Below are 72,089 nucleotides of genomic sequence, written 5' to 3'. Positions count from 1 at the left end.
ATTAACGGTTGCCTTAAAACAATAATCCTAGGCTGAACTGCACCGCGCCGAGCGACCACGCTCCCGGAACCCAGCCGTTTTGCGAGTGAAGTGGTTCCAGAGATTACCTCGTACATACAAACACACAAAAAATCGCCCTCTCTCTTTATAATATTAGTATAGATAAACAGGATGCAACTAGTGCAAATATTTTAAGATGCCTGGGAAGATCGCTAGACTATTACTAAGCTTGAAATTAAAGCTGTTTTCAATTCTTCTTATACATTTTATATAGTGTGTTTGAAAAATACTGCTTCAAAGAAAATTAGAATAATATTAAACGTGCATTAAAAAAGTTGTTATCGTGGGAATTGAACTGTACTGGCAAGATCACGAAAGTTATGCAAACAAATATATAATTCCTGCATAATGAGAAAGCTTAAGATGGAGAATAAAATTTACAAAATAATAGAAATTAAATAAGTGAGTTGTAAACAAATAAATGAAAATTACTAAAATGCAAAATATAACGCTTCACTCCACATATCCATCAATATTGGCCATCGAGTCATCCGTAGCACTTACCTTACTTTGATGAACATAACACAAACACGATCAACATCGGAGAGTATTTTCTTTTTCTCTTTACAAATAGGAGGGTTATAAAATTACAAAATTATTTAAGTTCCGGTATTCCTAAATTATTTTAAACACTTATTTATTTTGTGCTTTGTTAATTTTTGTAGCTACTATGGAGATTACGTCGCACAGTGGTGCCAGAGTGGAAAAAATTCGATTTTCGAAAGCGCTTATTTCGATTATATGGTGTATGATTCTTACAGTATATAAGATACAGGATATAGGAACGGCATGATTTTTTCCGCTCTATCGAGGGTATTCCCATTAATTTAGGCTCAAAGTCAGAATTATATAAGTTTGACCAAATTCCACCCTACTCAAGATAGGTGATAAAAAAGTGTAAAAGAGTTAGAAAAAAATAATCAATTTTTTCCCCTGTTCTACGATGGCCAATTAAACCTCTCAGCAGTCAAACAGTGCAAAAAAATATTACAGCGCTTTACAACGTTATAAGTTACGAATTTTAAATTAGCATTGAGAACAGCTAAGATAACAAAAAAAGCTCCGGCTTCCTCCGCGATGGGGAAGGTTATTTATCAAACTAGGGGTGCTTAAGTAAACATTAGAACACAAATCACCTGCCTTTATCTGCCTATCCGATCATAATACAGAAAAGAAAGGAAAGAGTTAGAGTACGTATTTGTTTGTTGCACTATTTTGTTAATAGAATTGGCTCAGACAAAACATTTCCCCACGTCAAAACCTTTTTTATTTGAGTTCAGTCTAGTTGCTAACATTGTCTATAGTCATGAGCTCTATCAAAATTCAATACCGTGATTTGTGTGAGCGCTTGTGGAGTGGTACAAATTTCGACGTATTCCTTCGACAAAATCACCCTGAACTTGACGAAGGAACCATTTCTTTAATGCTGACAGCTCTTAGCAAGAGTTTCTTGCCTCATTTTAATTAAAAAAAAAAAGATAAAGTAAATCGAGACCGGGAGAGGTTTAAAAAATTGTTCAGCGAGTGGATGGAAAATGAATACGTTTTCAACATACCGGAGTAGGAATCTACGGGATGTGTTGGGAGACCAAGTAAAGACTTTGATGATTTTGTGAACGAAGCAAAAAGAATAAAATACGTAAACTTCAAGCATCGTACCAACAAAGCTTGATTAACGCAGCTGCGACACATGAAAAGCACGATAAACCCAAAGCATTGTCAGCCGATCAAGCATTAGCAATATTTCTCCCGGCCAATCTGACAAAATATCATTACGAGGTGATTCGACAAACACTAAAAGACCTTGGATGCCATGTTTTTCCAAGTTATAAAAAAATAATCTCAAAGAAGCAATGCTACCCTGATAATATGTTAATTAGTGAAACATCTGCAGCTGTCCCTTTGCAGAATTTGCTTGACCATACAGCTAAACGAATTCTGGAAACAAACCCCTAGAAGAACTAGAAAAATTAAATGAACATGAATTAATATTGACAACGAAATGGTGATTCGACGGTGGCTCAGGTCAAAGTGAATTTGCCCAAAAATTTTCCATCAGCAATAACGAAATAAGTGACTAGAATTTATTCATGACGTCCATAGTTCCTCTGAAGCTCACAATTCCAATTGATGTTGATCAAAATGGATCGATTTGGGAAAACGGCCGATCTTCTTCAACAAGACATTGCAGGCCCTTGAGATACAGCTTCCAGAAAGAGACACTTGATTTGGCACGAGATGAAAAAAAAAAAAAAGAGTTGAAGAAGAAATAGAGAAGTTGGAAATTACCTAAGTTGTGATCGGCATTAATGTCATCCGTATTCGACACACGTTGGTGATGACAATGTTGGACGGCAAGGTAGCTCAAGCCATCACAAATACAAACTCTGCAAGTGCCTGTTACATATGCAATGCTTTCCCTTCGGAAATAAACGACTTAGCAAAAATCCAACAGAAACCTCTTAATGTGAATGCTTTCGAATTCGGTATATCTCCATTACACGCCAGAATCAAGTGTATGGAATACATCCTTCACATTGCATACAACAAAAAATTCGAAAAATGGAGGATTACAAAAGACACAAGAGACATGCACGAAAACGAAAAGAAACGTATTCAACAAGAGTTTCTTGAGAAAGTCGGCATCAAAGTGGACTTTGTTAAGCAGGGTTGCGAATCTTCAAATAATGGCAACACAGCCAGACGTTTTTTCAATGATTGCAAGGTCACAAGTGCAACAACGGGAGTCGACGAAATTCTAATCCACCGGATCGCCACCATTCTGGAAGTCATAAACAGCAATGCAATGATTGACCCAGAGAAATTCCGACTATTCTCAAAAGAAACAGCAGAGCTGGCCATTGAGAAGTATTCATGGTACTACATGCCATCCACAGTACATAAGATTTTGTTACACGGTGTGGAAATAGTACACACTGTTAAAAAAATTTCCTGAAAATAACGGATAAAGTACCGGCAGCAAAGTTGCCGTAAATATTACGTTTCCGTTACATTATTTTCCGTGACTTAACAGAAGTTCCATTTCTCATTTCTCCGTTTAGTTCTGTTCTTCTATTTATAAATTTTCCGTGATTTAACGAAAATTCCATTTCTCTTCTTTCCGTTGATCTATTTTTCCGTTTTTAAATTTTCCGTTCATCTATTTTTCCGTTTTTATATTTTCTGTGTCTTTACAGAACTTTCGGTTCTTGATTTTTCGTTGCGCTATTTTTTCGTTTCTCATTTTCACATATTTTACTGAAATTTCATTCTCGTTTTTCTATCCTATGTTTAAAATGATATATATAGAAAAATAGTTAACTATTCAAAAACTATTATTGTTTTAATTTGTATTTATTACTTATATATTTTAAGTGAAATTTTTACTTGATAACTTACCTTTCAAGGCATCTATCTCGAAATTTGCACCTTCAGATGAATAAAAATAATCGAAAAGTACCAGCAAGGAAACTAGTGGATTTAAATATAACACCAATTTTTGATGCTGATACTGTTCGATATTTTCTTCCACATCTCCTCGTACATATTCTGGCGTGGCATGGAAAAGCATACATGAAAAATAGAATATTTTTATTTGCAGATTGAGTCAAATAAAATACCATCAAAAACCGGTTGACTTTATCATGGAATAATATACCTGATGGAGAGTACCGCATACCTATTTACTGTGTTTAAAAACAGAATCATTGACATATACGTGAAGAATTTTTTGCTCAGATGATGTATATCCCCCCCCCCTCGGTGATTTCCGCATTTTTCACTCATTGGAATAGCAGCATAGATTTTTAGTGCATAAGCATTATACTTAAGCTAAACATATCAATCAGTTCGTTTTACCCGAAATGTTTTTACAAGAAACTTGCAATAATCTCAAATAAGTTGTTGGATGAGATCCTAAGGAAATAAATTAAATAATTTATATTTTTTATTATAAATGAAATCCCGAAAGGAGTAATGAATGTTTCCAGATTTCTAAGTAGTCAAGAAAACTTATTCTTGTCAAAATTGTAATTGTATTTTCAAAGATTAACAATCTACTATGCCTTTTCGCAAGAAATATAACAGCAAGAAATACTTTTATTTAGAGATTCAAAATGTTTACCTTCAATCTGTCAAAAAAAAAAAAAAAACTGAGTGATTTTTTCTGTCTTGCTCGCACACCACGATAATCTCCGGTTGATACGAAATGTTGGCCATTTAACTTTTTAATGACTTTCAAGAATACAACGCGTTAGAGCAAAAACAGTAACTTTATAATACGTAGTTCTATAAATTCTAAATCAGCTACCATCGGAATTCTATCAAATGCACATTAACAAGAAAAATACATTTTTATATTAACATGTACAAAGATATTCAACAATACTTACATGTGACCAGCGGTGCTAAATTTAAGTGTCTCCATTGCATCTGGACACAAGTAATCCAATAGCCTTTATTTTAAATGGATAACATGAGATCCTAAAACTATTCTCACGATAGAACACACAATATGACTAACGAATAGAATTGTCGTCGACGACGACGAATAAACGTCGTCTAACGAATAGAATTTCGAAGTATTGAGCAAAATAATACACCGCAATAATATTCTAATACTGACTCAGTAAAACCCACATCAAATCACCAAGGCGATCAAAACACATCTGCCTGTCTGAAAATGGCGCAAACATTTTTCCAAACTTACAAAGCCCAAAGGCGTAAAAACAGTTTCGACATAGTACTAGTTTCCAGACATGAAATAGCAAGCTATCTGTTTTGACTACGGCATCTGAGTTGTTATTCTAAATAAGCTTTTAATTAACAACATGTAACAGTGCGAACAGTGCACTATAAAAAAGCGATGTTTATCATAACTTGAAGGCTAATCAGAATACTAACAAAGTACAGCACAGCGGCAACCCTAGAAATGGAAAAATTCTGTTTTCATCCCTTCCTTTCGTGATATTTCTGTTGTTGGAAGGAAAAAATGCGTTTTGAAGCATTACGGAAATATTCTGTTAAAATCAGTCAGAAAACTACCTGAACTTTCAGGTTTTTTTTAACAGTGCAGAAGTCAATTCTCCCATTCGGAATATTGTCGGAAGAGGCACAAGAAAGTAGGAATAAAGATTACAAGGCATAGGGGATTTCAGGATCACCAACTCGCGGAAAATGTCTCGTATATCCACCAACGAAGACGTATTCCACAAGCTACTGGAGACTTCGGATCCTTTTATTACGAACATGAGACCCGAACCAAAGAAAAAGCTTCTGGAAATCAGTGAGGCAGCTAAGGAACTGTTAATCTAATTTCCTTGAATTTGAATTGGTATGTATTCCTTCAATTTAAACAACTATTGACTAAGAATCTCAAACTTTAATATTTTTAAAACTCTCCGGGTCTTTATGCTTCCTTGAAGGAAACATTTTAAGCAATATTTAATTTAAATATATGCTCAAAATACTTGTTGCAACTTGTTTTTATAAGTACAACCAGTTTCGGAAATTAAAAAAAAAAATTATATTTCCAATACTCTTTCATTTACTGATTAGTTATTTAATTAACTTCAAAATGTCAATAAAAACAGTTGAACTTTATGTATTTTTTTGTTCTTTTTTGAGTGAGACCGGCCCCAGCTTTCTATGTTAACCCGTTCTCGAGATATTGAATTTTTTGCACTTTTTGGCCATTCGGCCCCACAGTGCGTCGCAGTTGAAGTGTAAATAATTGTGTATATCTGATTTTTATGCAATATCTGCTGTGTAATTTAAAAATAAGAAATAACATATAATTGGACAAACTGCATTCGCGTGATAAAGGGTTACAATGAACCATTTTTTCAATGCAAAATAAATGAGCTCAATGGATGAAATGTCTTTTCACCCATAAGCTCACTTATTTTGTCTTGAAAAAGGAGTTCCTTGTAACCCTAAACACGTGTATGCCGTAATGTGCAATTTTTGTCCAATTATACGTTTTATTTCTTATTTTTACTTTTCAAGCCCAAAGGTATTTTTTCCAATTTATTCAACTTTCTTTACTGTATAACATTTATTTCAAACACCATTTTATCATATCCTATATCACGATTAGTGATTAGTTTTCGTGTGATACACAATCATATTCTTAAAGATCGTTTTTGATGTTTAAATTAGAATATGAAATATTGCTTTTCATATTCAAAAACATCAGAAAATATAGTTACAAACAATAACTAACGTCTGGAATTTTGTCGGCTGGATGCGAGTGGTTTTGCAATTGCGAAGGGCTACATAGCACCATTAAAGAGAGCGAGAGAAAAAAGAACATTTGGAGTTTTGAAAGTAAATTTACTCCATTGAACATGATTTTGATCGTTTTAGTTTTTTAACTGTTTTCTTATGTAATTTTGGAAAATCATGTAGATATTTTTGATTCTGTTTTAAATTCAACGTTATTTCTGGATTTATTTATATGGATTATTTCTAGTTGTTGTTTTGATCTTTAGTTCAATTATATGGTATTTTCAGCAGTTTGTTTGTTCCATCTTGTTTAGTTTTGATAATTCAAATAGTTTTTCGTTTTTATCTTATAGTTAAAAACTAATTAAAAGTTGAAATTTTTAAATTCAATTTAATCAAATATATCTTTGTTCAATTTAGTTTTCGACTGTTACCGTATGTAACTCTGGTGAAGTATGTAAATTGTTTAGATTCTTTTTTAAAATACCATGTCATCTCTGAATTGATCCTTATGGTCTACTTTTTGATTTTGTTTGACTCTTTAATTTATTTCATTGTATTTCGATCAGCTTGTTTTTTCCTTTTGTTTAGATTTGACACTGCCAATATTTTTCATTTTTATTGTTGTCCTGACTTTGAACATGTCATAGACCTCTTCGATTGTTAATTTTTCAAATTTTTTCACTTTTCACTCCAGGGTCCCAAGTACCTACCACTGTTTGTGATTTGTTGAATGGGACCCTGAAGACAGCTCTGATTTTTTGAAACAGACAGAAGCCGAGCTATCCCTGGTCCAGCACTCCCATAGGCATCGTTTCACTTGAAGGATTTTGTGACCACCTTTGAACTATAAGATGAACATGGGTGACCACGAGCATATTCAACATCCCCAAGTCATTATTAATGAAGACGGTGGATCTTCGACCGGCTAGACTGGTCGTAGCTGAACGTCAAAAGCTCAAAAAAAGTTTTTTGCATTCAAAAAGGTGTTAATTGTAAATCGAAAACTCGTGCGTGAGAAATGCTTGAATTGATAACTTTGATTTATTCAGTTCTAAACTAAGCATTAAAAATGCGCAAATGACTATTGGTATCATAGACGCATATTTCAGGGTTACGCGGAATCCCTTAAAGTAAGAATGACATCCAACCGAAAGCTATGTTATTTTATTTTTGTTGCATATCGTTCCAAGTATCGTTTTTTCTTCATTCAAGAAGAGGTTTATTATAAATCCGAAACACGGTAGCTGCAATTTGAGTTCATATTTTTTATTGCAAATTCAACTTTATTATGTCTGTAAAGTAATATATTGGAATATTTTTAAAATCAGAATAAAAATGTCAATAAACCTTTAGAATGTTTTTAAGATTGCCTCTTGGATTTGATTTAACTGCGACTAGTATGTTAGTCAACCAAGATTGATTCAGGCCAAACGATAGGTGACGGATTTTTTTATTTTATTTTTAATGTTTCATTTTTTTTGTTTTAGTGGTTTCCACAAAAATGAAAGCAATCCGCAAATATTGGTTTTCTTAAAACTAATCAATTTTAAAACAGTTAGTAATTCAAGTCAAAAGGACGGATCATGAAGAGTACTTATTGTATTAATAGTAATAACTTTTAAAAAGTATGACAATAAACTTTAATAACTTGAGTTCGTAGCCCTCTGAAATCACGGTTGTTTAATGTTTCTTGTTTCATGGAGGAATATTTAACCATACACTTTTGGGGGGGGGGGAAGAGAGAGAACGTAATAAAATAAACAAAAAAAGAAAAGAAAAAACGAGAATGACAACTAGAACAATATTTTATATATTTTATACACATAGATTTGCATTTTGATAACAAATTCAATTCAAAATGAAAATCAAAACGACACTTCGCACTCGTCGCTTTCAATACATAGATGAGAAATATAAAGACATCACACACACGCACACACTTTTATTTACATATTATGGCAAAAAAGTGGACATTGTTTGTCTCGTTAGCTGCCTTTGAAACGGCAGAGTAGATGAGTGGCATGTCGAGCAGTCAGTTATAGGGCTCTTCCAAATCTCGCTTTCGCCTCGATGGGACAAGGCAATGCAATCCATATACAAGCAAATGGAAATGGGCGATGCACGGAGTTTTTATCGCTATATAACACATGTAGGTGCGTACAATCCAAGAATATATATATTTATTGAGTGCTATACATGTTAAGCCCGTTAGAATGATAGGTAAGCTTTAAGTTCAGTGGAGAGGCAAGCAGATATGTATAGTTGAAGTTGGCTTTTGCTACTCAGAGGTGGATACCAACAACTGGGATTCTTGGCCGTTTTCCCTATTAACAGCAGATTTTTTTTACGTCAAAAACTAAGAGCTAATTTATTTCGTCCTTGCTGGTATTACCAGAATAAAACAATCATCGCCAAAAATTTGGCGATGACGCCAAAACCCCAATTATTGAAATATCCCCGTGCTGATGTACGCTTAACAATGCGTCACAAATGGCAAGAAAGGCTGCGGTAGCGGAAAAGTATTTTCATTCACTTATTCGTAGAACTCCAGAAGTATTTTACCGCTTTTCGATAACAATTTCTAAGGTTTCAGATTTAAATGTACATAGAAAATGCACATAAATTTTGTAATTAAAATTTCTCTAGTGCCTGTTTACGGAACGAAGAAACTGGTGTTCTGGTCGCAGTAAGAGCTATTTCCAGTTTTTTAGTGATTCTTTTTATGTGTTAGTACACAAAGGAAAGCACAATTTTAAATTTGTCAAGTAAGATGAAAGAACTACTCACACTAAACGCATGTAGGTGTTCCGGTTAAAATGTCTTTTAATTATTGATATTTTTAACTTAAATGGGTTGTATTCATTTGTTGATTTCCATGAAAACTCTTGTTTTAAGAAAACTGTGTCATCTGGTTTTAACAATCATTTTGATTAAGTTTTATCAAATGGATATTGTTATCAAATGCATTCAAATTATTGCACAGTATAACTTGATCATTTTACCACTGCACTGCCTTTAAAACTACGTCATCTCTTAAAAATTTAAAAATATCAACTTTCGTTTAATATCTTACTTAATAACTTTATTTTATTTATTTTCAGCAACTTCAAACTCCTTTCGTTTATCAAAACAGTTGATGTGTTTAAAATTTTCCTTAAATTTTTATCAGTTACTTTATTGCATTTAGTTTTTCATTTAGACTTGATGTGCATACTATCGAGAAGAAATTTATTCATTTTGTATGACATACAATGCGTGATTTTGTTTCTTTCTTTGAAAACATCAAACCAATGATACCTAATTACGAAACAAACCGAAAAATGCCGCAAATATTAAGAAAACGTATGAATACGTTTTCCGAACGGTAGGAACTATTTAGCAATGCGAATTTTTTTTAAGTTAAGCAGCTGATATGTCCAAAATTTTGGTTTAAATTCTTATCACTGTAATGTAGTTACAATATTTTTTTCATATTCACTTGATCTACATTCTATCGTGTATGTAGTATCAGTAGTAGTCAGACTTATGTATTCTGTATGGCATACTGTACATGATTTTGTTTCGGCTTTTTAAAAAAATCAATCCAATAATACCTAATTACGGAACATACGAAAAATTCCGTAAATATTAAGAAAATGAACAAGGGTGAAAAATTCAGTAGCCATTCATTATTTAACTAACATCTAAAGTTTCGATCTTTTAAATGTCATATAAATTTTGATATAAGTATGAATTATTCTATCCTACTATTTCATTCAATACAGAATTGAAAGTGTTGCTCATAAGATTCTTGAATGTTTTTCTTTAAGAAGTTAACATCTAACAGGAATAAAGTTAGTTTATATATCAGGTCAAAATACCATAATGAAAATTTTTCTAATTTATGAGTTTCTATCAACATTTGATAGCTGACTTGTTCAAAAAACCTGTAAAATCCGTAGTATGTATAAAATGGCTAATAGGGTGAAGTTAATTTTAAAACTCGGTAGTTGGGGGGAAAAAATAGAATTATAGACGTGATTTAAGCTCTTTTTTTTCACTTAAAACGACATCTCAGAATAACAGCAGAATCTTACTGATTTTCTTTTTCAATAAAGTTTTATTATGCTAATTAAATTTTAAGGAATAATTTTTGTTCATCTATTTTTCTAAACATTAACAGTCAGATATTTTAGCTATGTACTGTGACTGATGTCAAGAATAACTGTTTCAATAATCTTTAAAATTTTTACGGTGTGTAAAGCTACTAAAATAAATAAAACATTGTTCAAAATGTTAGGATCAGTGAAAAATTTAAGCATTGTTAAATATTTCAAAAAAATATTATTAGTCTTTAGAAAAAATTCTGTATATTATATGAAGATCATCACGTCAGTATCATTAAAATATGCGAAAATGAAATCTGTTTCGTTGCAAAAGAGTTCTTTTCAGTTCCAAATACGGAATATGCATTCGAAAAGATTGGATAATAACAATCGTGTTGAAACTTTAAAATGTATGCCAAACATAAGATAAATTTTCATACTTAACCATTTCAATTGAAAAGCTTTTCCGTTAATTTAAAATGAAAGAGACAGAAATAAGCCTTCTCAGTTGAATAACCTCATTTTGCAATAAATCAATTAGTAAATTCCAAACTGTTTTCTAGCTATGATTGCTGTCTTTTGATGAACAATGAATTGTCAACTAAATTAATCACTGAACCATTAAACATTTAGTCTTATTATTGAGTTCATTTGTTAAGTTAACCTTCGAATATAATTAATTAAAAGTTAGTTGCTGCATTTCTTGTTCATAACAATTTAAGAAGATAATTATGAATTACTTTTAGAAACAGTTTTTTTTTAATTATTGAATAAACAACCAGTTATAGAACAGTTTTAAATAGTACAAGTTTATTTATAGTTTAATACTGTCTTCAGTAATCAGGAAATTATTTATCAAGAAAGAGCTGGTATGTATGCCACACTAAGTATTTAAACAATTTTCAAATACGTGCGAAATATTTTTACATTTTGAGTGTTATATTTGCGCACGTATTTTTGCATTTTGTGTCACGATTACGTACAAAGTGGAAAAAAAATTAACATAAATTAAAAAAAATTAACACTCATGACATTTACTGAAGGCAAACGTTCCAGTAAACGTTTTTTAAGCATACATGGTTATGTTTTCTTAGGTTCAAGTATTTTTCTTTTTTTTTAAATCTAGAAGTCTTATCTATACGTTTAGTACTATATTTGTTTTAGTACACTTACAATTGATGTGCAGTGATTATAAATCCTTTTTTGGTGGATGTGCTTAAAGTTTTATTTGGAGCTTTTATTCTGAGATGTCAAAAGAAGTTAGCTCGCAGGTGCTTGATCGGTTTGAAACTCGTAAGTGAAATCTGTGATTGATATGTTTGTTAATATCACATACAGCTCCTACTAGAGCTGTGATCAATTGGTTCGCAAGAATTCATTCTCAATTAGTTCAAAAATGTTTCAAACTATATCTTGACGTTTAATATGTCCTAACCTCGAACCCAAGGTACAACTCTTAAATCGTCTGCAACACGAAAAAGGTTCTTCTCTTGAAAATTTAACAACGTGGGGAATTTTCAATGAATAATATTATATTCGACAAAAGAAGAAAGAAAGCATGTTCTATGTTTCGACGGAATCGTAGTGGAATATAGAGTTTCAAAAATATGCACATAGGCAGGTATGTATTTAGCTACTTCACCGCATCATTAGTTCGAGATTTATGCGCGGGTTATATACGCTCCTTATAAATAAGTATGCCTCTTCTTTCGTTTATTTTACGTCTTAAAACCAGCGGCAACGCTAAAACCCGCCATCATTTCTTTTTAGCCTACTTTCCAGTAAAAGAATTTAAAAATAAGAATGAATGCATGAAGAAGGCGTTATATATGGTAAAAAACAGACACTAAAAACACAAAAGTTAAAAAAAATGAAAGAATTGATATGGGAAAATGTGTCCTCGTTCTCCCCCCTCACCCCCCCCCCCCCCATAACTTTGGAGGGAGATTGTCAAATTTTAACAAATGATTTTGTCTCCCAAGATTTCTCCCGGAGAGGACACCTCATTTCCATATTTCATTTTTTGATTAAAAAAAACATTGGATTTGCTTTGTACAAATTTGTTGAAAGACGATCTTCATGAAGAACGTGTAGATACTTATTGTTTTTTTTTTCTATTTGGCTGTTTTAAGTGTTTTTTTTCCTTCAGAAAAGTTGAACATTTTTTGAAAATTAAGGAATTTTACACTATGCTTTATTTCAAACCTTTCAATTTATAAATCAACAACACTGAAACTTATTTACTCATTCAAATTAATCAAAATTAAACTCAAAATTAATTTTATTAATTTTCTACACTGAAAAATCTAGAAAATTAATGAAATTATGTTCTTAATTTTTGTTTGAGGGATTAACGTGAATTTTATTTCTGACTTTAATGATTAGTGTTAGGTATTTTATTTTCACAACAGCTTTCAGAATTAATATTATTTAGTTTGTTTTTGAACACAACTAAAAAGTAAAAGCAAAAATTCTTTTAGAGTTTTTTTTTTTTTTTTTTTTTTGCAACGATGTTAAAGCTAAATAAATCTTCAGAAAAAATTGCCTAATAGTTTCAGAGAATCAATTTGATATCATTTTAAGTTAACTTACTTGTTGTGTTCTCACTGTGATATTTCTTTTTTATTGAAAAATCTCCTAAGCAAGTCCAATTGATTTAATTTAAAGCAAGAGACATGTAAAGTCAGACCAAGCAACGTAAGTAGAAGCACAAATTTGTAAATCAGAGCAGACACGTGTTTCGGCGTTACAGGGAACGCCTTTTTCAATGCAAAAATAATGAGCTTATGAGGCGTTCCCTGTAACGCCGAAACACGTGTCTGCTCTAATTTACAAATTTGTGCTTCTACTTACGTTGCTTGGTCTGACTTTACTATTCAGCACAAAGGTATTTATTTATCTCAAGAGACATATATTTAATATATGTTATTCAAAAGTCGACGTTGGCATACGGAAAAGTAGGCTCGTTTAGTTTTTGAAGAACTTCGTTTTCTTCATTTGTATTTCTCGCTTAGAACTAAAATGATATTAAAAATTCCCACTTTAATCAATAACTTAAGAATTTTAGCGTTTTCACGAGGGTATGCTTTTTTTTAAATTAATGATCGGTCAAAATGTAAAAGCGAAATTTCAAAAGCTTATTAAACGAAGAAAATATGTATAAAGAAAACATTTAAGAAAAATAAAATGATTTTGGCAGGGTTAGTATATTTTGGACAAACAAGTTGTGGGGTTTTCAAAAATCCTACAATACCATTAAAAAGGTACGGATTCCACATGAAAGATAAAACATCATCAAATTATTCGTTAGCAAATATTTTAAGCCTTTAAGCGCAATTTTCCCTTCAATTTTCGAATAATAAATATATGTAACGTGTGAGGAACAATTATATACGTATATCCATTCCTGAAATAGATAAAAGTGCCAAAACAGTTTGAGTTTGAAAACAAAAAGAACCATTTGGTATAAATAGTTTTTAGTGCTTAATAAGTCTTCCTTTTTACAGATATACATTTACTTAAGATATTTCTCGTATACTTTACAGATATATTTATATAAATCCCATTTGATTCTAAAAATTTCCAAATCTCTATAAATGGTTTGATCATCAGAACAAGTGCAGTATTAATACTTGATATACTTTGCAAAGAGCAAGGGTATAAAAGGTAAAGGTCAAAAGCGCAAAAGCTGTTAAAAAATAAATATATATCTTGATGTTCTAGCTACACCGAAAAAAGGTAATGTTTTGTTTTGCCTCGTAACTGAATGCTCGCGATGCCACAGCTTTAACCACGTGTCTGTATAATTGAAAGCACCATTCTCATAACAAAATGTCCTTATAAAAGAAAATTCTTACACTTCATGATCGCATGTCTCACAGTTAAAGATTCGGCTCATTCCAGACTCGAATTTGAAGAGCACAATTGATTCAGTTCGTCTTGCTTGGCCCTTAACAGCCAATTTTCAAATACCATCTCATTGAAATAAGGACATCGACTCTGCTGGATTCTGCTTAATATGAACGTGAATTATCTTTTGTTATGTGATCCATTAAGAAATAGATTACATTAATCTACAGAAAGCTTCTACATTTTTTTTAAATGTAAGTTGTTACTGTTGAATTATTTCCGCTATCGTCAAGCAATATATTTTGTAACAAATTTCGTTTTTTCAAACACTGTTAAAAATGTTAATTCTGTAAAACATTTTGTGAAGCATGGCATAGTCTAAAATAAACAAAATTCTGCAAGTATTAGTTTGAACACAATAGAACAATATAACGAAAAAAAAGTAACACCACAAATTTTCGACTAATTCATATATGTTCAATATTTTGAACAAACAAAATCAGGAAAACTTGTCTTTTTTGTGTTCCTATTGTTACTATACAGAGTTTCCGAAAAAAGTCTTTAACCTTCTAAACATTAATAAACGAATATTAACAGGTGAAATGATATCCAGTTTGCGGTAAAAGGAAGAAGAAAGCTAAGAGTTTTATAATTAAAAAGTCAGTTTTTAAATTATGCTTAATTAGTGAGCATTATTTTATAAATACCCACAAACGGATTTCGATGATTTTTAATAATTTGGTTCACTTGATATACTCTAAAACGACTACCTCACTAACCGACCACCCTTCATTGACCTTCATATTTTGTTCATGCTTCCTTTTTAGAAGCTCTCTATTTCAACTAAATATAAAAACCAAAATTACTCTATCTCGTTTTCCATTCGTGTCAAAAATACATATCAAATTTAAGGGAAAGAAGCTATACCAATGCCAAAATTTCAAAATGCCTCCTTGATATTTTCTAAATTTAAACCATCATTGTTTCTTGCAACAATTGGATTTAAATTTTATAAGTCGATATATCTAATTCACACACATTAGGCAGAACAAACAATAGCATTCTCGTAGCTTTCACAAAAAGTTACAACTCTTTTTGTGGTCTATTAAACATGATGAACTTTATAAACATGCCATGCAAGAAGGAAAAGTTTTTCCTAGTTTTCAAGTTTATCCATGCTTATAATTGTGCATGGATTAGGTTCTTGGTATTAGATAAACACAATATAAGAGAATTAATGAACTGAGATTATTCATCATTTTATCATTAAACAGAATGTATTAAAGGGCTGACGAAACAAAAATCTGAACCTGAAATATAGTTTATTCAATGCATGTAACATGCTGTATAATATATGTGATGCAGCAATTCTCCACTCCTTATTGCGATTTTCATCTTTCCATTTAGTTATTTGGCTCAAAATAATACCAGCTTCAAGTGCGTTTTTATTTTCTAATGCAAGTTCCAAAATACATTTTTTCTAATGAACTTTTTAAGCCCGATAACACCAAACCGGATTAAAAATAAGTATTCCTGGATGCAATACATTGTCAATCGTCTTCAATTAAAAAGACTGAAATTATGACAATGTACTTGTATTAATGATATGAAAAAATATGTATATAAAGCAAGAATAGGAGTTACATCAATTCAAAAAACTTATTTTTTTAATTTTTGCCAACGAGAGTTTGACTTTGGTTGTGTTCGATGAGCGACCGGTAGATCACCGGTTAAAATAATGACGTCAAATAATGACGTCAGCTCCAATGCTTTAGCATTAGTTGACGTCTCTAGCTCTCACGTGATCAATCGACCGGTCGCTACCGGTTGAGCTCGTCAAACGTAAGCTTTGTGACGTGCAAATTTTAAAAGATTTGATTGCTATTTTCAATTTTGTTCCTGGAATTTTTTTATTTATTTCTGACGCACTTCTAGCTGATGAAAACTTCCAAAATTTGAAAAATGCTAATACGAATAATATGCAAGGATATTACATCAAAAATGCAGCTCCATTCTCCTTCAGATTGATGTCACAATTAAAAGTGGATACAGGGGCAGGTGAATCCCCATTTGGATAAACCAAATATTACCTACAATTGCGATTTGGACTGAGGGAATGTTTCAAATCCCCTGTTTGTGCCGAAAACATATGACTCCTTATCCTGATTTGTAGGCTGATATTTTAATAATAATTCCCTCCAAAATCAGAAATTGGATTTACTTTTGGTTATCACGCCTCCCCCAAGTTAACTTCGCTGAGATTTTCAAGTTTGAGAAGGTTGAAAGTTGTCCATTAGACGCCGAATGCTGCGGAACTTGCATAAGGATTTCTGAAATTAAACTTGCATGTTTTCATATTATTTAAAAAATAATAATAAATTCAATTACGATTGAATTGAAAAAAAATATAGTTCCTTAAATTTATATTTTAAATTGGTACATAGTCCGTGCAGAAAAATGCGATAGATAAAAACTGAAACTCAACTATCTTGTCGTACCTCAATAAAGTACATTCTTTAAATCATAGTTTCCATGTTCTTAAAATTGACATTTAAAAATGTTCCAAATAGTATTGTCATTTAAAAACATTCTTGTCTTTCAGAAGATAACAGAATAAATAGCAATGATAAAGTTAATATCAATATATTTCAACCACTCTCTCCTTCACAGCCGAAATCGTGAAAAGTTTAAAACATTCAATAGACTATCAAAACATTCAAAAACATTTCATAGACCACTTCGCCTTCAAGACAAGGAAATGCCGAGTTCAAGTCAACCACAAAAATAAGTTTATCTTAACAGTGAACAGATATTTTAAGTAACCATTTGTTACAATGCAACATGAATATGAACATACATCGAAAAGAGCTCTCTACACTGGCCAGAGATGGAGTTGAGATATGTCCTATTAATGCTTTTAATTTTCATGCAGTAATGAAATTATTTTATAAATTTTTTAAAAGAAGATTGGCAAACATTCGTATCACCCTCATGAAATGACATGGTAGCTAATCTTATTGTTTTGAAATTATTGCATATAATTACTAGGGTAACGAATAGAATACGCACAGAAGACCGTGAAACAATTAATAAATAAGTTCTTTTCAGAAAATTCTATTTTCATTTATGATATGGTTAAACTGGCCACCATTATTATGTAAATTTATATTTTTAATAAATAAAGTATTTTTTTAGTATCTTTGTAAACATTGTATAAAATTTCATGTTCGAGTGTATAAGTTAAAGCTAAAGCAATGCTTTTAACTTATACACTCGCAAATCAAACTTTCGTTTGAATAACAACTAAAAGCGAGCTACATTATTTCACATATTATTGTTTATATTATTCAAAAATGATAATAAATATATATGCTTTTTTAAATGGACTTAATTACTAATGTAGCTTTTTAAGTGAAATTATTGGTATATAAAATTATTTAAAAATGCTAAAATTTTCTGATGATTTTTAACTATATTAATTAAATTAACGATCATTGTTATAAAATTATTTGAAATTGAAAGAGAAAAAACTTTTAAAAAGTAAACCTTAATGAAGAAAAGCCTAGAAAACTTGCAAAGTTTGAACGGACCCTAATCCATAAGTATATGCTTGTTTAGATTTGAAATTAGTTGGTTAACAAAATAACACTTTACTTAAAACGTATACGAGTATTTATCATTTTTGTTACATGACAGAGTTGAGAAAACTTTTTCTCACTCAAACTTGATTGGCAAGAGCAAGTTCTATAAAAGCTTTACAAAACAAACTGCAGTACACACTCGTTTAACCGGACTAACTCGGGACAAATTCAAGCCCGAGAAAAGATAATTCGCGTAAAATAGGAAATATGGCAAACCTTAAATAAACAGACTGACCATTTATGACAAAGAAAAAACAAACCGTGTTTTGTAATAAAATTACATGGCACTGCTTTTAAGACAGTAAAAAATGTAAAATACGTTCTATCATCATTTTATAACAAACAATTGGTTGAGTGCCTTCTATTTCAAACAGGAATAGCTTTTAAATCTAGAAAAGTCACACACTTGCTTGTCATTAATTGATCAAAATGGAAAGCGAATGTTGACGTACTCATAGTTGAGTCGATTTTTTCAGAAAGGGCGTAAGTCCTACGGAAATCCATTGGACATACGCTCTTTCTGAAATGATCGGTTCAGTTACGTTCTTGCTGTAATTTAGAAATAGTTTCAGTGTGAGTACAAAATTTTAAAAAATAAATAAATAAGAAGCCTGCAAATTTGATCCGGATTATCTGGAGATCCACATTAACGAGAGTCGTATAAACGAGGTTCTCCTGTACCCTCCAAGCATTTAGACTTTTTTAAGTTCATAATTTCTGGTGACGAATTTAATTTCTTTTATGCAACAACAGTCTAGGACATAGATGTAGTATTAGCTAGATACACAACGAGAAAAGGTTCCGTGGGCAACTGAATAGACGAGCACGTGTCTGAAAAGAGCATGCGCACAAACCGCTTTTGCCGAGGATGAGATAAGAGTTGCGTCCACTGGAGATCAGTGACTGCTGTTGTATTTTGGTTCAAGATTCGCGCGTTCAATGGCGGCCAGTGGCTGCTGCTTCAGAGTTGTGTGTCTAGTTATAAAGGGTGTCCCAAAATTAACGCAAGATTTGAATTTGCCGCCATTTTTGCAATAAATGGTTGGCAACCCTGAAAAAAGAACAATTTGACAGCTGAGAGTTTAGGGTAATCAAAAATGGAGCGTTATACGATACAATAACGCGCTTTCATTATTGAACAATTGTTTCAAAAATAATGAAAGTTGAGGCTGGTCAAGCAGTTACTGTTATTGGCGCTCGGTATCGCAACACGGTAATGCACGGGTGATTGTGGGCTTGTTGACATAGACCTTTGAATTCAAATAACCCCATAAGAAGAAATTTTAAAATGTTAAATCACACGATCTAGGGTGCCAATTCTGATGACCGAAATGAGAGAGTACGCGACTAGGAAATGCCTGATGCAGTAATTGAAATGTTTCACTCTCTCTAGCTGTATGGTACAATAACACCCCATTTTTATTAACCCTAAACTCTCAACTGTCAAATTGTTCTTTTTTCATAGCTGCCAGCGATTTATGGAAAAAATGGTGGCAAATTCAAATCTTGCGTTAATTTTGGGACACCCTTTATTAGATCTATGGTCTATGATTCACCTTTCTTCCCAACTAAACATCTCACTTAATTTCATAGTCAATGTGCATGATCAGGTTAGGAAGAGGATGTGCGGTAAGGACACCTCTTAACGAGTAATGCTATGAAGTGAAATCCATCTCTGGCTTTGATGACATCCAAAAATAACCCCAAGAATTAACCTTTTCGCAGACTTTGTTTTATGATTATTTGACTCAAATGTCCCTTGCACCGTTTACCTGTCATTTGTCACCATCAGGAATGATCAAAATTTGTTTAACTTCTTTTTAAATTTCTTTGAGTGTTAATATTTTGTTTTATTTGTTCATAGTAACCTTAAAATAATTGGAGGAAATGTCTTATATCGAGGGACTTAACATTTTTGTTTTAGTAGTTATATATGTTGAACTTCACTTTTTTTTGGTTAAAAAAAGTATTCTATTGCACATGTGCTAAAGCTCAAAGATTAGTTGATTTAGTTAAATACTAATGTATGTCGTGCTTTCTATTTCAAAACCTAGTCTGAGGAAAATATATTGAATGCATAGCAATAATTAGGACTGATTTAGAGTTAGGTCTTTCATACTTTTTTTTTCTGGAACCATTGAAATTTACAAATCAAGTTTTGACTGTCTTTAAATAGTGTATGTAATATATTAAAGTTACAACTGTATACATAACTACGTAGTTATCAATTGAAGAAGTTAGTAGAGGAACATATTAAGCCGCATCTTTTAAGAAATAAATATTTTTGTGTGAAGAAACGCTTTATTGTCTCATAAAAATAAAATGTTTCTTCTTTTCTATAGCCCTAAGAGAATATTATTTTTATTGTAGAATAGGGATTCGACAAAATCGAGTCAAAAAAAATTTTTAGCATCGGATCAAAAGAAAGATAGGTACATTTCCAAATTTACAGAAGCAATTTTCCTAAATTATGATATTGAATAAAAATAATCCGGTTGAGCGAATCAAAGTAAAAAAAAAAGCTGTTTGTCTATTTTCTAAAATTAGTCAATTTATTACATAACATTTTCATTCACTAATCTCTTCAACTACAACTCATATAACTATGAAGTTTGAATGTGATGGTTTTGAGTATTTTATTTGTATTTGTTATTAAATTTCTAGTAAGTTATTTGTTTTTCTGCGAAAAGGTTCAGTTAGGAAAACGTCATAATATCTTCGTTTGATATCTTTTGCTTGCGCTTCGAAAAAGAATTCAAAATATTATCCGCTTCGCCCATCACTCATTAACTCTTTTGAACCCAACCTGCCAATACCTGCCGTATAAGTTCGAACCCAGGCCTGCTCACTCCCGAGCTCGTCGGTGTCGAACTTGTACGGTCGTGTTTCAGCGGCTTGATGTCGAAGGAGTTAAAGTTTATTTCCTAACTGGGAAATTAATTCCGAAAGAGTTAGAGTTCTCTGGCATCGATGCCACCATGCATGTAAGTATCTTGGGCTGCTGGTTGAGCTAACTCTTCTCTCGTCTCGATGGTGGCACCATAGCTGGGCTGTTTCACTCCGTTCAGCGAGTTAGAACTTGTTGTTCTAAAAGCGTGTTCCAGAGGGTTCCAAGAGGGTCCTTCGTCTGGGTTGTCTTCATCCGGTGGCTCTGCCCACTTTTGTTTTTCTCCTGATGCAAATAAACCATAAAATATAACTCCAGCGAAGTGAATCAAGCTGGCTGTAATGAAGACTCGCTGCCATTCATCCGGCGTCTGAAAAATATTAAGAACTTGTTTAAATGCGTTATTTAATGAGAAAAAAAATGTGCAAATAATGATTATAGACTTAAAAATGGGATAATTCAGAATTGGAAGGTAGGTGGTAATGAAAAATTTATTTAAACTCTTTTATTTTTTGAACTGTCCAATGTTAAGTGCCCTGCACGTATTTTTTCCCCTAAATACAATACATCTACATTCAGAGTAATGCAAAGTATTGGTATTTATTTCATTTTTTCACTGTACCGAGATGGTCGATGATTTCAGATGTAGGAAAATGACTAAAATCTATTGTGAAAATAAATCACGAATAAAACATCAAATTCCAACATTTCCCATTGTTGAAATGGAATCCAAAGCGCGCTTCTTCAAATATCTCAAAAACACATTTCTGCAAATACTGCGCATCCCCTTCCCATGAAAGTATACTCTCTAGTTTGTTGTAAACTGATGCAGTTCGCCATTTTAAAGAGATTCATAAACGACATTTTTCGTCAACTTAGTGAGTCATTGCCTAGTGGTCGTCAATGTATGGTACTTTATAATATGGCAGTCAACTCTTAATAACTCAGTCTCAAGGGACCGGTTAAAACCTTAGAGTAATCGGTAGTTCGAGCTATAGGAAGTTTCTTTCCCAGCATTCTCAAGAATAATTTTTATTTTCTTTTTCAGGAATAGTGCATAATGGATAGATGAAAACATTTATAGGTTGGATAAAATTATTAGTCCTCCGGTAAATTTATCTTCATAGGCAATAGATTTTAACAAGTTATTCATAAAAAAAGGAAGTTATTTTTTGACTATTTACATTTTTTATCGCATCTTAAAACGTCATTTAGTTTGTATTGTTTTGATCCAAAAAATAAAAGCTACTTTTCTCAATTTTGCCAAAATTTTAAGTCTCTCAAAGATTAGCCAGAAACAAAATTTTAGATCGTCAGCTACATCAAAAAGTAGCTTAATCGGCTATTTCTCAAGTGATCTTGAAACTTTGTGCATTAAGGAGCATTATTTGTTAATAAATTATTTCCCTTTCATAATCTGGTAAGCAAAGCAATGTGTTAAAGGAAAAAAAAAACTTTTTTTCTTATTTTGGCTGAATTTTTTGGCATAACATGAAACGAAACTGTAGTAAAAATATTCGAGATATAGAGACAAATTCGTATTGCAAACACTAAATTATTTTGGAATTGAATGAAAACTTCGAGATAGAGAATTATTAGAGTTATAAGGCTTGGAGTTATCAAGATCATCAAGAGTCGACTGTAATTGTATCATGAATATATATTATCATCAGGGCACTCACTCCTTCAGCTGTGATGCTTTCTTCAACAAGGGGACAGATCATGCCGGCTAGAGTTCCAAAGCCATTGGACATCCCCATCAAAATACTCGCATACCTCGGCGCTATGTCCAGGTGGTTGACGTTGAATCCTGTCGTGATAAGTTACAAATTAATAAGAGAACCGCTGCATTTCCAAAAATCAAACTATGCTACGTTCTCTAATACAAAACAAACAAATAAGTGACTGATTTAGGCACTTTTGATGAAAGGAAGAGTGCAGCTTGATTGACATGTCAGTGAGAAACAAGATGGAAATTTAAGATACATGTATAATAATTAAAATATATTTCTGATGGAATGCATATAGAATACAGTCGAACCACTTAACATGAAATTTCATTTTACTTAAATAACTTATTTGGTCCCGTGGGGTAACGATCACTTAGTAATTTATTGGAAATGTGAAATCCAGTTCACATGAAATGATTATCACGGTCCCGCGTATTTCGCGCTAACGAGACTCGACTGTATTGAAATATGATAAAATTACATTTAGGTAAGACACGTAAAAAGACGATTGCTTTTTCGCTTTGAGAAATTTCATTATTACCCAGTAAAAATATAGGTTAAATATAATTGAAGGGTTTGCTGCAAAAAAAGAGTAGTTTTAAATTTCAGTTTTCAAAAGATCAGCAAAGTTGATGTAAACTTGCTCCGGAAACGGGACAAGTTTAGGTGGCAATGCATGTATTTGCACTTTATAGTTGTTAATTCATATACTTGGATTATTCTCCCTCTCCCCCCCCCCCCTCCTCGCGCTTTCCCTAAAGGATACCGCGGTATTTTGAAACTTATGAAATTCAGGGCTAAATCAATAAAGAGTTGTGCTATTTGGTTGTAAGTAAAAACGCGTTCTCTTTTGAGAGCATTTTAATGTTGTAATTTTTTTTTTCTGTAATACATTTTAATGTTGATTACGGAATTTTAACTATCTGTCTTCAGTTTCCTTAATAAAGCAACCAACTAATATAATTTAGATATTTGCTAAGATGAAGGATTTAACAAAATAAACGTTAAAATATTATATATCTAAGATTCAAATGCCTAACATTTTGTAATAGTTGAAATTATAAGTTTGGTCAAAAAGTTATAATCGAGATGTCAACATTTTTATTGTATTGCTCACTCCTAAATACAGAAATGCGTTGATTTATTAGACGCGATAGCTGTGAATTACAAATTCAATAATATGTAATAATACGATTTAACGAAACTACCAAAGTACTGTTTGCTAAGATCACAGCTTTTGTCAACAAGCAACAAATTCTTCCGAAATCTTGAAAATTTTGCTCATGATTCTTTCTAATTATTATTGATCGTTACAGTAAAAAATCTATTCTAAATATATTCAAAATATGTCACTAAACAATAAATGAATTTAGAAGGACTTTGTTAAGTCTAAGACTACACGTTGCTTGCTGTTAAAACAAAAAAGGGCATACGAAAATTTTATCGTGTATTTTTTCATCGTAAATATCGCAAATTTTCCGTCGTATTTGTTAAAATAATTTCGTGAAAAATGCTTCAAGTGTCCAAAAAAAAACCTATCGTAAAAAGTGAAGGAATTTTTGTAAAATTTGAGCATGAGTTTCTGATCCAACGATAATTAATCATTGTACGTAAATGATGAAATTCGCTTTTGGTAAACCGTAAAATGTGAGCGATGAATTTCTAAGAGTTCAAATTATTACATTAAATGATGAGAAAAATATATGCATGCAATTCAATCAAAACAAATGTCTTACTTATATGCCTAAGCATACGTACCAGATATAGCAAAACCACTGAATCCAACAGCTAGTGTCAGAGCAATAATTACTATCACATTACTTCTCGTGTAAGCCACGATAAGGAGAAACGTTGCTTCTAAACCAAAACCTGAAAAGAAAAAGTAGGTATTAGTAGTGGAATGTGAAGCAAAGTGAAATAGTTAAGAAAACTTACTTTTTTTAAAAATGAACAAATTGAAAATTTGTTCTGAAAATTACGCTACATATTATATTTAATTATAACACTTGCAATGAAGCATTAGTTTTTATTTCTTGAAGTAAATTTGGATCTCCAAAGAAGGGTGCAAATTTTTCACTTCTTTTTTTCATAGGGCAAAGTGAAAAATAAGATTTTTTCTAATGAAATACTTTTTATTCAACTATTAATGATATACTTGATCAAATAAATGAGTAAATGAAAGAATGACTGAATAAATGAAAAGGAAATGAAACAATAAAAGAATAAAGGAACAAATAAATAAGTGATAAAATATGAAAAAATAAATGAGTGAATAAAATAGTGAATGAATAAAAAAATAAGTGAATGAATGACTAACTACGAGAAATATAAAACGAAGGAATGTGAATGAAATAGTTACTAAATAAGCAAGTGATTTGATAAAGTACTGAATAAGTAAATGAAATGAACTACATGTCACTTTGACCCATTCGCTTTGCCCCGCATGCACATGACTAACTGTACAAAGAATTTAAAATACAAATAAGATTAGTATTAAACAAATAAATACTGCACTGAACATCACTAAGTCTCAGTTTTTATATAGAATGGTAATAAATAATTAGAGTTTAATCGAAGTGTTTCAATATGAGTTTCAATTTCTGAAAAATTGCTTGTACTATCAAATTCTTTGATTTTCAGAGGTAATTTTTTTCTGACTGGTTCACCTACATGTGTTGCTACATAATTAAAATATTATTAGATAGGTGGTAGGAAAAGCAGGGTAAATATTTCACCATTTTACTTTGCCCCACATTCCCCTACTTGGTAATACGTTTTATTAAAAACTCATTCTATATGCGTTTTGGAGAGAGATCTGTTTGACCTCAATTCGGTACAGAACGTGTTTCTTTCGAAAGACAGGGTGGTGCTGAGATTGAAGTAGTTCAAGTGTGAGATATTGCTTTACATTCATTTACATCAACAAGTTTGGAAAGTAGATTCGAAAATTCGTATACGAAGTTTGGTTGCGTTAAGCTCATACAATTTGATTTTTGAATCTTGTCTAAAGTATTTATTTCACCCGAAAATTTCCCATCGGTACTCTTTTTTTTGAAAATAATAAACACATTAAAAAATCAATTTGTAAAAAAAAAAAATTACTCGGGCTGTCAGGCTAATGCATTTTTATTTCATTTTTCAGCTTGTACTGTACTTTGGTTGATTTTGAATGCGTTTCTTTCATTATGTTAGTTTGTTGGCCATATATAAATTAAAATACATAATATAAATGAATAAAAATGACAACAACGTGTATAAAGTACAAATAAAGTGGTATAAAAGAGTTAAAAACTCAGCAAACAGCTGTTCCGTGGCTGTCACATGCAAGCCCCTTCATCAGTGCAAAAAAGAAGAATTAAAAGAAGAATTATTCCCCCACATAAATTATCTGTTCATCCCCCTCAACAAAAATTAGCGGCATTCAGAACTTTTGTTTTCCGGGCTTTAACGATTTGTTCTAGTTCCAATTTACTTGCTGCAGAACTGAATTATTTAAAAAGTGTTGCATTAGATCGGGGGTTTACTATTGACATCATTGACACCATACCCAGGAAACTTATCAATTCAACTAATAAAAATCAAGCACTGTCTAAGATGAATTATTCTAATTTGGTTGTTTTACCCTGTTTTCCAAGAATCAGTCTTCAAATTACAAGAATTTTAAAAAGGTTTAATTTTTCAGTTGCATTTTCTCCTATCAACAAACTTACATTTTCGCAACTGAAACACCCGGTTCCGGAACTTGACCGATGGGGCATTTATAGTATTTCTTGTCAGTGTCAAATGACATACATAGGACAGACCCGACGTTCTTTTAAATTCCGTATTGAAGAACATGAAAATGATGTCAAGAAGCAAGATTTAAAAACGTTCCTCGATTGCACAACATTGTTGGTCTTTCAATCATATTTTCGATTTTTCTTCTGCCAAGGTTATTCATGGGTGTTCCTCGATTTATGATTTAGATTTTTGGGAATCCTATTACATTTTGAAAAATTCTGCTTCAATAGTTAATGATTTGTCGAGTACTCTCCCTTTCCCCAGTGTTTGGAAATCTTATCTTCAAAAAACTTTTTTCTGTTTGTGACGTTTTTCCGCACTATAGGTGTCCTTGGTGTTCTGTGACGCATATGCCTATTTTCCAAGGTTTCCATGCCTATTTACTTTGCGCCTTTCATTTTTTGTTCATTTAATGTTCGGTTCACATTGTGTGGACTTTTAATTCTTCTTTTTTGCACTGATGAAGGGGCTTGCATGTGACAGCCCCGAAACAGCTGTTTGCTGAGTTTTTAACTCTTTTATACTACTTTATTTGTACTTTATACACGTTGTTGTCATTTTTATTCATTCCATAGTACAAAGTTTTCGACAGCTTTTTTACATAATATAAAGTTTGAAGATCATCGTTTTAATTTCTCCGTATTTACTATAACTTCTGAATTTCTATAAAACTGCTTGTGGAATCATTGTTGGAATTAAATGGTAATCTGAAGTAGGTTGGATTCTGCTAAAGGATATTAACGATTACTTTAAGCAGTGAGCAGTGGGGAGGAGGGGATTTTATCCCGCGAAATACTCTGTTTTTATTATAAAAATAATGTAAATGCAGTTTTAATTGGTTTCAAACCACGTTTTCTTTTGATGAGACCCCCCTCCCCCCAAACACCAATTTGAGTTCCCCCAAATACATTTTCTCTCCAACTACAGCACTGCTTGTACGTAAAAGATTAATCCCTCACATAAAATATTCAACCAACTTTCGTTAAACTGTTTTGACACGTTTGTGATTAATAATATTAAAAACTACTAAGTCAGTTGTTATTGAACTTTGTGAAACTTCGAAACTTACCTCCGCAGTTGAACATTTTGCGTACTCCGGTAGTGGTGAGGATTTCTCTCCTTCTGAGATAATCTGCGAGATAGCCTCCAAAGGGGACTACTATAGTCATTAGCAAATGAGGAAGAGCACCGACGATGCCCGACTGCAGGGACAAAAACCAATAAAGAGCTGTATTAGTGTCTCGTATACATTCCATAAAATTTCATTTCCCCCCCATATATTGCTTGAAGTATAAATAATTCACAATCCCTGATGGCACAAAATAAAGTTCAGTTCCTTCCCTGCTGTCACGAATGAAAAGTACAGCGTGATTATAAATAAAATTAAACTGTTTATTCCTACGTAGGGCTTTTTATATCTAACGTATATCATTGAAACTTTGTAAATTTTTATATGGACCAAGGAGAAAAGAAATATGGCAGTAAGAAATACATTTTTTATTTTTTTTTAAACCGTTAGAGGAGATCTTACTTCCATTTCAATTGCAATTTTCATCGCCAAGTAACTGCTACCGAGGGAAACCTTACGCGCTATTATTCAGTCTTTCAATAAATTGAGTCATATTGTTTTATTTCAAATGAAGAATCCTGTTGTTATCGGGGGAGGAGGAAGAAAAAAAATACAGTCATCTGGGACAACTTCGTACACTCTGGCTTAAACTTGACCGCTTATTATTGTTATTATAGAAAATGTGACCCTCCCCCCAAAAAAAAGAAGCGCATTGCTGATTTTATTTGCAAACGCATATCAGTTTTCTAGTTCTTTGCAAAATAAGTTGGCATCACTGTACAACAGTCTGACCACCGATTAGATGGAAAGGCAAACATCCAGTTTACTGGCGGAAATGGAAGCATCTATTAGTTTTCTGGAATGTCAGATTTTGCAGATGTATGTTAGCCTCTAAATTAAGCAGAGTCACATTGAGGTGAGCGGAAGACGCGCATCAAAAATTTTTACTTTTCCCCCTCATTCAGATAGACTCGTCTTAACTGCACGTTTGCCACCTCTATATAATCCGTGGGCAAATGAAAATGTGTAAGAAAATGAATGCGTTCTCTTCACAGCATCGTTAAGTAATATGACCGTTAAATTAATGTTTAAAATCTATACGCAGTAACCTTTTAACTTCTTTCATTCAGTTTTTTAGTGTGAATTTTGAATATCTCATCGGGGCGCATTTTTCGGTCCGTTCAATTTTCTATTTACTCTCTATTAATATTCCGCTCTGTACTCAGAGCGGTTCTTTTTTAAATCTATCCAGCCTAACACTCTGCTCCCTAGTGATGAGTATTTAAAGCAATGACCGGCAATATATTTTCTCTCTCAAATGAGTAATTTTTAAATTTTTTTTCTGCAAAATTTTTGCTAGTATATCACATCACTTCTATTTTAGATAAAGCATTTTCTTTGAATACAGAAAATAAAAGTCATTAAGCGTCATAATTAAGAACTGTTCACTAAAATGTCACCCCAATGGATCACTGGGTGACCCGCGGGTTTTAGATTGCCTACCACTGATGCAATGCATCTAGCCTTGGTTTTTTCTGTCTTGAAATTTGATAGTATCAAAATTTGTGTTGTTATTTTACAAAATCATTCTGTTTATAATTGCAGGAAAAATATTTTGGGACAGTTTCCGCGGAACCAAATTATCCGAATTAGCTTGTAATTTCGATTGAAATAGGGCAACTTTTACAAAAAAAAAAAAAAAATAATAATAATAATAATAATAATAATAATAAATAAATAAATAAACTATTAGGACGATCATGGTAACGTCATTACATCACACGGGTTAACTTTGGCTAGTGAAATAGCAAAACCATCATGATTTTTAATTGTAGGATTTTTTCTATAACTCCATTAGAAATCAGATAAAGTATTGTTATAAGTTTTGCACCAATGATTCCCAAAAATAGCTCCCTCGGTTTCTTAGAACATTCTAGGCTTACTAATGACGCAATTTTTAACAAGAAAGAAGAGCAAGAAATGTGTGGAGTTAAAAGTTTGCAAGAAGCTCTGTATGACGAGACAGGGAAAAGCTTTATTACCTGATCCACTTCAAGCTGCAAGACTTCGCTGAAATACATCGGCTGCGAGAGAATAAGCAAATAGAAAGTCCAACTCCGGCAAAAGTTTGCTACGATGATAGCCCACACGGGCATTGAGGTGAACATAGATTTCCAAGGTGTCGTCCGAAGCTAGAGAATAAATATAAACCAGAGATTTAGTTTTGACAAGGACATATCATTTATTTTAGCTTTTATAGTGGAGTTGAAATTAAATGATTCGTATTGTTCAGATGAAAATTTCCAATCAATTGCTGTTATTTTCAGCAAAATTTAACACTTCGTCTTGTGCACAAAACTAATTAATGTGTAGTGTGTTTACTTACGAGATTACGGGGGGGGGGGAGAGGCTGCGTCCTGCATGTACTTGAGCAAGAACTTTTTTTATTCCTTTCTTTTGAATTTAAATATCGTTACTCGTCCTTCAATAACATTAATCTTATTATATTCAACGTTTTAGCTGGGACTTTAACGTTTTAGCTCGGACCCCTGGCATGGCAAGGCAAAGGTGGCAAGGACCACCTTTTGGGAAACTCTGATCTAAAGAACTAAATTTCAAGACAAAATATCTATCTTCAAGACAAAAAAAAAAAAAAAAAGTTTGATTGCGAAAAAACATCGAATTTATTTTATCAAATTTTTAGGCTTTATGTTTCTATTAAGGCATATTAGATCTTGCTTCTGATTTTGGAGGGGTCCATTACTAAAACATGAATGCACAAATTGAAATAGGAGAAGATGATAAGTATAATATTCTGGCAAAAATGGGGGGAATGGAAAAATCCCGTGGTAATTTCACGAAATGAATGTTTTCATGATGTAGTTTTAAACAATTTTTGACTGCTTTAAGGGGAATCACAGCCCTTTAACTCACCCCCTAGATCCGTGCTTAGATTCAGCGGAGTCTCACTATTAAAGTGCTTGAATGAAAGTTAATAGTTAAGCACACACACACACAAAGTGCTTTAATATGTTAACGTACAAACGTAAGAAAAACACAATAGTAATTATATTTCCTATAAGGTTCATTCTTCAAAAAGTGTAACTTTTCTGTCACACGGCTTTTACAGTAAAAACTTTAAGGAACAATTCAGTTAACAATTATTTTTAATTTCATCAAAAATATATCTATTTAAACCTGCCACCAATTTTTTAATGATAATTTTTATTTTAGTATATTATTTTTTTAATATATTAAATATTAAAATGAATATTTACTAAATAAAAAAATAACGTTTATTTATTTTTTTAATATTGTATTTTAGTTCGTTTTTTTAGGATAAGTAGTCATGTCACACAAAAAATACTCACCTCCGTTACCCAAACTTAAAATGCCATTCCTCATTAACACGTGCAAGTAATAACATCAAATTTTATGATACAAGGGAACCCCCTTGTTTACTTTCAGCCATAGCTGAAGTTGTAAGATTTTTGTTGAAAAACAAGGAGATAGGTTTTGCTGTAAAAACTTGGTGTGGTCATTCTGACTTCTCCTCTCCGTGAACTCAATTTTCAGAGACGTAAATAATTGTAAAAAAAGAAGTGAACGTGTTTTCATATGCTTGACGTGCGCATATTGTAGCAATAAAGCAAAAAACATATTTTCCTAAAAAATGTATCTATTAGGAATATATTAATGAAAAATTCCTCACCCCCGTGACCGACCTTATCAATGTCATTATTTCTGAGGTGAGAATAAATGATGGAGGGGAAATACATCAATAATAAGCATTCTACCAAAATTATAAACTGCCAGTATATCCTCAAATTTACTAAATTCTATTTTTAACGTGCATTTGAAACTATTAATTAAGCCGTACTTTAATTAAGAGAGCTTAATATTATATTCCCTTTAATCATTAAAATAGCTGATTGTTTGCAAAATTAACAAAATTACTTCCTTGACATTAAATTGACCTCGATTTAAATATCAAAAGTTTCTTTTTTTTTTCTTTCCGTGAATAATGCATTTTTTTATTATTATTTTTTATTTATGAGTAAAATAATTGGAACTTAGCTGAGCCATTGTTTATGGTTATTTCTAGTTGGTAACACTTTCATGTAAGAATGAAAAAAAAAGAAAACAAATGGTTTCAAAATTGAAAAATATTTGCGTTCAAAAGTTACGTTTTCAGAAAGCAAAATTACATAATTTTGAATCCATTTCTGGTTAATTGATTTGCCATTAATTTGTGTCTTTTATTTCACTATGATCTTTCAACGCTAAATAGGGGGAAAAAAGCAATATTCATTTGAACGCTTTGATGAAATGCGGTTTTTTTCTTTCCCTTGCAGATAAAAAAAAAAGCATTTTATAATCTGTGTACAAAAAGACCTTTAACTTCCTAAATTAACAAAAATTAGAAGTATTATAAAATGTATTTTTGATACATAATGCAATAGTTAAGAATGATTCACCCACTTGTTATCCCAACGATAGAAATAAGAGTAGAAGAATGTGGAGCAAAGTGAAATAGTTAAGATGACTCTGCTTTACAAAATGAACAAATTCTAAATTCGTTTTGAAAATTACATTACATAAAGAAAGAACATTGAATTTCTCAAAAACATTTGAATTGAAACATATTTTTTTATTTTAGGCTGAAAATTTCCGCCTCCAAAAAAAGTGGTAACTTGTTTTTTTTTTTTTTTTTTTGGTGGGGCAAAGTAAAAAATAGTTTTTATTCTAATGAAATATTTTCTATTCTGTTATAAAACATATTTTTGATCAGTAAGTAAAAGGTTGAATGAATAAATGAAAATATAATGAATCAATGAACGAATAATTAAATAAATAAATTGATACATGAAGTCAAATAAATGAGTGAGTAAAAGAGTGAATGAATAAGAAAATGAATGGATAAATAAGTGAATTACTAAATGAATTGAGTGTTAATGAATTAATAAAGGAAAACGTTCGTGATTTAGTAAATGATTGAGTGAGTAAAGGACATAAGAGCTATTTCACTTTGCCCCATCCACTTTTTATCGCATATACTTGACTTATTGTACAAAATATTTAAAATAAAAATAAGCTTAATATTAACTAAATAAATACTGCACCGAATATTAGAAGGTCTCAATAAATATTTCAAATGTTAATATGCAATAACTTTATCATTTTATAATACCAAAAATAATTGCTTAATTACAACAAACTATTATAATAAAAGATTCAATTTTTGAAAATGGCCTGTATTATCATATGTTTTAATCCTTGGTGGTATGGTTTTCCTGACTAGAATAGACTACATGTGCTACTACATAGTTAAAATGTTCCCAGATAGGTCGCGCTAAAAGCATAGTAAATATTTTGCCATTTCATTTTGCCCCGCTATTTTACTTCGCCCTACTTCCCCCTACATGTTGTAAAGGTAAATTAAATTAAACCATATATCTCCCTCTCACCGTCGGTAGAGTCTTGGCCATCTGTCCAAGGCTGTTTTCGATGTAAATGAGCTCTGCTTGGCTGATTGTAGGATGCTTAGAAGGCCTCTCGAAGGTTAACCATAACCAAAAAACGTACCATATGAGCCCGAAAAGCCCTGCAGAGGAAAAAAAAGATAATATGCACTTATATTAATTGATATACAAATATGTTTCATGCACAGACTGAATTAGGTAATGTACGCATATGACCGTAATATCTTATTCAAGGGGCGTCAATCAATTGAAGCTGTGGGAAGCAAGGGATGTATAAGTGAACTTTTTACAGTTTTAAGTAAAACGCTTGCAAAGTAGCCGTTGGCAGTGTTTCACTGAAGAGTTTATCTAAATCATGCTGCATAGGGGTAATCCATAAATGATGCGAAGCTATGAGGAGAAGGATGGTATCGATATTGTGTCAGTTTGGTACAAAGAGAGAAAGAGGATAAAAGAAAAAAGTGGGACATCATTTTTTTGTAGCTGTATACAGGGTGTTCCGTTTTAACCTGCAAGACCTATACTTTCGCAAACGTTAGTCCTAGATGTACACAGTGAAACCTGTGTAAGTTGACCACTTGCGGTGCACTACTTTAGAGGTCAACTTAAACAGGTGGTAAACTTATAGAGGTTGAATTTTATAAGATGTAATTCTGTGCCTAAAAATAGCGGTCAAATTAAACAGGTGGTCAACTTAAGAGGTTTTACTATACTTCCATTGCAAAAATGTTCAAAATCAGATGCAGAGTTAAGATATTGAAAGTTTGAAGTAAAAATAAAAATAAGTCAAAAAATACAACATTTAACTTTTTATACGGGCCCCAGGTTCCCTAACTTATATTTAGGGAAATAATCTCCATTGAAAATAATTCCAACACAAAAAATTTGAGTTAGTATGACTAATATTCACCGAGATATGAAACGCAGCGTTTTGTGACTTACATCACTTTTAACTCGCCGTCAATAACACCTTTTGGGGGGAAATGTAGCAGTTAACACGTGTTTAAAATTGTATGTGTGCATAGAGTGTGATTTTTCAAATTGTTCGAGGTCTTGTAGTGTGTGTTTGCGTATCACGGCATAACATTTGCATCTATTTTTGAATAGCAATGAAAAATATAAATACTTTGTTTTTTTACTTCGACAACTTGTCATTCTTCTGAAAGGGCGATAAGTTCCAATCTCATCTTCCGTATGGTCTCTTAAAACTTTGAACTGGAACATCTCCTTGAGTTTTTGTAGCACAAATGTTAAGTTTTTTGTGTCAGTAATAGTTTTCTATGGAAATTTTTTCTCTAAATATTAGTTAGGGGACCTGGGTTCCTTAAAAAAAGTTAAATTTTGTATTTTTCGACTTGTTTTTATTTTCACTTCAAACTTTCAGTATCTTAACTCAGCAACAGATTTTGAACATTTTCGCAATTGGAAGTATACAACTAGGACTAACGGTTGCGAAAATAAAGGTCTTACTGGTTAAAATGGGACACCCTGTATATTTATGTAATACAGCAAGACAAGCGAATGGGAGGTTGTTTGGTTAAATGCGATACTTTCTGATAAGGGTGGAAGAAGGGGGATGCTCTGAAAAGGGATGAAGGATCAAATACGCTGGATAAAAGTGTGACATCATTAAATGATGTCACACTTAAAATTTTTTTTAATAATTATCAAAAATAATTATAAATTACTATGTATTTTTTTAATAATTCGGGGGTGTCCGTAAATTTTATGGACCACCTCAAAGGTTTCTATTGTCATCTCTTGACACATACGTATGAAAATTTCTTTTACCAATTGTAGTAGTTTCTACCAAATTTTAAATTTTGACTCTTGTCCCCTTTGCTTCTAGGTGCTTCAATTAGTTTTAGGAAATGAGATCTTTTGCATTCTCTTTTAGCGAATTCAAGTAAACTTTGAGCACAAAATTTAGTTACGCTATTAAAAAAGATTGTTAAACTCCATGCATGGCGGGCACAAATGATAAAACCAAAAAATAAAGACAAGAAGAAAAAGAAAACGGTATTAATTATTTCTTGCAATGAGAAATAAAAACAGAAATGCATAAAATCTTTTAGTTTTACATGAATGGCGAAAAATACCACACAAAAAAATATTTCTACGCTATAAAGTATGAAAATTCACTCCATCGATTATAAAGTTGAAGGTATTTAATCTTCATTTTAAGTATTTGGTCATTTGCGGATAAAAGAAAGGAATCTTAAGCGTGGGAAGATTCTTTGCCAGGGTGTAAAGATAATTAAGTTTATTCGATTAAATTCCTTAAGGAGTATAAAACTTAAGACTGTCCTTTGTTAATGCTAAAAGATTTTTTGGTACTTATTGATCTTTCAATAACTTAGGAGTTTTATTTTGGTTCGGGGTTTGTTATTTACGGATTATTTGCCTCTGAGGAATATCTTTTTGCCGAATGAGAAACTGCTATTTATCGATCTGGAATTTCCCAAATCGGTTGCAATCGATTCGGAAACTCATTTCAGGGTATCGATTAAGAAACTAAAAATAAATCTGTTGGAAAAGTTTGTTTCTGTAGACAGTTAAAGTTGGAAAAAAAACCTAAGGTACTGATTTTCAATTTCTAAGGCACCGAAACGTAAGTTTCGATATTGAACGATTATCTGGGATTGTTCTAGTCTTCACTATTGAAGAAGAAAATAAGGTATTTCTTATTTACACGGAATGATATTAACGTTGAAATCAATGAGTTTTATGTATGGAAATGTAAAACATTTTGTTACTAATATATTTTTCTCTTTACCTTTTCAATTTTAACGATTAATAATATCGGCGTATTACTATTACTACTAATAATAATCGTGGTATTACCATTCATCTGCAGTTATGAGATTTGAGAAGAATTATAGCCTGCCTGCTATAGCAAAGGTTTAATTTGCTTTGAATTTAATATGCATAATCGTATTTAAGGAATACTTTAATATATTCAATCGGAAATATTAAAAATGAATTTACATGCATTTCTGTAGTAGATCCTCTGAAAATACTTTAGAGTTTAGGAAGAATAGCATTTCTAGAAAGAAATGTCTATAGAAAATGCACATATGCTCATGGTTTACCGAAAATGTCTTGTTTTTAGTTTTTATTGAAAGCGTTTTTCAAAATATGTTCGAAACTTGTATGATAATAATTGTTATTTTTCAGTATTTAGCAATGAAAAGGTTTTAATTTAATTCCTTTTTATAAACATCTCATAAATATTTTTACTATAAAATGAAAAAGGACTAACAGGTGAAGGGTAAAATAACTCATGCGGTCGTTTTCAATTTTATTTCGCCTTAATATCACCAGTGCAGTGAACTTTTACGATTCCGTAGATTCTTTAAATAAATGGTGTTTTGTGATAAAAATTTATTTTTTCTGTCCTGTTTACGAAGAGCTAGTAGTTATAGTGTGACATTGATTGTATGGTGCTTGATTATGTACTTTGGTGCTTGATCATGTACGAGCTCATTTATGTTTAGGTTGACTCGACGCGAAAAATCACTATCGGAAATGAAACTGAATTTTCTAACTCCTATTATAACCAATGGAGCCGTCTAAACCACATCGGATCAAAAGTCAGCTTATCAGAGCCAAACTGCCATGTGCTTGTCAAGGGCAATAACTGCAAATTTTTCTTTTTCTTTCTTTCTTTTTTTTTTTTTTTTTTTGCATTTTTATCGTTTTTTGTACGTTAGCTTTATTGTACAACTTTGCTTATTTGGTTAAAACTAAAAAAAGGCGCAAAAAATGTCCAATTCCAACATTTTTCTATTCTTAGTATTAAATCCAACACACATTTCTTCAAATGTCTCGAAAAAATATTTCTGCAGATATTGCCGTTTACATGCTCACGGCAGCATACTACAGAAAACTTTGTGATGTGTGCAAAATAGGGAAAACCAAATCTCTACGTTTTGCGCTTAATATTACGCAGTAAGATAAAACTTCATGTGATGCTATTAGAATTTTACTATCAATTAATAAATTCAGCATCTTTGTTAACAAGTTTTTTTTCTTTTAATAGTTTAAAAATCGGTAAGAAACTTTTTGAAATGTATCAACTATACCCAACGCGGGTCAATTGATACTCAGCGGAATAAGCTGTTGCGCTGATGTTATAAGGAATGAAAAAGTTTTTAAAAGTTGTTTATGAAGAAGATTCTCAAAAAAACTTAAAATTTGAATTCTAGTGAGATGATCTGAGTATTTGACTAGCAATTAGTACAATAATATGTCAGTAAAAAAAGGCTATCTTCTGCGCCATACGCTCTTCGAAATATTTCAAGAAAAATGTTTCTCTTTTGAGTTTAATCTGGTCATATCTAAGTATTTCTGCTGAAAAATAACAACCTTGAAAACTAATGCTGCAAATTGTTACACCGTATCAACCAGACCCACGCAATTAGTAACATCTGAACTCAAACGACGACATTACGTTAAACCGAAATGGTGAAAAAAATGAACTTCAGCAACTTCTATTAGTTAAAACCTTACCTCCAATTCAATAAACACAATAGTATCTATATTTCTATGTTATAATCACTTAAGCACCCTTTTCAAGAGTTAAAGGAAAACCAAACAAAAAAATTATTTTTGTGCACAAAAATAATATTTTACAAAGAACTGTGAAATAAAAAAGGACAAGTTTTCATGCGTACGTGGTAGAATTGAAATTGAATCGGTGGTTTGAAGAAGGGAACAAGCGCCAAAATATGAAAATTTGAATTTTAGCGGTAAAAAATTATTTGAACCTTCAAACAATTTTATATCGTTAAAATTCAAATTTTCATATTTTGGTGCTTGTTCCCTTCTTCAAACTACCGATTCAATTAGTCATTCGCTTATTTTTTGTCACCGACGCACTCAAAAGTAGCTTTTGGATCAACTTCCTCCAATTCAATAAACACAATAGTATCTATATTTCTATGTTATAATCACTTAAGCACCCTTTTCAAGAGTTAAAGGAAAACCAAACAAAAAAATTATTTTTGTGCACAAAAATAATATTTTACAAAGAACTGTGAAATAAAAAAGGACAAGTTTTCATGCGTACGTGGTAGAATTGAAATTGAATCGGTGGTTTGAAGAAGGGAACAAGCGCCAAAATATGAAAATTTGAATTTTAGCGGTAAAAAATTATTTGAACCTTCAAACAATTTTATATCGTTAAAATTCAAATTTTCATATTTTGGTGCTTGTTCCCTTCTTCAAACTACCGATTCAATTAGTCATTCGCTTATTTTTTGTCACCGACGCACTCAAAAGTAGCTTTTGGATCAACTTCCTCCAATTCAATAAACACAATAGTATCTATATTTCTATGTTATAATCACTTAAGCACCCTTTTCAAGAGTTAAAGGAAAACCAAACAAAAAAATTATTTTTGTGCACAAAAATAATATTTTACAAAGAACTGTGAAATAAAAAAGGACAAGTTTTCATGCGTACGTGGTAGAATTGAAATTGAATCGGTGGTTTGAAGAAGGGAACAAGCGCCAAAATATGAAAATTTGAATTTTAGCGGTAAAAAATTATTTGAACCTTCAAACAATTTTATATCGTTAAAATTCAAATTTTCATATTTTGGTGCTTGTTCCCTTCTTCAAACTACCGATTCAATTAGTCATTCGCTTATTTTTTGTCACCGACGCACTCAAAAGTAGCTTTTGGATCAACTTCGCCCCATATCAACAAAACCTGATCTCCCTTACTTTTTGTTTTGTTTATTTCTTGTTTCACAGCTGCCATTTTTAATGTGAGATCAAAAAAAAAAAAAATAAAAACAATAATAATAAATAAATAAACACTACAAAATGTGCTCAGGCATTTGAGTTCTAAATTTTATGCAGAAATTGAAGTATGTGATTTTTTTTTCAAACCCAACGTCTTTCATTATAAAAAGACATCATATTTGTTTCACTCCTTCTATATATATTGAAACAAGCTGTGTCACTAAATCCTTTTTAACTTAAAAGTAAATAATTGGGAAAAATTATCATTTAAAAATTCGATTGCTTTGTCAGAAACAATGGTGATAAAATTGTGTTTAAAAAAGAGGCATCTATTTAAAGGGAATTTGAAGTTTTATTTCAAAAGATTTCTTTCAGAAACAAGTTGAAAACTAATTGAATAAAAGCAAACGAGATGTCCAGAAAATCTTTTTTCTCAAGCAAACCTTTTCTAACAATGTTCAGTAATTCAGTTAAATAAATTGATCTGTTTTATTTATTGTTCTGGTAAGAATGTTATGTAAGACATAAAACTGGCCACATATTGCATTAACGATCAGAAAAAACCTTAGTTGAACTAAAGCAAAAAATTGAAATATAAACGTCAAATACTTTTTCATTGAGACAAAACCTTAAATACTCACTTAAATTAAAAATGCAGGATGTTTATCAAGTCTCGTACAGATAATGAAAATATATTTAATAAAAATACTATTAAAGCCTTTGCATTTTTTTCTTTTCTTTTTATTTTGATCCTTATCTCATCAAGTGTTTCCCACTGGTTCAGTTTAAAAACTTGTAGGGGGGGGGGGGGTTTGCTAGCATCGAAATCTGAAAATTGCGTCTATGAAAGAAAAAACTCCCATAGATATTACCAGGGCTCTGGATCCTGGCGGTAACTTCTGGTTGGTGGAAAGTTTCCACTATTTCTGTGCTTTTTTTTTTTTTTTTTTTTTAATCGTTGAAACATAAAAACTTGAAAGAAGATGGATAAGGGTGGAAGCTTCATGTTTTTTACCCGGCTTTTGATAGTCGTAAATCTGACAATACTTGAAGGCTGCCGCCCAGACCCTTTGGTTTTAAATTATTTAGTCAATCTTAGAATATTAGTTCATATCCATATAAGGATCAACTCCTAACCTCCCAGAAAGTAAATTGTGGCTGCGTTAGTGCCAAGTGTGAAGTTGAAAATCGTCTAAATCTTTTCAGAACTACGAAAGGTGTACACGTAGAAGTGTAATAACGTTGTGGGGAAAAAACTTTTTGCGATAAGAGTTATAATAAAAAATGAATTACATTTACATTTAAAGTAGTTTTTTTATATCATTGAATTCAAGGAAGACGTTATAAACATATTGCATCAGAGCATTTTTCAAAAGAGCGTTAAAAGCAGAAGAAAATAGACATCAATCTCTAACATTGTAAACAGAGAAAAATGATAGTTTTCATCGAATGTTAGTGAGTTCGTAATAAATAAACATACAATAGAATTGTAAAAATACGCTCCACTCACCGTATATGTAGAAACATGCTTGCCAACTGATATTTTCAGTAAGTATGGCTGATAGGGGCATTCCGACCACTGCTCCTGCGTACGATCCTGGATAATAGGAACATTTAAAGCAAAAATTTTAGTAGCGTGCAGTTAGTAGGTTTCCTTTAAAAATTTCAACACACCCTTAACGTACATTGAATCGATGCTTTCAGAAAAGACTCAAGTCTCATTAACATTTATAGGACTTACTCCCTTTCAAAAATCATCGATTTAATTAGACAATCATTACACAAATATAGATAATTTTAAATATTTATCAATTCTGGTTTAAACTGATCAATATTTTATTGATGGATTTTTTTTTTTTTTTACAACATGAAAGAAAATTGAGAAACAGATCTGCACGAAATTAAGAAAAAAATTCATTAAAAGTTTAATAGTACTAAAAAAAATATATTGGTATTTGTCCAGGAATTCTCTTAAACATTAATGTGTTGTTGGGATCATAAAAGTTTAGAAAATACTTGCCACAGAAGGCGATGGTGGCCAGTCTACTCCTCTCCATGGGGGGCGCCCAGTACTTCCAGATTCCATGACAGGCCGGATAAGTGACTCCCTGCCAGTGGAATAACGTACAAATAAACATAAATTATCTTTAAAAGTGTGAACAAGCTGTTTTAAATGATTTTTTTTTCTAAATAATATTTTTCCTGCATATTTTGTTTAATTATTTTTAAAAGTGTAGACACGCTGTTTGAAATAAATTTAATAAACTATGTTAAGAAAGTTATTTTAGTAAATTCTTCTAAAAAGGTTAAACACACTGTTTGGAATGGATTTATTAAAACAATATTTTTCCTACAAATTTTGTTAAGTTATTTTTATGTCTGATCATACTGTTTGAAATGAATGTATTAAAACAATAGTTTCTTAACATAGCTAAATTGCCTTAATAGTGCTCTATCCTCATATATATTATAGCGAATTCACCAATCGAGTAACGCTGCTGACGTCACCAACAATGAAACTCGTTCCACGGCATGATAATTCGATAATATGTTTTGGTAATGTTTGACATGCTGGGAAGTGCTTTGTTTTTACAAGGCTGAATTGGATCCGTAACTTAACTGTTTTACTGGTAAGTTTGTGTCATTTTAGGGGAATGACAGAACGAAACAGTGGTCAACAATGAACGCTATCTACTGGAGTTTAAGGTTAAACCACTGGAGTTAGGGTCAAAATTTCCACTATCAAAATATCACAAAACAGGCAATTGCTTCGTTCAAATGTAAAACTAAGCAATTTTCTCCCAACATATATTGACGAGCGTTTCTCTCGTTAATAATAGTAATCTGAACATTAGTGCACATATTTTACGTTGACGAGCGATTTCCTAGTACAAAGGATAAATGTATTAATCCTGACCCCCCCCCCCTTCAGGTATATCCTAAATTAAACTAAATCTAAAGTATTTCAACGAGTATAAAACACGATATCACGGACAACGGGCAATTACATATGCATCTGGACAACGTTTACATAAAATACATTCATTAATTTTTCTCCTTATTCTTTTACTCACTCTTAGTTTTTCTTTTACTTTCTTGCTCTTTTAGCTTAAGCTTCCGGAACAGCACAAAAATAAGAATGAATTAATTGTTTCTGAAAATCGTACGAACTTCATGTTTACTTAACACAGAAAAACTTTTGTTCTTGGCAGGCGGGGGGGGGGGGAGAGAATCTCACACTCTGCCGCTCCAGGTTACCTGCATGTTAAGATCGCTACTTCTTAAATTATTATATATATATATAACTATCAGATATTAAAATATAATAATTATTAAAATGAATACATTCTATTTAAAACGTTTTTGAAACCTGATTCAAAGCTATTCTGCTGTTTAGAGTAAATTTAAGCCACTTCAGAAATGGCATGCAAAATAAATGTTTTAAATGAAAGTAGTGCTACTTGAATGCAATGCAATAAAACTTCTAAATGTTTGAAAATTCCTCCGCTATACGTCGCAAACTCAAAAGATTTTTTCCATATTTGATAAATCATAAAATGTTTCAGTGTGAAAAGAGCACTTTCAACAACTCCAAAAATCGCTTCCAGTAAGTTCAGAATTGTTGAATGATGCAAATGGTTATGAGCAGTATTGCCAACTTTTTGAAGTGAAACTTTTTATGCCAGGGCTGTGAAATTCTGATCCGCAAGCTTTTTGGTGAAGGAAATGACGTAGTTGTTTTTTAATTGTTGCCAAAAACAATGCTACATAATCGTAATTATCAAGTTAAAATAATTCCGCTTTTTAATTGTTGGTAAAAACAATGGAAACTAATAGTATTAAAGCTAGTTTTGTTAATAAATTTGTTAAATTTAAAGCATATATTTGGGTTTTGGGCATTTTAAGTTTTTCATAAAGCAGGTTTTCGAAGATTTCTTTGATTCAAGTCAAGTCATCAGTTTAAAAGCGTTATACTCATTGCTGAAGCCTTGAAATTAATTTAACTTTTATTAATAAAATTAACTTTATTTACGATTATTTTTCATTCGCAACTCCAACAAACTATAGGGGACGCTGCACTCACTGTCTAATGGCGGATGAAAAAACTAAAACAAACGCACGCCGTAACGTATAAATTACTTCTAAACTTACGAAATGACAGAAATTTTTGTTCGCATGTATGATTTTTTGTTCTTTATTCATTTGAAAAGATTTTTAAAGTCTTTTGGTTATTCTGATCCATGTAGAAAGAGATTAGAAATCAAAAAGTATTACGAAAGTAAAAAATTAATGCAGAACACAAGGTAAGTTGTTCTGAAGCAGCAATTTTCACGATGTTGAATTCGGTATTCATAAATTTTTGGTTCGCTTCGAACAGCATTTTCATTTTTTACTGTTTTTTCTATACACTAGTACATATTATGTCCAGTTTCGTGACATTTACGGCATTTGTTGAAATTTTTGTCACATAGTGCACATACGTGACAGACTGTCAAGAGTAACATTTAAAACTAGATAATTTATTTCTATGACTATATGATTTGATATCAAAAGAAATCATCATGCATTTAATTCATTCGTCATGGAAATGATTTAACTGATATGCGAAATCTTGTCAAGATACATTATTCTTTCACACAATACTAAAACCATAACCCTATAAACAGATTTTTGGCGCACTTTTATTTTTTATTGTTCAAATTCTTAACGTTCTTTCTGGATTTTTCAATCTGTTCTGCGATAAATATTTTCAAGAAAATTTATTTGCATACTTCCATTTCAGTTGGATGCTACAGTAACAAGGTTATTTAAACAATTTATGTGGAATTAGGTTAAGGAAGAGCAGTAATTTTTCCACGTGGCCCATGCTGTCCAGTCAATGTTGTTAAGTTCGCTTTTTTTTCCATCGAATTGAAAAACGGATATTTATTCAAATTCACTCAGAAGAAGATAAATAAAATGTGTACTCACTGTTTATATCAGATATTTTTGAGGTTACGCTGTTGCGAATGACGATTTCAAATGATGAATTACGAAAATAAAAAAAATACACATAACAAACTGTTTGTTTTGCCCAAAATGAACACGTGGAACGCAATGTTTTAGTTTTTTCGGCAGTTTTGTAAATCACCGCAAGGTAGCGTATTCGATTTCTGGAGTTGCGAATTCTTTTTGGAACCAATTAAAAAGCGGATTTCGAGTATTTTTCAGTTTTTACGTTGTTCACAGTCGGTTTTCTTCATTAAAATATACAATTTTATTGTGAATATGTCGAAGTCAAGCGCAGAAATAAAAGAGCGGTCCATGAGACAAAATATTTGAGTGAAGTGACAGTTCAGAGTGTAAAAAAAGGAAGAAAAGGTGAAAGTTTCACTTCTATCATCAGTCTTTACGGTACAGATTATTTTTCTTTCCTTTTTGCAAAATTTAGATTAAGAAACTTATTTCACAACCTTGCCGAAGGATAGCAGCACTGGACCTTTTAGGTTTTTTTTTTTTTTTCAAAGACAGTTAAACTACAAAATTTGAAATTGCAAAAAGTTGACTGACATGGCTCTTAAATACTCTGAATGACTGAAGAATACTGAAAACCGGTCATGAGGGTGTTTGTGACCATTACGTTGTAACAGATGAAAGAAAGGAACAGTCTGACCACGGTAGCTATGAAATTGGCAAACGTCCAGTTAAGACGAATCCATCTGAATTAGAGGGAAAGTCAAAATTTGATGCGCGTGTTTTGCTCATTTTAATATGACTCTGCTAAATTTAGAGGCTGACACCCATCTGCAAAAGCTGGCATCCCTGAAAACTATTAGATGTATCTACTTCCACATGTAAACCGAATGTTAGCGTTTCGATCTCATCTGTGGTCAGACAGTTGTTGGAACGTCAATTTTATGTAAAAAGCCAAATATTTGCTACTCATTCTTACCTCCACAAGGCCTTGGCAAATCCTAACGATTATAACTACGCTCTCGTGGATTTGAGCAGATTTTGGAATCAACAGATTCAGGAAGGCCGACACCGCTATCGCTGTACCGAATATCCTGAAAGAAGGAAAGTAATTGCACAAAATAAGACAGTACTGTACAATTGCTTTTAAAAAAAGTTTTTCAGTAAATTACCGCCCATTAGCAAGGGTTAAAGTAGAAATACATGAAATTCACCCCAGCTCAGTCATTTCCAGCCGAGGACTGCAGTTTCGTGCTTATTAACACTCATCAGCCCGGCATAGGAAAGTGACTAAGCTGGAGATGGAAAACCTCTTAAGGAAGCCAAGAGTGCCAAACAAACTGGTAGCTAATGTAGAATTAGCACAGACCAGACGAGTGACAAATGAGCGCTAATAAGCACGAAACTGCAGTCCTCGGCTGGAAATGACTGAGTTGGGGGTGAATTTCATGCATAAACGTTTTGAAAAAAGTTTTCCTACAGGTAAAATGTAATGTTATTTTTACTTCTCCTTCTCCAAAAAGATGAGCGACTAATGTTTTTGTTATAAGAAGAAAATGAAGCAATCTAAGAAGAGAAAGTGAAGATGAAAAGATGACCTCAAATAAACTCTGTAGGAAATGCAGTCGATTCCGGTTAATAGGACTATATTGGACGGAACCATTTTGGTTCTAACAACCGGTTGGTCTGATAATAGACAGGATTTTGAAGCTTGACCAAGCAAGCTATACACAAAACATTTAAATTCCCTTATTATTATTGTGAGCTCCATATGTATGGAGAGCATACAAAGAAGAAAAATTGCTGTTTTTTTCATTGAAAAATAATTTAAAATAATGCAAACAATCTTTTTACACTACTTCAAAAACGTTATCAGACTGATGCAACTTCAGCTATTCCTTCCAGTCAGTTTTCATTCAATTCAATTACCAGAAGTAACTAAAAATGTGAGAGGGGAAAAAATATGTTTTGAAAAGTACTAGATGGTCATTAAAAATTAAAATGGAATTCAAATTACGGTATTTCACAACTGATTTTTTATGAAAAAAAAAACATATTATTTATTGAATGTGTTAACTGAACTGAAGAAATCTGATTTTTCACTGAAATTTTGATTTCTGGTGGAACAGTGTCGTAATGTAATGGGAGTTTCGTCAACCATTTTATTTCCTGTAAATATTGCTGGGTTTAATTGAAGGTATAAGGAACCATTATCAATTTTTATTGCACCAACTATCAAGTTCATTGACACACTTGCTTCAAGTGAGAAGTTATTATTATTATTATTTTCGAATTTATTCCCATGTTCCTTGGTCCGATCAAACGGACTTTTGGTCCCAATAAGCGAATAATACTAGGCTTGTGTAATGGGATTTGTTTTGGTTCTTTAATATTTGGTCCGAATAAGCGGCTGGTCCGATTAACCGGTGGTCCCATTGCGCGAATTCCACTGTACATGTTGGCCATAATTAATCTATTATAGAGTTGTCTATAGTTACAACTACTGCTCAGAAATGAAGGAAATATTGCGTAGAACTCAATTAAGCGTTGGAAATATGCTTCAGCGAATACATGAAAAAAAAAAGTCAGATTTTATGAGTTTTTAATTTCTACATTTCTTTCAATAAATGATAACATTGAGTTATTCATAAAAATAAGTATTATAATGTTATAAATATTTTTTTTTTAATTCTGAGAACTTCTTTTAATATCAACATTGTGTAAAGGTAGTTAGCGCTAAATAAAAGTTTGAAAATTGAAATCAATTTTAATCCTCATAGACTCAACAAAGGAAAACAGTTATGAATAATTTAAAAGAATGCACACGATTTTATTTTAAAACGCGTTGAAAATATTCGATTGACGTTTAAAAAGGAAACAGTTGAATAACGAGAATGTGACCTAAATATGTTTTTTTAAAAAGTTATTCAGATTTTATCCTACTACTATAAGGAACATTTTTTTAAATTGTCTACAGTTAAATTTTTTATTTATTTACTTATTTTTGGTAATGGAGCTTTTCCCTTAGATGTAAAACTTTCTGGGGTTGATTTAGTGCGAACTCTACTAGTTTTAAAAGATACATAATTAAAATTTCAGGCTACTTGCCATACCAAAAAAACATTTTTTTTCACACAAATATATGCTTGTTCAAATAAAATATATAACCCGAATCTCTCGATTATTCCTTTTCCAACAAATTCTTCTTTGTAAAAAAAAGAAAAAAAAAATCTCATCCTAAGACATTAAAAAAATGAAATAAATATATTACGTCCTTGCCAGTAGAATTTACGTAGAATGCATTGTACAGTAGGTGAGCAATATTACATTTGATTTCATTGCAAAAAAATATCATTCCGTTTTAATGAAAAAAAAAATACACCTGGTAATGTATATTTACGAATAAAGCAAAGCATATCAGTCCATTACGTAAGTAAATCACAATGAAACAATATAAATTTGAAAGGCGTCCATTTCAATTCTAATTAACTATATTCCTAACTTAATATGTCACTAAGAATTAACTTAACAGTCTGCGTGTCCGTAATCATTACAAGTGTAGTTTCAGGATCGCATAGATAATTAACTTGACGACGTTTGATATTAATAGCATGTATTGTGCTATCATCTCTTTAAGTAGAAACAATGAAGTTTATCGGTTCATTACCAAACTAGCTTCGCTTTGTAATACAGCCTAAGTTAACGCTAAGACGATGAATCTTTCATTCCATCAAGTTGAGTTAATGAATTTTCTATTTTTTTCACATAGTTTTTCTTGCTAATTTTCCAATACTTTTTGTAAAAAAACCAATTTCGTAGTTTCTTGCTATCAGAAAAATTCAACTGAAAAAGAAATTTTCATCTATACAGTATTGTGGCAATTAATTGGGAAATGTTATTTTTTCGCTTTATCACACGTAAGCGAACGAATAAGCATTCTAAATCAGCTGAGAGTTCAAATGGCTGTTGTTTTCAAACTAATAGTTGTTTGTACACATCAGGTAAGTAGCAGGCAGTGTTGGGCATTCATCGATTATTCTTTCAATTGCCTTGTTAATTGATTAAAAAAGTAATTGTAATTAAATCAATTGCAATTAAACTATTAATTGCACTTTGCAATTAATTTAATTGGATTAATGTACTTTAATCGTTTCTCCCAATTAAAATAATTGCAATTAATTTTTTATATTGTTTTATGAAACCATTAAAACTAACAATTAACTTTATGTATTAATAGGTACAGTGCATGGTATAGAGTCAAAAGTATTATTCAATTTCGTATTTTCGTTCAGTGCTGATTGCTTGCTTGCCGCGTGAACTAGTCTCGTCTAGGCAAGCTTTTTCCACACATAAATGTTTGTGTTTTAATTAAGTGTTTTAAGTTTGTGTAAATAATTGTTTTAGTTTAACTCATAACAGGGGAGGTGAGAACGAAGGACATAACATCGGGGCGTGAGTTCTCAGAAACCGCTCTGTTTAATTTTTTTTTAATCAATTCAATTTTATTTTCAATCATGTACATAATTAAGATAAATTTCTGACATTTCTCTCAGATATTATTTTGACTGTTATTAATAGAAAAAAGGGAAAAAATGTTTTTGAATTTTTGATTGAAATACACTTTTTCTGAGGAAATATCGCTGGAGTCATAAGATTTTTTGAGAAAAGGCATATGCTGCAGTAAATAATTTATTGCTCGTAATAAAGTTACTGTTGAGCATTCAACTTTTATTAGTTGCTGACATGTGTATTTAAATAGATAATAATATGGTACCCGTCCAGCGTCCACGTCCCAGGTAGGCCTGTCGCCTGTACCAGTATATTATACAAAACCAGTAATTTTTTTAAGAGTTTAGTTTTAATTAAAATTCACAAAACAAATGACTTGTTAATTGTAGCAAACTACAATTAACAATTAATTAATAGTTAATTGTAATTTATTTACAATTACAATTGATTAATTGTTAGTTGTTGTGGTTACGTTTACCAAGTAATCAATTGTTAATCTTTAATTGTTCATGCAATTCAAATTTGCTCAACTCTGGTAGCAAGCATATTAATTCTTCCGCCAAGTGGCTAGAAGTTAGCAGTGTTAGTTGCTCTCTTGTTGTGGGAGTAATTAGAGTCATGGATATCAGCCCTGAAACATGTGCTAAAGTGATTGCACTTAGAGAACAAACACACTTCTAAAACGTTAGAAGAAACAGACAAAATATGTAGAGTGAGTAAATCAAGTGCCGGGAGGATATAGCAGCGGTTTAAGACAACAAGAAATGCTGGAACCAACCGCGTTGGAAAATACTGCCGAAAAAGATCAACATCGGCTCGTGACAAAAAATGTTTTCATTGAATGAGTATTATGAATCCTCGATTAACTAGTTTTGATCTGTCCAAGTCCATGGTGGCAGCTGATGCTAACATTACACCTTCAACAGTGAGATACAGGCTTTTAGAATGTGAGCGGAAAATACGTCGACCGTGCAAGAAGCAGTTTCTCACTCCTCGTATGAAGAAAAAAAAAGGTTAGAATGGGCACGGAAATATAAAACATGAACCGAGGAGAACTGGGAAAAGGTTTTAGTTTCTGTATTTCAGGGATTTAGATCCAGGTTCGTGAGAAGGAGAAAATGAGAACCTCTTCGTCCTCATCGCTTAATCAAGCACCCAAGTATCCACCCAAAAAGATGTTTTTGGGTTGTTTCTGCGTTTCAAGGACATAATACGTTGTTTCCGAGGAAGGAATGATGAACAGTGCCAGCTAAGAATCGATATTGACCGAAAATGTGCCTCCAACAATGTCTAAATTTTGACCGAACGAAGATTACGTTTTTCAACAAGACGGCGCAATGTCTCACATCGAAGCAAATTTTTAATGTCTGCTCTAAAAACAAACTTACTGTACTGGATTGGACCGGAATCTCACCGGACTTAATTCCAATTGAAAGTTTGTAGACTATCGTTAAAAAACATTTTCACAAGTTTGACAGTACTACCAAAGACCTACGACGGAAAAGCTAATTTCGTCTGTTATTGGCATATGATATAATGACGTTGAAATTAAAACCATATGTGCCAGTCTGGTACATTTCATGCCAAAACGTGTCTGTGATGTTATTAAGTCTCTAGGAGGTCATATTAATTATTAGTCTCAAATGTATTCATGAAAAACTTTAATAAAACTGATTTTTTTTGAAAAATAAAATATATTTCCCAATTAATTGCCACAACACTGTACTTTGTTGCAATGTCACGAAATACCTGTATTGACATTCGGGTTCATCTCATGGACAGATTATTTCTCATCAATGGCGTTGAGGAGTATACGAGACTGAATTCCAGGATGCTATGTGTATATCAGTACAAGCAGTTTCACCAGTTAGATGGAGCCATAAAGACAACTCCGTTTTCTTGATTCAGACCAGGAGCCGACCTCTCCCTCTCCTTGGAGGTTCTACCTCTGATACAGAACACCCAGAGATACTGGTTTGGGATGGAAAGTGCTACCTCTAAGATCCCAGTGCAAATTATTGCTTCGATTCCCAAATCAATCCGTTTCAACGTTCCCATTCAAAATCAATGTAAGTTAAATCTGTCGTGGTCAGAAAGTAAATGACCACTCACCACGATAGCTTTCACGTAAAGCAATCACCGTTAGGGTACACGAAATGGCTTTGAGGGTTACCCCATTACAATTTCAGTGGTGTTATCTGCAAATCTGTTGAGTAGAATTAGAGACGGAGTGGCCACTTGGCGTTTAAGTGTATAGCGAAAAACCTATAAAGCAATAATGTCTCCAACTAATAATTTCAGTAAGTGGACCTCTATTGTAGCTGAGATAAGACAGTTTTGCAAAGTTTTACACAAAAGGAGGTAAACACAGCCGACTAACATTGAAATACGACGAATTGTTGAATATTAAGAATTAATTTAAAACATATGGAAAGGAATTCAGTTTTTGAGCTTGTGAAGAAAACGTAATAACGTAATATCGCTGTTCCGGTGGAACATTGACGTAACTGCTAAATTAATTGAAAATGAGGTGTTGTCGTCACTGGATCCAAACGTGGTTATCCCATTCGGATGAACACTAACAGATTTGATTTTCAACTTTTAGTCACCACGGCAGTAATTCAACTTTGTTTCATTGAATGAAACAAAGTTGAATTACTGCTTGTTGTTGCAAAGTTGAATTGTTAATGAAGAAAATAATTTTGTGTATTTGGTTCTCCTGTAAAATTACTTTTTGCAGTTGCATCATTGTTCCACCGGAACAGCGATTTTCGATCAAAAAAAGCTTTAAATAGCAAAAGTTTTGGATTTTAATAAGAGTTTCGAAACAACTATGAGAATTATGACTTACCTATTGGCCGGATATTTTGTGGCTAAAAACCCACCCGGAATCTGGGTGATGAGGTAACCCCAGAAAAACGATGAATCTACTAAGCCAATGGTACCAGTTGTCCACGTGAATTCTGGAGTCTGAAAGAAATTTTTTTTAAAGTGTCACTTTCAACAAAAATCAATATTGCTCACACTTTTTGAAACTGTATATATTTTAAAATATGTTTCCCGTTAATACCTTCAGACCTGGTGTCCGATATACCGGACAACAACTTTAAACAGCTGCTAATCATTTAATAATTAATGTAATTAGTTGATTGCTTTTGTAGTTGACTCTTTTGATTCTGAATATTATAATCTGTGAAATAGTTTTTCGTTTTGGGATTGACAACACTGACATATAAGGATTGAGAGATAGAGAGTGGCTCATTTTTCCAACTATGGATTTTCATCTGAAAAGCGAGGTTTCTTTCCTGAATTTTTTAAAAATATATAATCTTTAATTAATCGTTTCAAACGCTTATATTATGATTTATAATTGTTTTTAGAACATTTTATGATGAAGTTTATTTGGTATTTTATCGTTTTTGTATATGAAATATTGATTTCAAAAATATACGTTTGAAATATTGGACCTGCCATAACTCTTTTAATTTTTCTCCTACAAACTCAAAATTTTGTCTATAAGATACCCTTTACCATAGTACACTGTGTATCAAATATCAACTTTTTTGGTCAAAGATTTCATAATTCCGATTGAAGGGGTTAATGCTAGTGGTGTCCTAAAAGTTCGTTAACACTTGCAAAAATTGAAATTTCACTTGCAAAGTAATAACAAGAACAACAAAAGATTTTCCAAAATGCTGAAAATTTCAATTTTAGCAGGACTTTACCAGCTTTTGGGACAACCTAGTAGTTGAAAAAATAATTTTGTTAGTGTTTGTATGTTTTTAACGGGGCCGCGTATTGGCTTCTCACCATTTGAGACGATGAAAAGAAACGTGGTGTAAATCACTATTTTAACCCCGTATACCCGAGGGGTTTTTTTTTCACAGTAATAAAAAGGATTATTTTAAGTTATTTTTGACAATTTCAGTTGTGAGAGAGGGAGAGGTGACTGGGGAAAGGAAATAGGCAGAATTTATTTAAAAATATTATACGAACATAGTGTAAACGATTTGATTATGCCGCTTCTTATCTCTCAAGATATCACTACTTCCATCACTAAAGCTTTCCGATAAATTGACAAATTCAAAATTATACATACGCTTATTATCAAAAAACTTTTCAAAACAAGTTACAAAATTACTTAATAAGAATACATTTATGGTGAACTGTTTACTTTAATGAAAATCAGTGTGATAGAAATTAAATATATTACCTTTTCCACGCCTAAACTGCTTAGTATTCCTAATAACTTTATAGCTAATCATCAAAATACTCCCGCGGTTTTGCATGAGATAAATGTTGCATTGCAACGCATCTATTGAAAATATGAGTTCAATGGGGTCGTTTCCAAAACTTTAAAAGTATTTTTTTCTGCAAAAGCATGCTTAAAAACATAGAATCTGACTCTTTTTTAAATAATTTGACTAAGTTTAATATTTTTAAAAAATTACCTTAATCGGTGCGCTTTCATTGTTTACGTTTCTGCAAATGACGTCGCAAATTATGAAATGTCATTCACTGTTGCCATTCGCAGAACGTAATATTTAATTTGCTTCTTTACTCTCGTGTATTGGCAACGATACGGTTGTTAGCAAGCGTAGAGCGCAATATTTAATTCGCTTCTTGATTATCATAATGTGGAATCGCGGCAGACAGATTAGCTAAAAGTACATCATTTGTGACGTCATAAAGACCACGTCTTGTTTGAAAAATCAGACATTTAAAAAAATTAATGAAAAAATAATTGTTGGAAAAATTAAAGTATTTTCTATGTCCATGTTTTTTTTTTTTTTTTTGCTTATTCTATGAATTTCAGTGACTAAAAGTACTACTTTTAACTGAAGGAAACAATCCCATTATAGTCAAGTTCATCTAGTTTTACTAGTTAGATCTCATACGGGTATTACAAACAATGTAATGTAAGATACAAGACTGCACACATGAGACACGGACATGTGTACATTTTCCGGTAACTTTCACCCGGGCCAGACACGGGCAAATGCCTTAAGTTATGAAAATATATCCATCTAAATTCATTACTGAATAGAATTCTCTACATTCCAATATGCACAATTTAATAGAAGTTTAAATAAATTAGTATAGAGCATTTCTGAGTAAGTAAATTGCTTACTTGCTTTATATCATGGATTTTTTGAAATTCAAGACAACGTTTTGAGCGGTCAACAAGTTTATGCATAGACTTTTTAATTTCGGTTTTGGGAATGTTCTTCAGCACCTGTGTCATGGCTGCTTGAATGGATGGAACATCATCGTAAAAAGTTCTGTAACGTTTACATCTCTCTCGTAAAGACAACAAGAGAATGCATAGACTCTAAGAGACGTTTACAGCTATTTTACAAATTATTTTATAATACAAAAAGATATATAGAACATCGAGAGCTCATCATCTGTGACTCTCAGCTCTTTGCTCAGTCATGTCTCTCCTCTTTGACCCACTTAAGTTCCCTTATATACGGGGATCGTTTGGCAGGGAATGCATCCCTGTTTACAACAGTCAGACGATGTTGACAAAAATGCTTAAAGATAATTTTCTTCTGCTGTTTGAGGTTTCAAACTGCGTTGATAGGGTGGTTGAAAAATTTTCGCTATAGTGTCACAGACATCATATCACACCAAACGGAGAAGTTTATTTGCACAACAAAATGTCCAGCTCCGGATAGAATTCTGCTATTCCGAAACCTTCATCGCGTGCACTTCGCAGAAGAGGTAAAGCTAAGTCGTATTTGCGTGTGGTCCTAGACTTATTCAGCTTCCATTCTGGTGATAGATATAAAACACCAGCGTAACGTGTTTTGCTCACGATGAGTGTTGTCTGGGAAAGAATCTCTAGATCGACCCCACACATTGAATCGAAATAGCAAACAACTGGAGGAATTGCGTCGGTATAGCTCCTTTCATTACAGTTTTCAGTTTCGGGAACAGAAAATAGACACACTGTGATAGAACAGGTGAAAATGGAGGGCAATCAATTACACAAATCTATTTTCTGTTCCTGAAGCAGAAAACTGCAATGAAAAGAGCTTCTTAGGACGACGTTAGAGCCACCACACCAAGTGCTACAGAAAATTCCCAAAACCAAATTTACAGTCTATGGATAAATTAACTAATCATTCGAATCGTTGTATTAACCTTCTTACGTTGTCAAAATCTTGCATACACCTAAGGTGTTCGGGAAAAAAATGACCCATGCTCTATTTTCAAGTACTATCAACCTATGATCACATTTTATCTATGTTTGTGACGCAATAATATATTTATATTACATTTTCCATACATATTTATATGTTTATATTATTAAAAATAGCTTTACACATAAGTTTTCTGAACCGTAACGGAGTATGAATTTAATGAGCCCTTCTATATTTATGAAATAAAAATTCTGTTGTTCAAAACATTCAGTCCCGAAAATTACTGTAAAATTAGGCCATACAATTTGAAGTACATTTTTTGCAAACATTTATTTTATTAGTTGGTTTGAAAGCATAAACAAACCAGTAAATGCTTTTAGCTCAATGCTATTCAACCAACTGTCACTGAACATTTTATTTCATTCTATGTTACCATTTTCTAGTAAAATATTTACAATAGTTGGAGGAAAAAACATATATGTCGTCAATTTTTGATGCAGCGAATCTTGTATTTCCTGAAGTCATGCTCACAATATTTTCCACAACACGATTTCCTCGTGACAGAGGTCCAAGACTTGTTCCGGCTCGTCGATTGGACATATTTGTCATCTGTGTCGTCATCGGATAATAGTTCGCTTTCAGAAACAGAATCATTGGTGTCTAATAATAATTCATCGCCCAATACTGTAGGCAACAATTCCTCGATTTCATCTTTAGTAAGTCCGCGACTACGATATGTCCTATAGTAAACTTCGAAGAATGTCTAATTGAGCACTTAACAAGAAGTTCCGTCCAAAACTATACGAGCCTACTTTCCCGTATACCCTACTACTTTCTAGTACCTGATCAATATTCTCAAAAATAACTAAAATCGCAAATTTTTTCAAACATATTTTTTAAATATTTTAATCTAATTTCAAGGAATAAAATATTCCTCACTCATCTAAAAACAAAGCAGCTAATACACTTTTTTTTCATTACAAAAAATTCTTTAACAGCTTTCAAAACGAAAAAATAATAATTAAAATTAATAAGCTCATTAAAATAAATACATCATATCAAAAAGAAAAATCGTTTCTTTTTTCCCTGTTGCCAAAAATAATTTTTTAAATGAATTAATGCACTTACCAAAATAAATAAAAAGAATAAAATGTCAACTTAAAGAAATACTTTTCATTGTCAAAGAAAAAAAAAATCGTCTGCGCATATTTTTATGTAGAAACATGATAAATGTCTTGGAGTATATTCGCTGAAAACTGAATTCGCAACTCCAACGAACTATAGGGTACGCTGCAGTCGCTGTCTAATGGCGGATGAAAAAACTAAAACAAACGCACGCTGTAACGTATAAATTTGCTTATAAACATGATTTTTTGTTCTTTATTCATTTGAAAAGATTTTTCAAAGTCTTTTGGTTATTCTAACCCATGTAGAAAGAGATTAGAAATCAAAAAGTATTACGAAAGTAAAAAATTAATGCAGAACACACAGTAAGTTGTTCTGAAGTAGCCATTTTCACGATGTTGAATTCGGTATTCATAAATTTTTGGTTCGCTTCGAACAGCATTTTCATTTTGTACTGTTTTTTCTATACATTAGAACATATTATGTCCAGTTTCGTGACATTTCCGGCATTTGCTGGCATTTTTGTGACATTTCCGGCATTTGTTGACATTTTTGTCACATAGAGCACATACGTGACAGACTGTCAAAAGTAACATTTAACACTAGATAATTTATTTCTATAACTATATGATTGGATATCAAAAGAAATTATCATGCATTTAAGATAATAACAGCTTTTGCAGAGCAATAAAGTGAAGTTAGTGCGATATTTTAGCGATAAAAAGTCTAAGCTTTTATTTTTTATTGTTCAAATTCTTAACGTTCTTTCTGGATTTTTCAATGTGTTCTGCGATAAATATTTTCAAGAAAATTTATTTGCATACTGTCCATTTCAGTTGGATGCTATAGTAACAAGGTTATTTAAATCATTTATGTGGAATTAGGTTAAGGAAAAGCAGTTTTTTTTTTCAGCATGGCCCTAGTGTCCAGTCAATGTTGTTAAGTCCGCTTTTTTTCATCGAATTGAAAAACTGATATTTATTCAAATTCACTCAGAACAAGATAAATAAAATGTGTACTCACAGTTTATATCCGATATTTTTAACGTTACGCTGTTGCGAATGACGATTCCAAATGATGAATTACGCAAATAAAAGAAATACACATAACAATCTTTGTTTTGCCCAAAATGAACACGTGGAACGCAATGTTTTAGTTTTTTCGGCAGTTTTGTAAATCATCGCAAGGTAGCGTATACAAGCTCTGGAGTTGCGAATACCTAAATTAAAACTTTAGCGTGAAAATAAAAAAAAAGTCATATCAACAATAATTATTTCACAGTTAAAACCATAGCTGTGGAGTCGGAGTCAAGCTCATTTTGGGATAAAGGAGTCGGAGACGAATATCCAAGAATCGGAGTTCGTCATTTGTCCTCTGTGTATAAATTTTTGCCAAAGCTACGAAGTCAGAGTCGAAATCGTGGAGTAGGAGTCCGATTAATTGTCGGGCACAGGAGTCGGATTCGGAGTCAGGTGCTCCTAAATTTTCGGAGTCTGGAGTTTGGCGTCGAGAGCTATTTCCAACAAAATTTGTTTGAAATAAATCCGCCTTCAAGTACGCAATCTACATTGACTTTCAGTTTCCCCGTAGGCGCTAATGTTAAGGGATTTGAACTGTTCAAAATTGAACGGAAAATTGTTCAAATCAAAAAGATATTTTATATACAAGTTTCTCATCAAAAGCTTTTTCCTACAAAGTTTGTTTGAAGCAAATTCGCCCTACAGTTCGCAATTGCCTTGAATTTTCCCGTAGGCGCTAATGTTAAGTTTTTTTGAACTGTTCAAGATTGAACAAAGAATAGTTCAAATCAAAAAGTAAAATATGGGAATAAGGTGTCCTTGCCGAGATTTTTTGAACAAAAAAAGTTTGTTAGAATCGGACCATTCATTCAAAAGTTATTAAGGGGGGGGACAGACAGACCGACAGACATTTTTCCCCATCTCAATACCCTACTTTCCAATTTTTAAATTTTCGATACTTATTTAATTATTTTATTTATTTTTGACTATTTTTTTTTTTGTTTTTCGCGATATTTTTAAGATGCATTAAGCCTTCTTTCATGCTTTTTCTCCTTTTTCTGACCTTTACTGGGAAAGTAGGCTAAAAATACCAATCACGTGAAAAATAATACATGCACTCAATGAAAGCGAAATAAAACTGGCAAGAAGTCAACTCAATTCGATTACAAAAACGAACGATACTACGAACTGCAAAATATCCATTAGTGTCATTTAGTGTAGCGCTAGGGACACTAAAAATGCACAGCTTACTGGAACACAAACATGAATGTATTGCATGTGTTGCCAGAGCAATAAATTGAAATATATATTGAAAGTTGTGTGTGACTTCATCTTCCTACTCATTAAAATGTGACATGGGTCAAAAATGACCCGAATCCCTTACGTAATACAATTTTTACTGGACAAAAACCATCATATTTTTAAAAAACTGCAGATAACTGAATATACAATGACTATAAAAACAAAGTGACAAAAATTTTTTGAAAAAAATCCGAAAAATGCATTAGATATTTAAGAAACAAATTTGAAATGGGTCAAAAAAGACGTGAACACCGTAGGAAGGTTAAGTTGAATGAATCCTATTTTGAACAAAAACTAGCTCTAAATTATTATACTAGGGTTCTTTTTCTATAATTAAAAAGTTCAGTTATTTTTTGAACTCACTGTGCATGCATATTAACTTAATAAATTGGATATGGAATCTGATTCCTGATGTAATGTTTTATTCTTAAGACCAGAAAAGTCCAATATACTTTTACATTAAATTTTGTTTCATGAAACTTTTCTAGAAATAAAAAATGATTTGTCATGGTCTTGAGCGTTGCAAGGCTTTCGTTTTCTTAAAATTTATTCCTCAACTTGTTCAAGCCAATTATACACTCGTTTTTTCTCTCACAAGTTCCTCATTCTTTCTACGACCTTTCATGGAATCAATCAATTCTCTATTCGGTCATATTTAAATTGGGTAAGCAAATCGTGCAGGCTTTCTTCAGTTTTTGCTTTTTTCTTTTTTTTTTTTTGAAATTGAATTATCTAAAATCCAGCTTTCATTAAATATTCTTGATGGTCTTTCGTTCGTGGTTAGTTTATTCTTTTTTTCCCACGCATTGGAAAATATGCTTCAAACGCCTTAAGTTAGTTTTTGTTTATTAGAAGAGTTTTCACTTACTGTAAACTTACATTGACTTTTGCTTTTATTTGATTATCATACACATATTTTTATTCTGTAAAAAGACCACAAAGTATTTTTCTGGGTGAAATTCATGAACTATTTTTTAAAAATAAAATATTTTTTAACATGTAATCATTCAAAAGCTATTATTTATATTTGATTAGCTGTGTTGTTCGGCGTTTACCTCGAAAATAAAAGTTGCCTCGAGTGACGTATGATCAGCGATCAAGCTTAAATAAAAGAAAAAAAAATTAATTCGAATTTTGTCATCTTGAATCAAATTATGTTTTTCGCAATCACGGGTGTGTGTATGTAGGCGTGTGTGTTTGTGTGTGAGGGGTATGTGTGTTTGTGTGTAGGGGTATGTGTATGTGTGTGTAGGCATGTGTGTTTGTGTTTGTGTGCAGGCATGAGTGTGTGGGTAGTTGTGTGTATGAGTGTTTGTGTGTGTGGAGGCGGGGTATGTGTATGTGTGTGTAGGCATATGGGTTTGTGTCTGTGTGCAGGCATGAATGTGTGGGTAGTTGTGTGTATGTGTTTGTGTGTGTGTGTGTAGTTGTGTATGTATCCGTGTGTGTAGGCATATGTGTTTGTGTGTATGTGTGTGTGTGTAGTTGTGTATGTATCCGTGTGTGTACGCATATGTATTTGTGTCTGTGTGCAGGCATGAATGTGTGGGTAGTTGTGTATGTGTGTGTATGTGTTTGTGTGTGTTTGTGTGTGTGTGTGTGCGTGCGCGTGTGAGTAGTTGTGTATGTATCCGTGTGTGTGCAGGATATTGACGCAACCTGGAGACGGCTTTCGCTATAGGAGCAGCATCGCGAGGAGTCGGTCGACGGTGATGGTGCGGAGGATGGCGGTGGGAAAATAAAATGATAGGAATTCAAAACAGTCAAGCAGTCAAGTGAGAATAATAAGCAATCGTGATTGCTCAAAAAAAAAAAAAAAAAAAGATCAAATTCCCCTTCAAGGTGCAGAAATGAACAATGTTACGACTCAAAAATTCACTTTAGACCACTCAGATTTTTTTTTTAGTTCTAAAAATTAATTCATCGTTATTAGTAGGGGTAAACATATTGTTCGTGTATTTTCTATTAAGCCCCCGCCCCCCTCTTCAAACTCCCCTGAATTCCTGAACATTCAAAGACATCTCTGTCAAATTCGGCAAAGATCAGACGGAAACAGGACAAGTGCAAGGAACACACACATACGCATACATTCATCCGTTTTTTACATTGATAGGTTACTTGTAATATTTGAGTTGAAATGTTTCATTAATGCCGTTGCAATTTTTGCATTTTATTCGTTAACCTAAAATATTTTTTAAAAAACCTAAGATTTTTCGAGCATAATTCATTATAAACTTTTTTAATTTCTGAAACAAAAATCACCAACCACATAAATGCGCCGAAAGATTTCAAATATGTTTCAAATAAAAATGTCAGCTTCACAGACACGTTTATTCAGTGAGAAAATGATTATGCAATTTACGAAAAAAACGTTTTAAGTCGTTGACAGTCGAAAGATCACTTGAATTTGAAAAAAAATAAAATATGCACATTTTTCACGCAAGTAACTTGCAAATTTTTTTCGTGAATGCGCTGTCAACTTAAGACATATCTGTATTATTTCCGCCGAGTATCATAACCCTTTAAAGTAGAGTGTTAGGTTAATGGAAACTAAAAAATGTTCAATATCGCTTTTGGTATCAAACATTTTCCCTCTCTAACAGGTTAAAAATAAAAATTAACAGCATTAAAAAACCTAACCACAGTAAAAAATACGATAAAATGATTTCACAAACGAAAAAAAAAATGCTTACAGCAAAAATATCTTTTGTATTGTTTTCTTAGAAGCAGAAAATGTTATCGATTTCTTTATTTTAGCAGCCTTCTAAGATTTATTTTTCATTTTGAAGATATAAATATCATTCTTTCGTAGAAATATTGATTTGAAAAGTAGCTTGTGAAAGTGTGAAATGTGGAGGTGACTTTTATATTGTCTGTTTTTAAAAATCCAATGTGCAGTTTGGTACTGCGAAAAAAAGGATACGATTCATTTAATGCTCCTACTTAATCAAAATAGTCTCCATGTATACCGTTTGGTTATAAGTGAAACACATTAGGGCCATTCCACGAAAAATCCGCCATTTTGTCTCACACGTAACAGCTCATATATTTCATTAAAAAGGTATAGAGTAAGAGCCCATAATAGCCCATAATCCATAAGGCATGGAATGAAACATCATAGTTTCATTCCGTGCCACGTGACCTGGTGTCCCCATTCAGCCATCTCCGATTTGGAGGACGTTCTGCAGAGGTGCAGACATGCCTTTGAAACTAACCTATGCAAATTTTCAACTTCCAAGATCCTCAGGATTTGGGTCTTGGAAGCTGAAAATTTGTACAGGTGAGTTTTAATGGCATGTCTGCACCTGTTTAAAATTATTTCGTTTAAATCGAAGATGGCCGGGTGGAGACGACGAGGTAACTTGACATGGATTGACACAGTTTTTGATGCAACTTTGCTACCTGTTTCCTGCCAAAGCCAGCGCGACTGAGCTTAAATAATAGCGAACCTTTCTTACCTGCTGTGATGTCCTTACGCAAAAACATTTTGGGCCTTTATACTATGACGTAGTTGTGGCATTCGTGGGCTCTTGGACTATTATAAGGTAATTGCGAAAATTTTCGCTTAAGAAATCGCACGTACGTTAGTGATTTCTTAGCAACAAAATGTCGCTCATTACCCTTTTAAATTATTATTTTTAATGAAATAAAGGAAGCGTCTTTTTTTTGTACAAAGACTTACAATATTCTTTAATTGTTTTGAGCAGTGTATAAAGTACTACAAAGTCGCAATTACTAACTATTGTCTCGTGCGCAAAAGTGTGCCCTTAAAAAGTCGAATGCGTCTTAACAAAGTATCACTTGTATGGGATAGAGGAGGATTTTGAGCAAAAACTGCGGGATTTTGCTCTCAATTCCGCGGGATTAATCCCGCTAAACATCATCTAGGATACCGCGAGATTTGGGATCGGGATTAAAAGATTGGAAACCCTAGTAGGGTTTCTCAACCATTTCCAACCCATGTTAACCTTTTTTGTATGCGTCCATCCAACAAACATACTCTAGTTTTATTGAAATGTGTTACATCAGGTAAAGGGTTGAAAAATGTGAACTTATTAAAATTTAATTACAAATTAGTAACTGAAATAAAAAGCAAGAACTTTCATCGAAAGGGACATTTTGTTGCAAAGTTTTTGGTAAAAAACAAATAACTAAAAAAGGCCAAGGAAAAAAATAGTGCGTATCACTGGGCTTATCCAGCTTGGTCACACACACACACAAACACAGCCTTAAATCATCCTCAGCATTAAGGTTGTTTCTATGCATACTCTTCAAGTAATGGGGTTGTTTCCTTTCTTCAAAAGTAGTAATTTTTGTCACTGAAATTGATAGAATAAGCAAAAAAAGTAACATGGACTCACAAAATACTTTCATTAATTATCTTTTAATTATTTTTTTTAAATGTCCGATTCTTCAAACAAGGCGTGGTCTTTATGACGTCACAAATGATGCACTATGGCGTATCGTTCTACCGCATTTGCACGTTGTGATAATCAAGAAGCCAATTGCAATTGCACTCTACGATTGCTATCAACCATATCGTTGCCAATACATGTGAGTAAAGATGCGAATTAAATATTTTGAACCGTGAATGGCAACACTGAATTGCATTTCATCATTTACGATGTCATCGGCAGAAGTGTTCAACTATAAAACAGCACCGATTTAAGTAATTTTTTAAAAATATTAAACTTAAAAAAATATTTAAAAAATGGTCAGATTCTATGTTTTTAAGCATGCTCTTTCAGAAAAAAATACTTTTAAAATTTTGGAAACGACCCCATTCAAACTAGAGAATCCTTTTTCTCACAAATAAGTAGTCCTAGCTGCCAGAAGGTACTTCACATTAATTTTTATTAGTTGAATCCTTTTTCTCACAAGTAAGTAGTCCTAGCTGCCAGAAGGTACTTCACAACAATTTTTATTAGTTCTTTGTGCTCTTTCTCCCAACCCCCCAAAGAATCCGCTCCAAAAGCAAAATACTCACTCCAAGAACAAAAAAAAAGTATATCTGGTATTCTAAGAGAAGGGGGCTGCTCTGTGCTCTCTCTCTCTCTCTCTCTAGCTTCTCATTGTACCTTCTATTTTTGATACAAGTGTTTTGCAACGATTAGTCTTTGATTGTGTCATGTGGGCGGGGAGCAGGGGAGAGGATTCCTAGTCAGAGTAGTCGAAGTGTGAATGTTTTTTTTTCCCTTATCACGCAAGCTCTTTAATTTTTTTTTTTTTTTCTGAATGTGAGTGTTTTTACTATTAAGTAAGTTCTAGAATGATTTGCGAAAGCTGGTTCTATTTTGATTTATCAAATTAACAAGGTATGTTTACCTATAAATGAACTAAAATAAATGAAAAGATTGATTACACATTGTAGCTGTTGAATTTAAAGGAGAAAGTTGGTGTGTGAGAAAATTTCTCACGTGCAAGTTCTCGGGTTACCTATTTTGACTCGAGTTCTGGGGGGTTGTCTCCACAGCAGGAGTTAATTAGCAAAGTAATAAAGTATTGCAGTACTTTTGTTTCATTGTAGGATCATCCGATCTTTTAGCTTTTATTGTAATTCAATACCAGTATTATTAATAAAATTATGTATAATTTTTGTTAATAAACCAGAGTATTCTATTCACCACTGCCATTGCACACATTTCCTATTGAATTGAAAATACAACCTTTCGTGATTGCTTAATGCTCTACTGCTATAAGTTTTAGAGTAGTACATCAGTTTTCTTTTTTGTGTGATGTTAATTATGTGGAAAAAAGGCTGAAAAGATAGATTAAAATTTATGCAAAATTATGATTTTTAGAATTAACTTTCAAAAACTAGAGCAATAACACCCGTAAAGAAAAAAAAAGCAAAAACGATCCAAAAAAAGAGAGAGAGAGAAAGACAAAAAGTTTGAAAAACTTAGGTGCAATCCTTCATTTGCGAGAACTTTAATTTACGAGAAACATATTTAACTGATTATTATTATTATTTACTTATTTATTTTGTTTATACACGTTTCAAACATAGCAAAAGTTTACTACTTTTCAGTCATCAAATTATTCGAAAAAAATTTTTTTTGATTTATTTTTCAGAATATTTTGCGAATTGTTGTGTCGGGAACATTTTAAAAAGAGGCAACTTTTTACTCGCGTGTTGACTGGTTGGAGCAGTGCTTAGACCTTTGATCGTGAGTTCTTTTATTTTGCAATTCAAGTGTGCATTCAGCAGAATTTCAACCATGCAGAAAAGTGTCACCGTCCATGCTGAATAATTATGCGGCATATTAGATTCCTTGAGTGCCAATTTGGCTTAGGATCTCTGGGATAAATCTTAGTTCACTTTCACACCGTGGGACTCCAGGTGCTTCCATCTGTTGGGAAAGTAGGCCTAAAAATTCTCTGTGCCACTAACACCCCAGCCTTAATGGTAGCAATTGAAAGACTGAATTCCATATCAGGAGATCTCGCTGAATCTACTAATAGTGGTAAACCCCTTTCGAACTAAAAGAAGAAATGCTGTTTCCGATGCCCCTTAGAGCAGCACTCAAGGTGATGAATTACAAAGGCAAATCAAATCCATTTTTGAGGCTAATAAAAGCGACTTGACTGAACCTTATTTAGGTGCAAGTCTGACTTTTGTTCAGACACATAAGACAGATAGCAGAAATCATTTATTACAGTACAGTGGACGCCGGTTAATTGAATCAGTGGTTAATTGAATCAACCGCTTTAATAAATTGTCAAAAACAGAATAAAATCCAGCTTTATTAAAATTGGCCGTTTTATTGAATAAGCCGTTTTATGGAATCAAAACTGTTTATAACAAACGTGATTCATATAAGCGGCAGCCACTGTACAAGGAAATCAGAAGAACACCGAGGGCAGTAGGCGGGAATCGAACCCGCGCCTCTCTGCTTGCAAGCAGTTACTGAGCAATACCGCATCGGCCACCGAGACTCCAAAAGAAATAAAAACTTTGACTCACTTTCCCGCCCTTGGAGTCCACCATCTTGACAACTGCCACGCCCATGTTGCATCGGATGCCGAAGCTGATGATGAAGCCGAGGCTGCTCATGAGGGCGATGGTGTAGCGCTTGCTCAGGTTTCGGCAGCACGGGCAATCTGGCTCCATGAAGGCGCGGCTGCGCACCTTGCGCGCCGGAGCCGAGAGGTCCTCGTAGTACTCGGAGCCGAGCTCGTCGTCGCCGAGGAAGCCATGTTCGTCATCCTTCTTCGTCAGCTTGCTGGAAAAGATGATGAAAGTCAGTTTCAGCGACTTATTTCTTTAAGTTGCACTGGTACTGTTCAGCTCCGACAAGTTGAGCTATGGCCTTAAACAAGTCCATTTTTTTCAAGGGAGAGCAATCAATTAAGACGCATTACTAGGCGTGGTTGGGCAACCATTTCAATCTTTTTATTGGCGAGAAAAATATGTACCGTTTGCTAATAGTTAGGTATAGTAATATTGTTCGCCAAATGGACAATAGACTGCCAATTAAATCCGCAAGCTCTTAAGCTGTTTTTTCTCACCCCTGTTTCAAATAATGGAATCGTTGAATCGGTCCGGCAGGCGTGCTCATTTTGTCAAAGATGGACAGTACATATAATATACCACATAATGTAAATACTTTTGGCTGTATTGCGTAGAAGAAAAATAAATGTTTTTCAAGACTGCTCTTACCGTATTGAAGGAAGAGACCACAAGTTGACCGATATAATAATTGCGATAGGAAAGTTGTGATTTGAAAGAGACTAAAAGATTCAAACGTTTGGGACTTGATATGTAACGTGCCGTTTAATGTTTTAAAAGGAAACAGCGTTTAGATGAAAAATGATTGATAATGTTTAGTGATAGATGAATGATCAAAGTTAATGAAGGATAAATTACAAGCAAATAACAAACAACTGGTTACGGTATCCAGAGACTACACTACACGGTCTTTCGTATATCACAAAGAGTGGTTGAACCAGTTGCATGGGCCCCTGATGCTGATGACACCTCTGCTTTTTGATCCAGACCGGAAGGCGAGCAACCCTGATTAAGCACGCTAGGAGGCATTGTTGTGGAATAAGAACTTGAAGGATTTCGTGATCACACAGATTTAAAGAGCACCAGTAACCATTAGCAAACACGGCGAGATTCAACCAGCAGAAACGTACGAGCTAGTGAATTTTCAGTTGCACGCACACCCACGTAGCCAGCGTGCAACTGAAGCCACGTAGTTACAGCGAGCACAAACTTACACATAGACGTCACGAAAAACTCGCTATACGAGGGTTAAAACTTTAAAAGGGGCAACTATTTATTTACATGAAGTAAAAAAGTGATACATGCCACCAACTTTTTTACTGTCCTTTAATACAGCACTTACTAGCATTTGGTGTTTAACCCGTTTTCGACGGGGGGGGGGGAGATGTTAGACACCTATAGCCCCTGCTTTGTTGATAGTTCGAATGGGACGGCCTACTGCTGCAACAGCAGGAATTGTTGGAACAATTCTGAAGCAACTGCTTCGAAGTAGTTCCTTTAACGCAGGAATTAAGTCAAAATCGCGAAAATATTGAACTGTTGAACACGGACTTAGATTTAATACTTAAAATAAATAAATAATAAGCTCGGATATATAAAAAGATATTGTTGCATATAGCTGATGCTTATTACTGCACTTTTTTTAAAGATACAAAATTACTGCCCAAAATGAAAAATGCGAGTTAAAATGCATAGTCATTTCTTTATGTACTGTAATTTTCAAAACAAGTGCTCATTTTGAAAAGTAAATTATCCTTTTCTCCATATTCCTATACAATATTTTCTTGTTTTTGCATTCAAATATTGTTGACTTACTAACACTAATTATGAATTAAATAAACTCCCAATTTTGTTTATTCGTGCATAAATACATTGTTTTATCTTCTTTTACAATGCTATACATGATTTAATCTTCATCATTATTTTAAATGCATAGTAATAATTTTCTTAATCCTTACTAATAATAAATCTGAAAGTCTCTCTGTCGGATATCGAGATCTCGCTATGTCTGGATATCTGTGACGCGCATAGCGCCAAGACCGCTCGGTCGATTTTCAGGAAATAGGCGCAAAATTAGGAGATGTGCACCTCGAAGCGATTTTTGGAAAATTCGCTTTTGTTCTTTTTCTATTCCAATTTTAAAAACATTTTACCGAGCAAATTATCATAACGTGGATGAGAAAATTGCCATAACGTGGACGAGCAAATTACCATAACGTGGAAGAGCAAACTACCGTAACATTGGCGAGCAAATGAATATAGCAAATTGGCGGGAAATTCACCATCCATTATTTATAAATATACACTACGGGCAAAGCAGTGCGGGTACCACTAGCAAGTAAATAAAGCACCACTTCGTGAGATGTTTTTTCAAATTATATATATATATATATATAATATATTAGGGTGGTCCTTATTTTTGAAGTTGCAGATATTTTACGCGAGGCCCCCTTAATTTGTTCCATTATACAAATAAATGATCGTTGCAAAATTTTAAGTCAATCCATGAATATTAACACGTGCCCCTAGGGCCCCCTTTGAGTTTCGAAGAAAAAATTGCGGATTTTCTCATTTTTATGTAAAAATATTCTAACGTTTTATATTTAAAGTAATTTTGAACCTCAATAGGTGCTGCTACTTCCAGACTGACCATTCTTTCACTTTCATTCTGTAAAATTTAACATGTTACAGAGGGTACATGTACACCAATGGCCCTGGGTCAAGCGTACCGCTTTTCTGCGCTTGGGGAACTTTTCCTCCCACAAAGAAGGACACAAGGATTCTATAAGCCATTAATGAATAGTCTAGGACATTAATGAATGATCTTTGACAACAACAAATTGCCTTCTCCAGGCTTTTTTTTTTGGGGGGGGGGGTTGATTTACAAAATTCCCTGTGTATGTAATAGGTGTGACAAATAGAGTCGCTATAGGTTTCAATGCTATAAATATAAGTAATTGCAATAATATTTTAATTCGCTGTTCTTTAGTTATAAACATACCTAAATGCTTATGCAATTTTTAATTTTTAAAATATAAATTTCGAAAAATTCTTGATTACTCCCAACCTAAAAATATACTGCACTTTACATAGCTAAAATATAAATTAAAAAAAATATCCAGATCGAAACAATCCGAAATCTATAAATTAATTTTCTTCTTTTTCAGTACATAGTCCTTTATTATCATCAAATTCTTGCGATTCACAAGATTTAGAAACCGAAATGGGTATCTAACCTAACCTGTTGAACTTTGTTTTCTACAGCTGGTCTACCACAATACAAAAAAGCTTGCCAACTATTGATATCATCTCGCCTTTCATCACTGTTAGACAAATGCTATATTAGGGAAAAAATGTTCATTTATTTACAGCCTATGTAGATACAGTAAATTTAAATCCAAATGACCTAGTGATCAATCGTACATCCCGTAAGAGAGCAAGAGAAAACCTTCGAGAGGTAAAATTAAATTTCATGAATTTAAATTTAGAGTTTGTAGTTATTCACTGGGATACAAAGCTATATCCAGATGTAACTGGAAAAAGAACGCCGACAGGATTACCGTGATGGCTTCAGATCCTAATATTGAACAGCTACTCGGAATTCCTTAGATATTTCTTCAGTTGTATATGATATCTTAGATGATAGCTCTTTATTACTAACTGCTCCAGCTGTAGTGTTTGATACAACGACTTGCAATACCAACCGTATAAATTGTGCATGCAATTTTTTAGAGAAAAAACTGAACGTAGATATATTACATTTGGATTGCCATCATCATGCACTTGAAATCATACTGCAGAGTGTGTCCTTAAAGAAGTTCTTGATTTTCTTAGTTCTAGATCAGATATTCAATTATTTAAGCGCTTCAAAACTTTGTGGAACGATCTCCATCATTCAGAACTTATAACATTTTGATCAAGTACACATACCACATAATGTCTAAAAGACGAAGTTGATGACATATTATTGTTCGTAAAAAGCGGAATCGAGAAAGATTACAGAGAATTCTCGTAACTTGTAATAATATATCCTGGTGACTTTCCTCCTACAGTAATATGTTTTCGGCAACCTGGAGCTTATCTCTGAACCACATGGGTGGCAAAAGGAATTTTTTGCTCGAAAATTTTCATATTTGGGAAACAATTGATCTTACATGAAAAGAAAACCCTTCAATGCTGTTTTACAAAGCTATTTTATAATTAAATGCTGTATGCAGTTATGGTTTTTCGCTGCAACACAATCGAGGCTCCTTTGAATAATATAATATGTCTGAAAAACTAGCAGCTTACAAAATGATAACAAACATGCAGCAGAAGCAGTGATTAGAAAATTCATTAATCACTTATAGTATTTAGGGGATAAACTAGTAGCTTTGTCGGTAATAGATGAAGGAATTAACTTTGAAGATAGGAAATGACTAGTCCAAAAAATGCTTGTTATAAGAAAGACGTGTCTGATGACTGTTTAACAAATTTCAGACAACAGTAGATGATTTGGAATACTTTTTTTAGTAAAGATCTTCCTCTTTATAGAATCAATTACGAGTCAATGAAAATGTTTGATAAGTTACAAACACCAAAAGATGTTTTCCTATTTGATCCTGATTCATGGCAAAATGAAGGAAGCTATTTAAAGGGAAGAGAGATCATTAAAATACTGAAAATTGTGTGAATGATACAATTGAAAGAGGAGCATAATTAATCGAAGAATTTCACAACTAATTTATCAAATATGAGTCACAAAAAAAATTGATTTTACAGACCGTTCAAGATTATCGGAAAAAAATACACACTATCGAGATACATTGAGAAAATCGTACGTTTAAGGAACGTTTCTAAAGCATTATTTCATTCTTATTCAATGTAAAATCTTTAAATGATGCAAAGTATTTAAAGAGATTAATTTTAGGGCTACCTCACATTAAAAATATTTTGCAAACCTAGGAAAAACGATGTACGGGGTCTGAAGTAAAAACTCGAAGATTTGTGAGAAAATTATCAAAAGTGTTAAAGTTCAACGGCCGAGGGGCACGTGTTATTATTGATCGATCGAGTTCAAATTTTGCACACGTTACATTTTATTATAGTGTCACAAAACTAAGGGGCGTCACTTGTTGAATTCCGAAAAAAAATTTCCCATATAAATAAGGACCACCCTAATATATATATATATATATATATATATATATATATATATATATATATATATATATATATATATATATATATATATATATATATATATATATATATATATACAAGTTTGTGATCCAAAAACTTGACGATCACTGCTAGATTTTTTTTTCTTTTTTGACTCTAATAGCTATAAAACTAAATGAACCCCTACAAGGACAAAGATACATGTGCTTCATAGAGTGAAGTTAATTCCCTTCGCAATTAGTTAGAAGAAAGTAACTTTCAGCTTGAAACATTTCATTTTTTAATTTTGATCGAGAACTTAGCATTCATAAGAAACTTTAGTGATTCAAGTCTATTTGTTATTAAAATGTACTCATTGCTAATTCACTGCAGAATTATAAAGCTTTTAATGTTCTCTACTTGCTTCATTTATGTATGTAAAAATGTTTCTCGATAACGATATTTTTCGATCTCTACACGCTGCAAATTAATTTTGCTCTTAAGTAAATATTAAATTGCCATTAACGTAATGTATTTTACGATCGAATAAGCGTACTTATTACGTCTATGAATTAATTTGTTCTTTATTTTTAAAAAATTGTCTGCTTTTTATTTTTGCCATCTTTCTAGTAAAAGTTGAAAGAAATAGATCAATAAATAAAGGTTGAGTAAGTGCTTAATGTATTATGAAAATATATCTGGAACGAAATATAAATCGGGAAAAACGAATTATATTCATGTTTCAAAATTTGGAAAAATGAAATTAGGATTTCATGGGAGTAGACTTGGGTCTGAGTTTAAACGATTTACTCAGACTGCAGTTCACCTGCCAGGACATAATTGTAATAATAATATTTTTTATGAAAGTTAGTACCTAAAGGAATTTAATGTGCTTTTCGTGTTAACTGCTTAGTTTTCTTTATATATATATATATATATATATATTCTGAAAGGTATATTTTGACGACTAAAAAGTTGTATTTGAAATAATGGGATCGTTTCCTAAATTTTAAAAGTATTATTTCGGAAAGATCATGTTATTTTAAGAACAAATTTTAATATTTTTGAAAAATTGCTTAAATCGGTGCTCTTTTATCGTTTAACGCTTCTGCCGATGACATCACAAGTGATGAAATGCCATTCAGTGTTGCCATTCACGGTTCAAATATTTAATTCGCATCTTTACTTACGTGTATTGGCAACGATATGGTTGATAGCAAGCGTAGGGCACAATTGTAATTCGCTTCTTGATTATCATAACGTGAAAATGCGGTAGAAAGATGCTCCGCGTAGTGCATCATTTGTGGAGTCATAAAGACCACGTTTTGTTTGAAGAATCGGACATTTTAAAAAATTAATTAAAAAATAACTATTGGGAGAATAAAAGTATTTTCTGAGTCCATGTTATTATTTTAGCTTATTCTATCAATTTCAGTGACAAAAAGTACTACTTTTGACTGAAGGAAACAACCCCATTGGGTTATACAACATTTTGAGAGTTATGTATAATCTTCAAAAATCTGCATTTACGTTCGGGAAAGTAGGCGAGTTTAGTCCAGGAGAAACTTCTTGTAACGATGATTAAATAGCATTATATGTTCATCGCTGCCCACGTGTTACTATTCATCGATTCTTTTTAGAGTTTAAAAAAATAGTAGGTTTTAAAAATATTTTTACTGTCACCTCAAGTAAGATACAAATGAGGCAGTGAGAAGCAAAGGGAAGCTACAAAATTCAAAATTTGCAGATAACCAGTACAAATGGCAGATGAACCTCTCCTCTGTCTTGGGACAAGAGACAGTACTAGTCGCCCTGTTTAGGTGCTGTTATGCAACATGATTTAGAAACAATGAAAGCCAACTTAGGAACTTATCTTCAAACACATTTTCCTCAAAACTTGAAAATGCCCGCTTAGATCCCTTTGCTTCTCACTGCCTTAAATATCAGTTCATTGACTTGTAATTCTTTTGCAACACTAATCAGTTTATCGTGTTCTTTAGTTTTTATCGCGTTCTTCATTTAATGAGGAAAAACTCATTATTTTATGGCTTCTTAGATAATTTTTTCCACCTAGAGGGAAAAAAATAATCAGGAGTTGACGCTGTGTCATTTGCTTCTGACAAGTTAGTTTTTGCAATCAAAGATTGTAGCCGGGATTTTAGACTTTTTTCCCTCTTTTCGAATTAAGATAAAGTTTGACCGCGAAGAGAAGGCGGCTGACCTTGAAGCTAACACATCATTTGTATCGTTTGTAATAGGTTGATTGTTATTGTTTTGTGATAGATAGGATCAGTGAGAACGACTCTCACTTTCAGGTGC

At 32.5% G+C, this 72,089-nt stretch overlaps 1 protein-coding gene across 1 annotated transcript; it reads right to left on the bottom strand.

Annotated features, from left to right (window-relative positions):
* Positions 1 to 20,814: 20,814 nt before the first annotated feature.
* Positions 20,815 to 65,660, bottom strand: LOC129223016 (vesicular glutamate transporter 1-like). Its single transcript, XM_054857580.1, has 12 exons — positions 65,536 to 65,660; positions 64,587 to 64,884; positions 50,876 to 50,994; positions 44,495 to 44,609; positions 40,583 to 40,670; positions 40,073 to 40,159; positions 32,798 to 32,934; positions 29,372 to 29,521; positions 27,330 to 27,462; positions 24,239 to 24,349; positions 22,433 to 22,560; positions 20,815 to 21,120 (listed from the first exon to the last, which is right to left on the bottom strand). Exons 1-12 carry the CDS (start codon positions 65,658 to 65,660, stop codon positions 20,815 to 20,817), a joined length of 1,797 nt encoding a protein of 598 aa, XP_054713555.1.
* Between the last annotated feature and the right edge of the window lie 6,429 nt (positions 65,661 to 72,089).

This window comes from Uloborus diversus, chromosome 5 (assembly GCF_026930045.1).
Source record: "Uloborus diversus isolate 005 chromosome 5, Udiv.v.3.1, whole genome shotgun sequence".
NCBI classification, from domain to species: Eukaryota; Metazoa; Arthropoda; class Arachnida; order Araneae; family Uloboridae; genus Uloborus; species Uloborus diversus.
Note: the sequence above shows the minus strand (reverse complement) of the source record. Positions and strands in the feature narration are given on the sequence as shown.

What these genes read in the sequence shown, in the direction of transcription:
- LOC129223016 (XM_054857580.1), bottom strand. Translation starts at nt 65,660, where the DNA reads ATGCCTCCTAGCGTGCTTAATCAGGGTTGCTCGCCTTCCGGTCTGGAT. An exon ending in GGCCACCATCGCCTTCTGTG is followed by an intron (nt 40,160 to 40,582) that starts GCAAGTATTTTC and finishes CCTATTATCCAG; the next exon opens with GATCGTACGCAGGAGCAGTG. An exon ending in CAAAATGTTCAACTGCGGAG is followed by an intron (nt 24,350 to 27,329) that starts GTAAGTTTCGAA and finishes TTTTCTTTTCAG; the next exon opens with GTTTTGGTTTAGAAGCAACG.